Genomic DNA, 60,948 nt, shown 5'->3' on the forward strand with positions numbered 1-60,948 from the left:
AACAAATGCTGGTGAGGATGTAGGGGGAAAAAGATACCCTAATCCACTGTTGGTGGGTAAACTGGTGCAGCACTGTGGAAGACAATATGGAGATACCTCAGAAATCTGAAGATAGACCCAACATATGACCCAGCCATCCCATTCCTGGGAATTTATACCAACTGAAAGAAATCAACATATTAAAGAGTTATCTGTACCTCTGTGTTCATTGCAGCTGAATTCACAGTAGCTAAGATATGGAATCAACACAGATGTCCGTCAAGTATTGACTGTATAAATAAATTATGATATATATATATATATACACTATGGAGTACTAGTCATGCGTAAAAAAAATGAAATCCTGTCTTTTGCACCAAAATGAAGCAACTGGAAACCATAATACATAGTGAAATAAGCCAGTCCCCAAAACACAGACACCATACATTTTCCCTGATTTGAGGTAACAGAGTATCTAAAATGTAATGCATTGGAGTAAAATTTACATTTTGAGATTCAATGATTGTTTATAGCCCTTGTCTCCTCTGTTGAGGAACAGTGTTTTTTTTCTTAATTCTATTTATTGAACTATTTTACTTAGTGTGGGGTTAACTGTATGATTATTAAGTAAACTGAAAGTAAATCTTTATAAAAAATAACACTGGGAATTGGAGAAGGAAGAGGAAGAAGGGTTTGAGCATAGGTAGGAGGGAGGGAGGGTGGGAAGTATCACTATGTTCCTAAATCTGTATATATGAAATACATGAAACTTGTATAACTTAAATAAAATTTTTAAAGAATCAATTTATTAAGCTCTTAGTGTACACCAAATACTGTGCTAACCTCTTTGCAATTGTCATCTATTTACTATTCACAGCTTCCCTGATGGAAGAGTACAATTAAAATCTGATTTTATTAGAGGGAACATGTATGCTTGTCAAGGCTTAGTATCTACCCTCAAGCTCCCCGCCTAACAGCAGCAGTGCCCAGTTAGAACCTGTCTTGGATACCACAACCCATGCAGCAACAATCACACCCTGTGGCTCCTTCCACACCTGTTACTTGAGTTAGAAATAACTTTAAGGCGACTGGTGTTGTAGTTTAGCCATGTATGGTCCAGTTCCCTGCTAATGGCCTGGGAGCAATGGAAGATGGCACAAATATTTAGGTCCCTACAATCCACAGGGGAGACCAAGGTGAAGTTCCTGGTTTCTGGCTTCCACCTGTTTCAGCCCTGGCCAATGCAGCCATCTGGGGAGTGAACCAGCAGATGGAAGCTCTCTCTCTGGGCCTCTCATTCTCTCTCTGTAATTCTTTCCAATAAATATAAATCTTTGAAAAAAGGAAAGAAAATTATTAACTTCAGGAATCACCTACTCCAACCCCATTATTCAAAGGTGGTGAAAATGAGGCCCAGAAAGAGGTTGAATTGTCTTCTCAAAAAGGGCTGGGCCATTTTCCCTGGGTGTTTTTTCATTTTTATTATGATAAAATATAAACAGTATGAAATTAATAATCTTAACCATTGTTAAGTGTACAGATCAGTGGTATGAAATATATTCATAATATTTTGCAGCCATCACTACCACGTATCTCCTTACTCTTTTCATCTTGTAAAACTAAAGTTCCATATCCTCTCAACAGTAAACCCCTTTCTCCCTCCCCTCAGCCCTTGGCAACCACCATTTTGTCCCTCTATTGGTATATTTAAGTATTAACATTTTGGCAGGATTTGGTGCAGTGGCTTGAGTCATCACTTGGGACACTCATATCTTATATGGAAGTACCTGGGTTCAAGTCCTGGTTACTCTGCTTCTCCAGCTTCTTGCTAATGTCCATCCCAGGAAGCTGCAGATGATAACTCAAGTGCTTAAGTCCCTACCACTCAGTCAGAGATTCCTGGCTCCTGGCTTTGGCCTGGAACAGCCCTGGCTATTGCAATCATTTGGAAAGTGTATCAGCAGATGGGATATATCTTTCTGCGTGTGTTGTTGTCTCTCTCCTTTTCTTTCCTTTTTTTAAATAACCAATTTCTTATCCCAAAAGATTAATTAATTATTTTGGGCAATACTCATTAATATTTATTGGTCATCATTGACAGCCAAGGCCAGTAGTAACCCAAACAAGTACAATTTTATGATTTCAGTAAACAATTCTCTATTTATGGTGTTTTGGTTAAAAAAGCAATATCCAAAATGTCCTATGATTTAATAAAAATATATTCAATATGCATATTTATTTCTTAAAATACAAAGAACAATTCTCAAATTTTTGGCTTAAGAGCATATACAAAGAAACTGCATACATACCAATTCATATACATATATTGTATTTTAACTTTGTCAGTGATATAATTAAATGATTCAGAAATTTAGACTGTTATTCTCTCTTTTTGTTTAAAGACTTATTAATTAATTTGAAAGTCAGAGTCACACACAGAGAGAAGAAGAAGCAAAGAGAGAGACCCTCCATCCGCTGGTTCACTCCCCAATCTGCCGCAATGGCCAGAGCTGCGCCAATCCAAAGCCAGGAGCCAGGAGCCTCCCCCGGGTCTCTCACATGGGTACAAGGGCCCAAGAACTTGGGCCATCCTCCACTGCCTTCCAAGGCCACAGTGGAGAGCTGGATTGGAAATGGAATAGCTGAGACCCAAACCGGTGTCCACATGGGAAGCTGGTTCCACAGGCGGTGGCTTTACCTGCTATACCACAGCACTGGCCCCAACTGTTAGTCTGAGTATAACACATCATTACCAAAATGTCAATTTTCTATCATTAAAAAGGAACTCAAACCCAAGCACTCTGAAATAGGATGGTGGTGTCACACAGTGTCTTAACTGCTGTGCCAAATGCTTGTCTCTATGGTCTTGGCCATTCTAAGTACCTCACACAAATGGACAATGGTGTTTGTGACTGGCTTATTTCACTGAGCAGATCATCCCCAAGGTTCACTCATGTGGGTGCCATATTGCACAATTTTATTCCCTTTTAAGGATGACTAGTATTCTGGTATTCCAGTTTATAGATATAGCACATTTGGCTGATCCATTCATCTTTGTTGGACATTTGAGTTGCTTTTACTTTTCAACCTCTGTAAATTGTGCTGCTCTGACTGTAGGTATGTAAACGTTTCTTCAAGGGTGTGCTTTAAATTTTAGGGGATACATCCCCCGAAGTGGAATTGGTGGATCACCTGAAAATTCTATTCAGGTACTCATCATACTGTTTTCCACAGCAGCTGCACTATTTTACAACCCCACCAACAGTGTACAAGGATTTGAATTTCTTCACATTCTTACAAATATTTGTTATTTCCTGTTTGATTGATAGTAGTCATCCTAATGGGTGTGAGGCATCTCATAATTAGATTTGCATTTCCCTAATAATTAGTGATGTTGAGCATCTTTTTTCCCCCCTAAGATGTATTTCATTTATTTGAAATAGTTACAGAAAGAGGTAGAGACAAAGAGAGGTCTTCCATCCACTGGTTCACTCCCCAAATGGCTGCAATGGCTAGAACTGAGCTAATTCGAAGCCAGGAGCCAGGAGCTTCTTCTGGGTCTCCACGTGGGTGCAGAAGCCCAAGGTCTTGGGCCATCCTCTGCTGCTTTCCCTGGCACATTAGCAGGGAGCTGGATTGGAAGTGGAGCAGCCAGAACTCAAACTGGTGCCCGTATGGAATGTTGGTGCTGCAGGCCAGGGTTTTAACTGTTTTGCCACAGGGCTGGCTCTCTTGAACATCTTTCATGTATTTATTGGAAAGATATATAATACAAAGTATGTATAACATGAAGTATACTAGTCCATACATAGTTGAAGGACTGAATCCAGATAATTAAGATATGTATTACCTCACAATTACTATTTTTGTGGTAAGAACACTTTATATCCACTCTCTTGGTGTTTTCAATACAATATATTATTAACTATAGTCACCTGCTATACAATAGATCTCCTAACTCATTCCTCCCATCTACCTGAAGTTTGTACCCTTTAGCTAACATCTTCCCAACACTAATTCACTTTTTTTTTTTTTTTTTTTACAGGCAGAGTGGACAGTGAGAAAGAGAGACAGAGAGAAAGGTCTTCCTTTGCCGTTGATTCACTCTCCAATGGCCGCCGCGGCCGGCGCGCTGCGGCCGGCGCACCGCGCTGATCCGATGGCAGGAGCCAGGAGCCAGGTGCTTTTCCTGGTCTCCCATGGGGTGCAGGGCCCAAGCACCTGGGCCATCCTCCACTGCACTCCCTGGCCACAGCAGAGAGCTGGCCTGGAAGAGGGGCAACCGGGACAGAATCTGGTGCCCCAACCGGGACTAGAACCCGGTGTGCCGGCGCCGCTAGGCGGAGGATTAGCCTAGTGAGCCGCGGCGCCGGCCACTAATTCACTTCAATTCCCACCCACCCCCTCCCCTAGCTCCTGGTAACCACCATTCTACTCTGTATTTCTGTGAGATCAACTTTATTTTAGATACCACAAATGAGTACAAGTAAGATCATGCAGTAGGCTTCTTTCTGTGCCTGGTCTATTTCCTTAACATGATGTCTTCTAGTTTCATCCATGTTTTTGAAAATGACAGAATTTCCCTCTCTTTTTGGGCTGAATAGTATTCTATATATACACACATATATGTCAAGATGCCAGGCTGCCTTTATCCATTCATCCATTGATGGACACTTAAACTGACTCCATATCTTGGCTCTTGTGAATAATACTGCAATTAACATGAGAGTACAGGTCTGTCTCTAAAATGGGTTGTTTGTTTTGTTGTTGAACTCAAGGGCTACCTATATATTCTGGATATTAATACCTTATGAGATATACGATTTGCAAATATTTTCTCCCATCTTGTGGGTTACCTTCTCACTCTATTGTTGGGAAGCTTTTAATACCTTACTTTGTGATAAGTTACAGCACATGAAATGAATATCCTACTTTTTGAATTATGATATATTAAAAGGTTGACACTACCAAGTATTATTGTGGATGTGGAGTACTTGGAACTCAATGGCTGGAAAACAGATTCTCAGTTTCCAATAAACCTAAATATATCCCTACCCATGCTCCTAGACATGAAATAAAAACATATGTCTATCAGAAGATTATAAAACAATGTTTGTAGCAGCTTTTAATCAGAAATGACATAGATAGAATGTCCATCAACTATAAATGAATATCAAGAATAATAAGTACCTTGTGCTATTTTCATGTAATAAAATGTTACTTCACAATATAAAAAAGCAGGCTATCAATACAGACAACAATGAGAATGAGTCACAAAAAGCACCACGTTGAGTGAAAGCATCCAGACGCAAAAGGGTACATTTGATCTTGTTTCATTTGATCATAATTCAAAAAAAGCAAATGACTCTATTGGTGATAGAGGTCAGGACAGTTGTAGCTTTGGTGGGGAACTGACTGGGAAGGGTCAGGAGGGAGCTTTTCTGGGTTATGGGAGTGTTTTCTGTCTTGATCTGGGCCATTGTCACTCAGGTCAAAATCCTTCACTTTTAATATTTAAGGTGTATGCATTTTATTTTATGTAAATTATATAATAAAGTAATATCATTGTAAAAACCCATTAAAGATGAGAAACAACCAAATTTAAAAAGGAATTAGGCAATAAGAGAAAGTAGATTTTTACCTAGTCATTTTGAGATGTTATGACAAGACCCAACAGATAAGGAACAAGCACCTGTATACAGTAGAAAGAACATGACATAAAGAGCAGGGTGAGAAGGGGAGAAAGGGGGAAGGTGGGAGAGAAAGAGGAGGAAGGGCTTCGAAGCCCATCAGAATCCAAAGTGAATACAACGAAAAAAATGAGAGAAAGCAAGTAACCAAAAATGACTGGTTGTTGTTGTCTGATTAAATAGCTTTCTCCAAGAACAAGCAGGTACTGTTAAGTTCTCAGATAATACTGGTCATTAGAGATGTTTGCAGACACCTAATCCAGCTTTATGGCAATTCCATGAGGCGAGTAAACAGGAAAGGCTTCCTGTATGTGTCATACTGGAGGGCAGCCCTCCTCCAACACAGGTTCTCACTGAGCCCCCCGCAGTGCAACAGGTGAGTTATTGAGGACCTGCTTCCCAAGCCTGCTGGGCAGGAGGAGGAGAGTTTGAGAGCTTGGTGGTTGAAAAACCAGGGGACAGAGATAAATCACAAAGAATCTGAACCTAGCAGCAGCTTAAGAAACCTCTCTCAATGGAACAACAGGAAAACAAAGGGCCAAAGACATAGGACATAATGCTCAATTTCATAAATAATCCCTTACACACAAATTACACTGCTAAGCTCATAGAATCTTTGACTGTTTAAATGACTTCCACAAAGATGATCCTAACTGACCTTCCCAGCAGCATGGAGAGATGAGTAGGCAAGGGATGATTTCTTTTATTTGTAGTTTGCTTACAAAAGTGAAACATGATAATGGCCATTTTCAAACAATACAGGATCACATAAAAAGCAAAAATTCTTCTATTTTCCTACTCCTCCTTCATTCCCCATGGACGAACATGATAAATGTGATTTGCATGACATTCTAAGCACATAATTTAATACATGAATACCTATATAGCTGATTTCATTTACAAAACTGGAAACATAGTCCACATACAATACTGTAATTTTCAATCAACATTATACCATAAAATCCTAATATAAAAATAAAATAACAAACCACAATCTCCACTCTTACAGGGTCTCTGTGAATATGAGACAGAATTTATAAAGTTCTTAGAGAAATCTAGAGCAGTTTACAAAACAATTTTAAACAATTGAAATTAATGTTAGACAAACATGTTTTTGAAAGTCATTTGGACACACCATAATTCATGACTGTTCCTCTCTCTCTTTACTTCTCTTTCCTTTCCTCCACTGAATTTGAAGTTTATTGCTCAATAAACAGAAAAATTTAGGTGTAAGCCCCACTGCCTTATAGTCTCCTAATCCATATTTTAAAAAAAGGATTTATTTTGTTTGTTTGAAAGCCACAGTTGGAGAGAAAGAGAGAACAAGAAAGAGAAAGAGAGAGAGAGAGAGAGAGAGAGAATCTTCCCTCCGCTGTTCACTCCCCAAATGGCAGCAATGGCTGGAGTTGGGTAGGTTGAAGCCAGGAGCCAAAAGGTTCTTTCAGATCTCCCACATGGGTGCAGGGGCCCAAGTACTTGGGTCATCCTCTGCTGCTTTCACAGGCACATCAGCAGGGCGCTGGATCAGAAGTGGAGCAGCCGAGAGTGGAACCAGAGCCCATATGGGATGCTGGCACTGCAGACAGCAGCCTAACCTACTATGCCACAGTACCAGCCTCTAATCCATATTCTTAAGGTCTTACTTTCTATATCAATTTGCTTCTAGAGTATTTTCCTATCAAAGACAATCTCTAAAAAGGAATCATTGTGCCTGCTCTTATAACACCTTTCATGCCTCTATTATGCACCTGTAAAATGCATGTGATTTACTAAGATGACAAACCCAGTCTAGTCTGTGGAACTCTTTAGATGAAAATGTAGATATGGGAGCTAACGTGACTTGTGGAACTTCTACGAGTCAAGCACTTTCCTAGAACTTCATTAGACGGGGATTGATCCAGAAAATACATTTTGAACCTCACCTAAGCACAGACATCTCTGTTCTTGGCAGTGACACCTTCCTGAGGGCAATTGGTCTATAAACAAAGTCTCCAGATACTCTGGGAAATGTGGTAGAGGAGGGGGCAGGTTTAAGGCAGGTTTATGGAGGAGCTGAAGCCTGAGTTGAAGATCTGGAAGGATGAAGACTTCAATTTACACTTTGGTGGGAGAACTTCCATTGTACCTGCAGAGCAGGTCAGTGGATGCTTTCTAAGGCACACAGCATTCCCTGGAGATAGATAATAGACGGTCCATGGAAAGGTGGGAAGGGGGAGGGCTCTCTGCTACTGTCTCCCACCTTGGGCCAGAGTGAGTGGAATGGAGCCTGCTGATTTCAAGACAGAGTTCTTCAGAACTGCTGTAAAAGTTAATGAACACCTCCACAGTGACTCATTTCCTCCCTCGCACTGGTAGGATTTACTTCAGTATCAAGGGATCTAGTAGGGATTACTTGCATCAGTGCTCCTGGTCAATATCTCTGTCAAATATGAAAGAACAAAGTCCAAAGCTATAAAAATCTGCACTCCAGGGAGGCGGCAAAGAGCTCCGAATAACTTTTTAAAATAATGAGTAATATATGCTGTTTTCTTATGATTGAGAATAGGAAAAAATTTCAAGACCTCCCGCCCCATTATATACTCATTTCATATCTTTTGAAATTTTTCTGTCAGACTTATTTTTTTACATTTCCCCCAATCTACCCTTATTTGTTCTCTCTCTCACATACACACACAATTCCCATTCCATAAGGTGCTTCCTATACCACTGCCTTTGCCTGACTAGGTTCTCCTTTCATGCCAATCCAGTGGTATTATAAGGTTAAGATGTGAAAAAAAGGTAAATGAATAAATAAGTTGACACTTTCAAAAAACCTTGTGACATGTACCAACAGTGACATAGAAACAGTTCATTAGTGAAAATGGCTATTAAGTGAATTGTTGCTATACCGAAGCTGGAAATAATTTATCCATGACTTCAAATTAAGAAACAAGGAAAACCTACCCTCTCTGACTCAGTCATTTGAAGAGGAAGGCAAAGGATTCTGACCGATCAGTCTGCACCCAGGGAAAGCAGAGTCAACACAACATGCTGTGGTTAAGACAGAAGACCTCAGAAGCTAGTTGGTAGCATCACAGAGAAGACTTCAGACCAAAGGGTACCTTAGATGGCAGCTGAGACCCCACCCCCACCCCACCTGGAGATCTAATTCAATGTCTCTCAAATGCTAGTTCTATAGCTTTCCTCACAATTCCTTCAATTCCACTGGACTTGCTTCCCCTAGTCTCTTTCTGTTTCCAAGATTCCCTGCAAACAGGAGTGATTTCTCCTTTGTTTCACATCAATTCATTTTCACTAAAAAACTTTTCAGTAAAAAATTGCTCCCTTTTTCATGGCCTGTGCTGTCCAATATGGCAGCCAGTACACATGGTCTACATTCAAATTTGATGAATTAAACTTAAGTACAGTTTAAAATTCAGTTCCTCAGGGGTGGTGTTGTGACACAGCAGGTTAAGCTGCTGCTTGGGACCCTGGCATCCCACATCTGAGTGCTGGTTTAAGTCCCAGCTACTCTGCTTCTGATCCAGCTCCTTGCTAATGTACCTGGGAAAGCAACAGAAGGTGGCTCAAGTGCTCGGGTTCCTGCCACTCATGTGGGAGACCAGGATGGAGCTCCTGGCTCCTGGCTTCAGCCTGGCCCAGCCCCAGCCATTGTGGCCATTTGTGGAGTGAACCAGAGGATGGAAGATCTTTGTCTCTGTCTCTCCTTCTCTCTCTTTCAAATAAATACATACATATATTCATACATACATAGATAAAATGAAACAAAAATCAATTCCTCATCCTTAATGGTCATATATTAAGTGTTTCATGGCAATATGTGGCTATACTTTATTTCATTAACAACAAAGACTAGAACATGTCCATCATCTCAGGTAATTCTACTGGATAGTTGTGTCAGTGCATCATGGATCGATGAGAGTTTTCTGAAAATTTATGGAAATGTGAGGAGACACTGCATTTTCACTTTTCATCAGAAATTCACTTTGATATGAGAAGTTTTAAAATTACCTACCCCTTCTCAGGGATGTGACATCCATATATAGAGATACATGAATGTGTCTCCACCTGGAGAGTCTTTTAGGAATCTAAGTGGAATCACCACATAGGTGGAGGTAAGATACTTCTAGCAGGCTGAGAGCACCCACTCTTCCAAGTCAGGAAACAGTTCTCTCTTTTTCTTTATTACACCATATTCTTTTCTTACAAGGTTCCTTCCTTCCTTCCTTCCTCCCTCCCTTCCTTCCTTCCTTCCTTCCTTCCTTCCTTCCTTCCTTCCTTCCTTCCTTCCTCTCTTTCTTCTCTTTCCTTTCTTTTTTTCTTTTCAGCCAAAGGACATGCTACGCAGTAATTTCAACACATATTGGATAGCAACCTTTTTAAGTTCTTGTAATTTTAACTTGTCTTTATTTCATACTCACCCTTATTAATGACTGGTTGCTGGAGTACAGAGTTCTGGGTTGAAATTACAGGTTGCATGCTCTTAATACAAAATTCAAAAAATGGTCCGAAATCCAAAACTTTTTGAGCACCAAAATGACATTACAAGTGGGAGTTCATACCTGACTTCATGTGATGATTTGCAGTCAAACCACAGGCACACTAAAAACACTGTGTAAAATTACCTTCAGGCTATGTGTATAAGTAGTGTATGAAACATACATGAGTTTCATTTTTAGACTTGGGACCCATCCCCAACATATCACACTATGTATATGAAATTTGCCAAAATCCAAAATAAAAAATTCTGAAATCCAAAATACTTCTGGCCCCAAGCATTGGGAAAAGGGATACTCTCCCTTACTCTAAAGTTGCCTGCCTTCCATTTTATGTCTCCAACAGGGTGCATTCAGATTTTTGTTACTTTTTAGGTAACTGTAGCTGATTTATGGGGTCTAGGGTGCTCACTTTGAGAATTTCGTGTATGGTGTGTGTGTGTGTGTGTGTGTGTGTGTCTGTGTGAGTGGACCTCTTCCATCCAGATATTTCCCTGATCCCTTATGGTCTTAACCTTCCTGAGGTTTGTGTACCTTCTCTCCCTGACTTCACTGGGGGTTCATCAGTGGGAGGATTCAGTGAGAGACATGGGATCTACCAACATCGCATCTTCTTGCCTGCTTTACTCTCTCTAGTCTTAAAGTCATTATACTAGAGGCATGGAGGTAAGTGAGGGTGGGGTGGAGGAGAGGAAGGGGGATCTACCTAGTGACTTAGGTTGTCATGGCTTTTCTGTTTTACATCTGGGCGAGAGTTTCTGAACCCAGAAGACTTGGAGTTAGTACCTTTGTCGGCTGTTGTGCTGTTAGGCAGTGAGGGTGCCCATCCAGCTGCCTAAAGGGAAAGGGGCTTATGCTAAACATCAGTGCAGGAAGTAAGATGCTCTTGGCAAATCACCCTTCTGGATGGGAACAGAACTAAGACCTGAACTAAGATCCCCAGGACGCAAGATCTGGAGGAGCTTCTCCTTGTATGTGTCTCTCTCTCTGCCTCTCAAATAAGTAAATAAATAAATAAATAAATATCCGTTCTGCTTTTCTAAGGTAAGGCAAACTTGGAAGTATTCCCTCAAACTTGGTTTTACGTAACTGCTTAAAGCACAAAGTTTTATTAGGAGTCTTTGGGTCTTCACAAAACAGAACAGGGATCTTTAGATTTAAAAGAGATTATGAATGAAATCAATGATACAAAAACCAAAATAGAAACAAGTAAACTACATATTAAGATGCATTGAGAGAAAAATAAGCTACAGTAAAACCTCATTAACTGGCCGGCGCCGCGGCTCAACAGGCTAATCCTCCGCCTTGCGGTGCCGGCACACCGGGTTCTAGTCCCGGTTGGGGCACCAGATTCTGTCCTGGTTGCCCCTCTTCCAGGCCAGCTCTCTGCTGTGGCCAGGGAGTGCAGTGGAGGATGGCCCAAGTCCTTGTGCCCTGCACCCCATGGGAGACCAGGAGAAGTACCTGGCTCCTGCCATCGGATCAGCGCGGTGCGCCGGCCGCAGCGTGCCAGCTGCAGCGGCCATTGGAGGGTGAGCCAACGGCAAAAGAAGACCTTTCTGTCTCTCTCTCTCACTGTCCACTCTGCTTGTCAAAAAAAAAAAAAAACAAAAAAAAACAAAAACAAAAAAAAAAAAACCATTAACTAAAATTCATTGGAGATAACAGGAATTTGACTATGTGAAAAACAGAAATTAATTTAAAAGAAAAAGTATTCATATTTTCCATAAAAACACAGAGGTATATATTTCAAGGGTCAATAGTAAAACTGCTTGCATATAAAAAATGTGTGGGCTGGCATTGTGGTATAGCCAGTTAGGCCATCACTGTGATGCCAGCATCCCATATCCAAGTGCCAGTTTGAGTCCTGTCTGGTTTGCTTTCAATACGACTCTCTGCTAATGGTCTGGGAAAGCAGTGGAGAAGGGCCTGAGTGCTTGGGCCCCTGCACCCACATGGGAGACTCGGACAGAGTTCCTGGCTCCTGGCTTTGACCTGGCCCCACCAGGGCTGTTACAGCCATTTGGGGGGTAAACCAGTGGATGGAAGATCTCTTTCTTTCTCTCTGTCTCTCCTCTCTCTGTCCCTCTTTCAAATAAATAAAATAAATCTAAATAACTAAGAATTGTAAAGTGTGAGGACTGGCAATGTGATGCAGCGTGTTAAGGTGCTGCTCCCACTGCTGACATCCTGTATGGATGCAGGTTCGAGCCCCTGATGCTTCACTTCCAATGCACCTGAGAAGCAGCAGATGATGGCTCAAGGACTTGATTCCCTGCCACCCTTATGGGAGACCCGGATGGAGTTCCTGCCTTCTGGTTTTAGCCTGGCCCCGTCCTGGCTGTTGCGGCCATTTTGGGAGTGAACCAGTGGATGAATGGTTGATCTCTTTCTCCCTCCTTCCCTGTCGCTCTTTCAAATAAATAAATATTTTAAAAAATTTCTTAAAAAGGTGATATAATTGCAAAGAGAAGTTACTACCTGGCATTTGAACGGTAAATGGTTGCTTTTTAAAGAGAACCTTCAGACTCTTTATGCAGTTCAAACGGGTTTCCTTACACTACTATTATTTGGCTCCTGCAAACCCTTTAGCTTATCCCGTTATCTTAAATTCCAGGAGGAATTAATGAGATTTTACTGTAAAAGTAGATAAACATACATTGCAAATGATAGGATTCCAGCATCACCCACAGAAAAACCTTAGCAGTGAAACATCAGTTTGAGGAGCTGCTGTTTGAGGTGGCGAAGACCAGGTTTTAACATTGCTGGAAGACGAACCAGGTAAGGGGAGGAAGTCCAAATAGAGTTATAGCAGTGTTTGCTACAGATAGCCCATTTCTCCCTGAGCAAACAGAGCCGGATTTGGGCGGGGAGGCCCCGTGAGCCTTTTGTTTCCTAATTTCTCTTAGCAACAGGTTCCCTGAGTGTAGCGAGGAGGTTCAACACTGGCACAGGTTCTGTGGTAGCAATCTCATTTGTTTCATTTGATGACTTCAGTGGAAACATCTGGTAGAATATTCCACCAAAGTAAGCTATTTGGACATAACTGTCCCACATCAGAACAAGATTCCAGTGCCTAGTTCCACGGGAGGAGCTTCAGTGGCAGAAATCTGGGGACTCCGATGCAAGCTGGACAGTTTGCTCTGGTGCTTTAGGGAGGAAGGTCCATGTGTGCGTCTCAAGTCACACCTCGTGGGTCATAACCTACGTCGGGTCCCAGTGGCAAACCCTTTCTTAAAAATTTATTTATTTATTTATTTGAAAGTCAGAGTTACACAGAGAGAGGAGAGGCAGAGAGAAAGAGAGGTCTTACATCCCATGGTTCACTCCCCAGATGGCTGCAACGGCTGGAGCTGCACTGATCCGAAGCCAGGAGCCAGGAGCTTCCTCCAGGTTTCCCACGCAGGTGCAGGGGCCCAAGGACTTGAGCCATTTTCTACTGCTTTCCCAGGCCATAGCAGAGAGCTAGATTGGAAGTGGAGCAGCTGGGACTAGAACCGGAGCCCATATGGGATGCTGCCACTTCAGGCCAGGCTTTAACCCACTGCGCCACAGCGCCAGCCCTTGAACTGGGCATCTTTCTAGAAAAGAGGAGCAATAAAGGAAAAACAGCATGCAGAGATAAAAGAGGCCCCAGGGGCAGGCATTTGGTGCAGGGCTGGGGGTGCCTGATCCGGAGCCCCGCTCCACTTCTGAGACCAGCTTGCTGCGTTACACAGCACACGCTGTGAGGCGACAGGTTCAGGCTTCAGTACTTGGGTTCCTGCCACCCCTGTGGGAGACCCAGATTAAGTTCCAGGCTCCAGACTTTGGCTTGGCCCAGCCATGGTTGTTACAGGCATCTGGGGGGAAGTGAACCAATGGATGGACGATCTTTGCCCATGTCTCTGTCTCTGTTTTTCTGCCTTTCAAATAAAATGAAAATAAATACATTAAAAGAAAAATTTTAGGCCAGCGCCGCAGCTCATTAGGCTAATCCTCCACCCGAGGCACCAGTACTCCGGGTTCTAGTCCTGGCTGGGGCGCTGAATTCTGTCCCGGTTGCTCCTCTTCCAGTCCAGCTCTCTGCTGTGGCACGGGAGTGCAGTGGAGGATGGCCCAAGTGCTTGGGCCCCTGCACCCGCATGGGAGACCAGGAGGAAGCACCTGGCTCCTGGCTTCGGATCGGCACAGTGCCGGCCATAGCAGCCATTTGGGGGGTGAACCAACGGAAGGAAGACCTTTGTCTCTCTCTCTCTCACACTAACTCTGCCTGTCAAAAAAAAAAAAAAAAAAAGAAAAGAAAAGAAAAAAAATTTTAAAGGGAGATCCCCAAAAAAGAAAAATAAAGGGAGAAGAAGGCTGTCTTATCACAGATCACAGGATGTTGATAGTGTTGATGACAGGGATATAAAGAAAAGATTCTGTTTGCGCACAGGGAGCGGTCCTCATCCCGGCTCCCGGGGCACCGTTCACGTATGTTCTCAAGTCATCACTCTATTTTTTTTTTTTGTCTACAGATAAGACTTTTATGAAAGGAATATTATTCGTAAACAACATTATTGCTCCCTGATTGAAACAAAGGTGATTAATTCCGGGGGAAGCACATATAAAAGCTTTAGAAACTCTGGCCGGGACCACTCCAGACGCTGAGGAAGGCAGGGTCCCCTGAGCTCGCCGGTGCCAGGTAACCCCGTCTGCAGCTGGGGCCCAGGGTTTTCTCGCAACGCCTCTTCTCTGCAATCTGTTATCCAGGCCAGAAACGACCTGTCACAGCCTGGATGCCCTTCCTCACGCTTGCTGTTGCTGTGTTGCTTGAGAACTACTTAATGTCTTTCTCCTTCGCTGGAAGGTGCAGCGGCTTTGGTGGCAGCGTTGGCTTAAACCCCAGCCCTGTGGTCCAGGCGCTGTGAAACTCGGGGAAAGTTGTTTGATCCCAGTGAGCCTCGCTTCTTCATCCGCAGGCTTCAGTAACGACCCAGGCCGAGCTATGCTGTGCGGGTTCAATGCGAGGGCGTGCAGGCAGTCCGCGCACACCAGCAATTAATTTCTAGATGGATCAGAAAGATGCTGTTCTTCCCTTCTCCCAGGCAATCAGCTTGATGGAGAAGCCCCAACAGTTCGATTTTAAAGGCGCCTTGGGACATTGAAAATATGCCATTACTTACGGGAGGAACGTGCAGCAGCCGGGGGTCGGGGTGGGCGGGGGAGCTCCACTCTTCACCCTGTGTCCCCTTCTCTGTGGGCGCAAGAACCCCAGATTAGCTGCTCCAGGAAAGCCTGCACTCCACTATCATATGCCACCCTCCCCTGGAAGCACCCTGCAAGTACTGCTTGGGACTTAGACCGTGTGTCCTGATTTGGGCATCATAAAGCAGGGTCAAATAAGAATTGAGCAAGTTTCTCATTTTAATAATTATTTGGGGAGAAAATCTAGAACCCAATCCCATGCTTACACTAAAATAAGGCCTAGATAGATGAAGAGATGGGAATATGCAAGAGGGACAGACAATCTTTCTGATATAGAGTCCAAAAAGTATAAGGGAAATCATAAATGCGATACTATAAATTTTTGAAAATTTCAGAATAGCAAAACACATGTTATAAGAAAAAAATACAAGCTGGCAAATACTATTGGTAATATGTGAAGGATATAAATAGGCAAAAAAGCTGTCACAAATCACCAAAAAAGAAAAGAACAATGAAGCAGAAACAGGAGCAAAGGTGCAAATTGAAAATTCACAGAAGAAATATAAAAAGGTAATCATTATATGAAAAGATGTTCAACTCCATTTGTAATTTAAAAATAGCCACAAATTTTTAGCATAACAAAATCAGGAAAAAAGAAATGGACAAAATGAGCTGCTTGTTGGGGGGGGAGGGGAACCCAGCCTTGCTGGGCATTAGCAGTGGGGTGTGGCGTGCGGCCAGTTCTGAGGGCACTGTAACTGAGTGTCCAAATGACACTGTGCCTGTTTTGTGAGGCTGCAGGTGACTTTCCACACAAGAGCAACTCAAAGCTGCAGAAAGGTGCGTGGGTGCAAGATGATTCGCTGCAATCCAACTGGAAGGTTGCAGAACTGCGTGGTCTCACTGATATGAACCACACACACACACACACACACACACACATACACACACATTCATGGACGATTTCTGTAGGCTAATTCAACAAACTGTTTATCCTTGGGAGATGATATGTGCTTCTTGTTTTTCTGGTTTTTCACTGGTCTTTTAATAATTCATGTATTGTTTGATAATGGAGAAGAGATTTTTTTTAAGTATTTTCTTTAAAAAATAAAACTGATGTCAACTATGTATAAAGCATAGTGCTGGACTGGCTGTGTCTGGGGACAGTGAGCAAAGGACTTCACGTCCATTGACCGCAGGGTTTCTCCTGTGTAAAACAGGGGTGTTGAACCATATGTTCATTTTTAACATTTAAACATCTCGTGTTGGAATCGCTTACCTGATTTTCTTGACTTGAGAAAGCTGTTGCTGCCTCACTTTGCAAAAACTTGCCTTGGATGCCCTCTGCTGGCATTTCTGAAAATAACAGGAGCAGAGGTGTCACAGCTCACAAATTGCCATCACTCAGACGAGGCCTCCTGCTACAGTGAGGTCTCTGGCTCTGGTCTAGAAGGCCTTGCAGGTGAGAAAACCTCAAGTTAAACTTCCTTCATTTCTACATTTATCTTGAGGTTCCCTTTGTTGCCAAACCTGTATTTATATAGAAAAATACTCTCTTCTCCCATAGGCGACTTGACATTTAAATTCCCGGATCCTTCTCACCAGTGCAACTGTGCTCAGCTTGCAGATCTACAGGAATCCAGGAGTTGCAGAGGAAAGTCGACACAGCTCTGGGATCCTTGCAGCAGAGGGGTTCGAAGCTCGCCTGTGCCCAGGGGAAGGGGAAGATGGCTTCCGGAAGCATGTGGCTGCTCCTCCTGCTGAGCTGTTTGGCCAGCACTGAGGTTGTGGGCGGTGAGTACTGGTCACTTAGCTGGTCAAGCCCAAGGTCAGTGTTCACGCATTTCACACTACACAGCCCTCTGCTTGCCCCCCCCCCCCAAATTAGGCAGCAAATAGATTTTAAAGACGAGAATGGAAACCAGCATAGTGTTGTAAAAAATCCAAAGGCTCTAGACTCAAACAGACCCAACCCTATATGGTTGCAAGCCACGGTAAAACATCAACTAAGTGTAAATTTGATTAATTTTGCAAGTGTATTGTGCAGTATAGAGATGCTGTGTTAAAGCACCTGCCACCTAGCAGTCTGTCCTGAGTTGTAACCATGGTGAGAACCTCCCTATGTTGATGCACTGTGTCTAGGGATTTCATTTGGCAAGGGACCTACAACCTACAGACCAAACATCAAGTACTGCATGGCAAGCGAGCTGAGTGGAAAGAATACTGTATAATTGCTCAAAAAAGAAAGCAGGGGGAAGAAAGCTGTATGAGTGTGCTAAGAAACAGTGTCATGGAATAACTAAAAAGGAAGGATGCAAGATATGGGCTCATTGGTGGAACTTCTTTGTTCCACTTAGGAGGCAAATGCGGCCAGAGAAGGCTAGATACTTGCCCAAGGTCACACAGCAGGACTAAGAGGTGTGGTGGCTGCTGGTTTGGGGTGCCTGTACAGTCTGCTGTGGCCCTGCTGGGTGTTGTATGTGAAGGGTGAGTAAAGAATCCATGCTTGAGGATAAGAAGAGAGAGCCTCCTGTGGGATCCAGCGTGTACCACTCAGCACTACTGCCAGAGAAGGGGAGCGTCTTTTGGTAGAAACACTAGGAGAAGCGGGGTTATTTGGGCATCGTGCTGACTCACATGGCTGTAGTCTGTGGCCCTTGTCATGGTCTGCCCTTGACTTGTCCTTGCTCCCCGTGGCTCCCTTTCCTCAACCCCACACCTATTTCCAGCCAGCAGTTCTCTGGACCATGGATGGCTGCGTAAGGAACCCAGCCACTCTTCTGAACCACTCAGGAGGGTGTGACATGCTGGCAGGCTGCCCTGGAGCCCCTCCCACCGAGCCACCTCTGTGGCCATTTCCACGTGGCCAACTACTTCCCTGTTGTTCTGGTGCTGAGATGACCTTGTTCTGGTACTCGGCTGACCTCAGGCTTCCTAAAAGACCTTGAGATTTGCCCCAGCTATATCTCAGGGAATAAAAAATCAGTTCACTTTGGGATTACACCAACCCTCTGGTTTCTCTCTCCCCCAAGGAGGTGGGATCACAATATTCAATATCACAATATTCAACACAGGTGCTTCCATTGTTCTACAACAGACAGATCTTCCTCCCCGCTGCAGAGAAATTTTCTGTTTATCTTACTTTCTCAAGAGAACCTCTTAGGACACAGCCTACATGATCTAAGCTATGGCTTATGGGAAAAAAGTCAAATCTTGCCCTTAGTGGAAGTACAGGGGGATGTATTCTTTTTTCTCTCTGAACAACATCTGGTGGTCAAGATCACAACTCTGAGTGCCTGCAGAGGGATTTTCTGCCCCGGCCTGTGACAGTCCTCCTCCCGAAGCGAGGCATGTCGTTGACTCAATTCCTGGAGAGACAGAGGGCAATGCCATTTATGGACAATGGAAACTCCACCCAGTTAACATTTTCTTTTTATGTTTTTTTTTTTTTTTTTTCCCGGCATGCAGTGCCAGCGCTGCCGCCGCAGCATCCTGCTTCGATCCAGTTTATATCTTCCAGAGCAGCATGCTGGTTATAGTAATGGGGGTGAGGATCTTTTTCACAGCTACAATTTTAGCTGGTTATTAGTTATTAAACCATTACTACATTCTGGGCTCTGGACTGATCACTCTACATGAATTACCCCAACTAGTCTTCCCACCCATCCTAGGAAGATTGCTGAATGTCTGACCAGACACCGTCTGGATGCAGCCCCGGTCCTCCACTCTCACGCTCATTAGTCCAATTATGCATTAGAAAAACAACAGCTTAAAATGGTTAGAAAATGTTCTGAAGGTCACACGTCTAGGAAGAGGTGAAATAGGAAGACTTGGCGCAGTACAGGAGGTGCTGGGAGCTGGACCTCCTGATGCCACCTGTGCAGGGATGAGAAGCTCAGCACCGTGGGGGGTGAGGGTGGGCTCCAGGGCTGCCCAGGAGACATCACTCAGCTCTCATCCCATCTGGGTGACCCCAACAGGTCACTCATCCCCCTGTATGGTGGCAATGCCCCTCTGTTTCTCTCTCCCTTGGTGAGGTTCTGGTAATTATATGAGGTAGCCTGAATGACTGCGCCTGGCCCATTCAGAGTTTTAAATGCCTGAGCATAGTGACAAACGTCTCATTCAGGACTCCTGTTGGAGTTGGACCTGCCGATGCCAAATCTTGTCTCCTGCACTTGCTGGCTGTGGGCCCCTGGGAGATGACCACTTTTCGTGCCTCCGTTTCCTCTCTTGGAACATGGAGATAAGACTGGCAGATCTTTCACAGGGTTATCCTGGAGATGGCGAGAACCTGTGCAAGCTGCCTGGAGCAGCACCACCCCGGAAACGCTCAGTGATGGCTCGGACACCCAGCGGGCGCTTCCACAAACCAGCCGCTGGGTTTGCACTTCTAGAACTAAAATGTCTCCACCAGGGGGCGCCCGTTCCTAGCGGGGCAAGGAGAGGGGCTAATGGAGGGGAAAGATGGAGAAGCAAGGACAGAATGAGAGGCGGAGACAGAGTCGGGGTAAAGAGAGGCACACAAAGGCGGAGACAACCAGGAACCGGAACCAGAAAGAGACAGAGAGACAAACCAAGTGGAGAGAGGAGACAGAGACACTAAGGACCCTTTGGAGCTCCCGAGGAAGCCGGCGGAGCTGTGCCGGAAGCACCGGGCTGTCGCTAGGGCTTCGTGCTCGGGCTTCAGGTCAAGGGCTCCTCCCTCACTCTCCTCACCCGCGCTCCACCGCGAGGCCTGCCGCCTCCTGTCTCCAGGCCGCCGCTTCCGGACCTGCAAGCCCATTTCGTGATCTGCCTGTGGGGCGTGGTACTCAGTGATCAGCCCGCTCCTTAAGATCAATTTTTACTCTAAGAGCCTAGGATCTTGGGGCAGGTTTTGTGAGGCAGCGGGTTAAGCCGCCACGTAAGATGCAGGCATCCGCATCAGAGCAGGGTTCAAATCCTGTCTCGTCTGCTTCTGATCCAGCTTCCTGCTAATGAGATCATGGGAGGAAGCAATGATGGCTCTAGTACTTGGGTTCCTGCCACCCACGTGGGAGACCCTGATGGAGTTCTGGGCTCCTGGCTTCAGCCTGCCCCAACCCTGCCTGTTGCTGGCATTTGAGTAGCAATCCAGTGGAGTGAAGACATCGCTCTCTCTCTCCATCTCCCTCTCTCTCTGTCGTTCTGCTTTTCAAGTAGATAAAAATAAATAAAATAAACATTAAAAACAATCAAGGATTTTTTTTTTATTTGAGAGGAAAAGAGAGTGAGACGAAGAACACCCTTCTGCTGATTCACTCACCAAATGCCTGCAACCAATGGGGCAGGGGCGGGGACCCTGAAGCTGGGAGCCAGGAACTCAACACCCGAGCCCCCCATGGATGGCCGGAACCCAATTACTCGAGCCGTGTTTGTCACTCCTGAGAGTTGTATTTAGCAGGAAGCCAGAATGTGAGGGGAGCCAGGACTTGAACCCAGGCCCTCCAGTGTGGACTGTGAGTGCCCAAGTACATTTTATCGACAGGACAAAATGCCCTCCCCAAGACTCTGCTTTCTGTCCTCCTGACAGAGTGGATGAGGTTTCCCACCTTCCAATTATTTCTGTTGCTAAGTTTTGATTGCTCATCTTTCCATATTTGTAACAACCTAAGGTTGGAAGGGTTGGTGGCAGGAACACAGATTCCTGAGTGAGAGAACTGACTCTGAAAAGTGGGTTTTCTCTCTTGCTGTGTAACCATGGGCAGGTGGCCGCCTTACCAACTGTTTTCCCACATCCCTCTGTCATTAGGATAAGAATACATGTAGCGTGGATGCATGGCTTAGCCTGACACCAAGTAGGCACTTGATATGTGGAAGCTGGTGACAGTGACAGCAATGATGACAGAAAGGCTTTCTTCTTACTTAACATACAGTTATGCTCAGATTTCCAAATAGTCACATCAGTATTATTGTGCTGGCTTCAGTATATCTGAACTCATCGATGCCTTTCTGCCACGCCTTGGCTGGGTTAGTCATCGTCCATCCTTTGTAGATACACGGTACAGTGCATGCATAAGACCTAAATCAACAATGCGCATTGTGCTGTAAGTCAGAGGACCAGCTTAAGAAAGCTACAAACAGCTGCTGAGCAGGGGACTTACCAGAGAGCAAGAGGACACCTGGGAGATTTTTAGGCAAGGAATGGAATGCAGCGGAAGCGTTGGGCCAGTCCACGACAGTAGTGTCCTCCAAGTCAGGAGAGAGGAAGCACTGGAGTAGGGAGCCACGGTGAAAAGAAAGACTCCTGTGCCCCTCGAGGGTGTCTGGGGGCAGCCACATTGTCACAGGAGCCAGTGAGCGTGGTGCCCCCTGCATCCTCCGAACCAGCCATCTCCCCTTCTTCCTAACCCTCAGACTCAGTGGTGTGGCCCATTCACCGTCCCACTGGCAGGAGGACTCTGAGCCTCCCAGAACCACAGCTTTCTTTGCATCTAGGCCCTGGCTGTCTCCTGTTCCTCTCCTGGATACACGCACTGTACTTCAAGCAAACTTCAGTGCTTGCTATTTCATTTTTTTTAAGATTTATTTATTATTTACTTGAAAGTCAGAGTTACACAGAGAGAAAAGGAGAGGCAGAGAGAAAAGGAGAGGCAGAGAGAGAGGTCTTCCATCCTCTGGCCCACTCCCCAGATGGTTGCAATGGCTAGAGCTGTGCCAATCTGAAGTCAGGATCCAGGAGCTTCTTCCTGGTCTCCCACATGGGTGCAGGGGCCCAAGGACTTGGGTCATCTTCCACTGCTTTCCCAGGCCACAGCAAAGAGCTGGCCCGGAAGAGGAGCAGCCAGAACTAGAACTGGTGTCCATATGGGATGCAGACGCTTCAGGCCAGGGCATTAACCTGCTGAGCCACAGGGCTGGACTCCAGTGCTTGCTATTTCTATGCATGCCTTGCACATTCCTGCCTCCATTCCTCTCCCAGCCCAGCTCCTTTGCCTGAAGTTCCCCCTCCCCTTATGACTGAGAAATAGCCCACTGTGCTCAAATTCCAGCAAAGTTGTCAGCTAACCTGTCCCATGTCCCCCAGACCAAAAGGACTTCTTTCTCCTAGTTATGCTTAAAATGACCCCCTTTATGTACCTTGTCCACTCTTGTGCTACCTTGAATCATAGCTGTCTGATGTCCACCACCATTGTGGGATTCTGCCCACTGCTGAGCCTGTCTATGCCAGTGATGCATCCTGGGACTGAGGAATAACTGCAGAGTGGATTCAGGGGCCCACTGGGCCCAAGGTGAGACAGATCAGAGCTCAACCTGTCGACCACCTGACCTCCATAACCCCTGCTCTGACTGTGGGGCCCTGTGACCTTGGAGGTCCAACGGAATTACTACCAGTTCCCAGTCAGTGGCTTGTAGTTGCAGAAAGCTCTGATTATTTCTTGTTTCCAACACACTGTCATCAGTCAAAGGCCATCGGTCTCTTTGGGGAAGGCAGGGAGAAGGATTAACAAGGTCAACGTTTAACTATGTATCTGCCAGGGTCCTTCCTGAAGGGCCTCTTCCCGGACCACCACGGCCATGCGCAGCGACAGCACCCGCCCTCATCCATCCCCAACACCCCCATTGCTGATGACAAGCACAGACCTCAAGGCTCTCTCGGGACGCCACGAAGTTGGGGAGGAAAGGAGTCATTCAAAGGGTTCTGGAGCGGGAGACTGCCAAGCCTGGGTTTACAGTGTCTGCCGGCCTCACTTGTAATTGCCTTCTGTTGTGTGCAGGCAACATCCTGAGACCCAGCTGTGCCTCAGGGTGGTTTTACAACAGAGCCAGTTGCTATGGATACTTCCGGAAGCTGAGGAGCTGGTCTGATGCTGAGGTAAGAAATGTGGCCACTCAGCTTCTCTGGACTAAGGGCCAGTCAGAGCCCCAGTCGCCTTTGAGTCACTCAGAATCAAGGCTCCTTCCTGGGCAGTGGGAGGGGAGCTGCCTGGCTGATGGACGGGAGAGAAGAGGTTGAGTGCTCGGTTTGTTCAATGCTGTGATTAAGAATGAAGCAGGTGCTGCATCCCGGAGCCCAGATGGGCTGCATGGACAGAAGGGTGAGTAGGAAATGCCTCTGGCCCTCAGTCAGCTCTTGGTCAGGAAAGAGAGATGTGGAAATGAAAGAAGACGAGGGATGTGCAGGAAGCATCACTGAATCGCTGTACGCGATTTACCGTAAGAGAGTGGGCTACAGGTGTGCTTGGGCAGGAAGACCCAGGGCTTCCTGTCAGAGTGATGCCATGAAAACCGTGGGCAGGTTTCAGTGCCGTCAGGACCCACGAATCTGTCGATTGCGTCTCACAGTCTTGGTCTGAGACACCCTAAGTTACTCCAGCAGATGTGGGGAGGCAGTGCTGCACGGCCCTGACCTGTGCCTGCTGGACTGAGTGACTGATGGGAGGGGAGGGCGGGGGACGATGGGAACACTGCAGCATGGTCAGGGCCCAGAACGGCCTCAGGATTCCTGTCCATAACCCAACAAGAAGAACAGGAAAAATACCATCTACCATGAGACAACTCCCAAGGGTTCAAAAGTAGTCTCTGGCCTTAAAAAACACACACACACAGGATAATGCAAGATGTTGGTGCTTAAACAGAAAATCTCAGTGCAGAATGAACATAAGTGCCTTTGTCAACATTGCCCAGAGAGTGACTAGCAGAGCAAATCCAGGGAAGGCTAGCCTAACACAATGCTTTTTCTAAGTCCTGGATAATTAGGTAATAGATAGATGATAGGTAGATAGATAGGTAGTTATTGATAGATACATAGATAGATGATAGATAGATATTGATCCATAGATAGATAAGCAAAGATGGAGTTTCTGTGGCTGTAATTGGGAAGCTGAGCCTCAGAGGGCTGGCGTGGCATGCCAGAGTCACACACACACACGAATGAGGGGTGAGACCAGGGCCCCAGGCGCTTCCTCAGGGCCCTAAATCTCTCGCTCTTGCCTTGAGCTGCTTCTCCCTTCGAGACCTGACACTGTGGCAGTTGTGTCTTCTCCCACAGTGACAGGAAGTCCCATATGGGGTTTGGATCCCAACTGCTGAAAGAGATGGGATCTGCCTGGGTCCGTTTGTCTTGGCACAGCAGGGCTGTAGGAAAGGGCTGTGCATTGAAACCTTGAGGTGTCATCATTAACGGGACCTCTGCTTGCGTGCAGCTCGAGTGCCAGTCCTATGGAAATGGAACCCATCTGGTGTCCATCCTGAACGCAAAGGAGGCCAGTGTCATAGCCAAGTACATACGTGGCTTTCAAAGAAACCAGCCCGTCTGGATTGGCCTGCGTGACCTGCAGAAGGTAACATCTGACCAAGTCCACTCTTGAGTACCCCTCAAGCGCACCCTTCTGAGAACTGGCTCTGCCCCCTCCCAGGGACACAGGTGTGGATCTTCAATGAAGCACCTCCGCCTGGCAAGGGAAAAGTCTCAAGGTTAGGGGCCCAGTCCTGGCCCACAGTGGAGGTTATGGTTTGAGTGACACCATTTTATAGATTTCCTGTCTAATCTAGTTCCTCCTGTTAGAACAAAAAATTGCCAACTTTCCAGAGAGTCTTCCAGAAAAAGCAGTTTGTATACAAGAGTGCTTCAAAGAGTTCATGGAAATAGAATTCAAAAATAAGTAAATTTTAATTCAAAAGAATTTTGGAATCCAGGATTGGTAGTTTTCCTAATATGCATTTTCTATGAATATTTTTTGAAGATTTCACATATGCATAGATCTCGAGTTTTTCGGCATGAAAAACAGACTTGTGTGTGTGTCTGTGTCTGTGTCTCTGTGTGTGTGTGTCTGTGTGTCTGTGTGTCTGTGTGTGTCTCTGTGTCTGTGTCTCTGTGTGTGTCTGTGTGTACCTGTAATGAGACTCAGATTACTCAAATCCCCAGTAGGTGTTTAGCTGAATGGAAACTTTCAGCTATCCCTTTTCTTACAGTCTGCTACTTTTTATGGTATCCTTAGTTTTCAGCACTGACTGCTCACTTGTTCTCCGTCAGCATCGTGCTGTAAGGAATGGTCCAGGAGGCCTTCGTTAGGAATGCCTGGTGCTGAGGTGTCTCTGTGAGGCCTGCAGTGTGCAGGTTCTTTGAGCAGCTCCTATAGTTTGTTCAAATGGACGCAGCAAATGCAAGAAGAGAGCTCCCATCCTTTTGGCTTCTTGGTAAAACTGCTGAAGACACCACACAGTCATACATCCTCTTTTATGAATATGTGTTTACCCTTTAGTATTTACTAGTGAATATCTTTGTGTGTTTTCTCCTCTTGAATATTATGTTGTAGAAAAGCTAGTAATTCATTGCCATAGTTGTTATATTTCATCCATGCATTTAGCTTTAAATGGCATTTATTTGCAGGTCAGGAAGTTTAGATTTTTATATATTCACATTGTCATCGATCACAACCCTGTCATTCAAAGACAAGATAAATATTTACGTCTATTTCTGTAGGATATTTATTGCAGTTTAATTATTTACATTCACGACTGTCTTCATCCATTGTTGCTATAGCAACAAACAATGGTGATTTATAAAGAAAACAGGGCTCACAGCTCTGGGAGCTGGGGAGTCCAGACTTGAGTGGTGGTATCAGGGAAGGGCCTAGGCCTGCGGCAACTCATGGCATAAAGTGGAAGGACAAGTGTGGGTGGACAGAGGGGAGGAGGCCAAACTGAAGCTATCTCAGTCCCCAAAGTGAGGTCTCCACCCCTTTGCAAGGTTCCGCCTCTGTGTCTCAACCACCTCCAACACTGCTGCGCTGAGGAATGAGTTTTGCAACATATGAATTGTTGGAGACCCATTCAGACCATAGTAACGACTGAGGAACATAAGTGGCAAGCAAATATTCCCAAAATTGTGCCTTATCTCTAATAATCGAAGGCATGAAGTTAAAACAATAATATAATTTGCTTATTATATTATCAAGCTTTGTCTTAGTGAGTTGCATTTTTAAGGGCATAGAGAAGTTGTTCTTGTGCCATGTTGGTATGGCTGTATGTTCCTGCAAGTGAATGAACTGCTTTTGGTAAAGCCTTTTGGCTGTGTGTTATCAATAACTTCATCTAGGCATTCCCTTTGACCCATCAATTCTAACTCTGGGAATCTGGCATAAGAAAACAGTTTTAGATACCAAAACAACTTTATTAACACAATTTTTAATAAAGGGATTCTTCAGAATAATCATAAATTAGAAACAATATACCTATCAGTCAACAGAAGAATATTAAGGTGAATTACGGTACAGTCTTAACATTTTTTTTTTAAACTTTTATTTAATGCATATAATTTTCCAAAGTACGACTTATGGATTACAATGGCTTCCCCCCCATACCGTCCCTCCCACCCACAACCCTCCCCTTTCCCACTCCCTCTCCCCTTCCATTCACATCATGATTCATTTTCGATTATCTTAATATACAGAAGATCAGCTTAGTATACATTAAGTATGGATTTCAACAGTTTGCTCCCACACAGAAACATAAAGTGAAAAATAATAGATGATTTTTTTAAATGATGATGAAATCAGAGCAGACCTATTGTCATGTTTAATCCCAGTGAGAGTCAAGTTGGGAATTGATAATTTCTTTTTTTTCTTTTCTTTTTTTTTTTTTTTTTTACAGAGGATCAGTTTAGTATGCATTAAGTAAGGATTTCAACAGTTTGCACCCCCATAGAAACACAAAGTGAAATATATTGTTTGAGTACTTGTTATAGCATTAAATCTCAATGTACAGCACATTAAGGATAGAGATCCTACATGAGGAGTAAGTGCACAGTGACTCCTGTTGTTGACTTTACCAATTGACACTCCTGTCTATGGCATCAGTAATCTCCCTATGCTCCAGTCATGAGTTTCCAAGGCTATGGAAGCCCTCTGAGTTCTCCGACTCTTATCTTGTTTAGACAAGGTCATAGTCAAAGTGGAGGTTCTCTCCTCCCTTCAGAGAAAGGTACCTCCTTCTTCGACGACCTGTTCTTTCCACTGGGATCTCACTCGCAGAGATCTTTTGCCAGAGTGTCTTGGCTTTCCATGCCTGAAATACTCTCATGAGCTTTTCAGCCAGCTCCGAATGCCTTTAGGGCTGATTCTGAGGCCAGAGTGCTATTTAGGACATCTGCCATTCTATGAGTCTGCTGAGTATCTCACTTCCCATGTTGGATCACTCTCCCCTTTATTTACTCCATCGGTTAGCGTTAGCAGGTACTAGACTTGTCTATGTGTTCCCTTTGACTCCCAGTCCCTTCACCATGACCAACTGTGAACTGAAACTGATCACCTGGAACAGTGAGATGGCATTGGTACATGCCACCTCGATGGGATTGAATTGGAATCCCCTGGTATGCTTCCAACTCCACCACTTGGGGCAAGTCAGCCTGAGCATGTCCCAAATTATACATCTCTTCCCTCTCCCATTCCCACCACCATGTTCAACAGGGATCACATTTCAGTTAATTTTCAACACTTAAGAATAACTGTGCATCAATTACAGATCTAAACCAGTCATATTAAGTAGAACAGATAAAAAAAACTACTAAGAGGGATAATGTATTAAGTTGTTCATTAACAGTCAGGGCTATGCTGATCAAGCCACCATTTCCCATAGTGTCCACCTCACTCCAACAGGTTTCCCTCTTGGTGTTCAGTCAGTCGTCACCGATCAGGGAGAACATATGGTATTTGTCCCTTTGGGACTGGCTTATTTCACTCAGCATGATGTGTTCCAGATTCCTCCATTTTGTTGCAAATGACTGGATTTCGTTGTTTCTTACTGCGGTATAGTATTCTAAAGAGTACATATCCCATAATTTCTTTATCCAGTCTATCGTTGATGGGCATTTAGGTCGGTTCCAGGTCTTAGCTATTGTGAATTGAGCTGCAATAAACATTAGGGTGCAGACCGCTTTTTTGTTTGCCAATTTAAATTCCTTTGGGTAAATTCCAAGGAGTGGGATGGCTGGGTCGAACGGTAGGGTTATCTTCAGGTTTCTGAGGAATCTCCAGACTGATTTCCATAGTGGCTTGACCAGTTTGCATTCCCACCAACAGTGGGTTAGTGTCCCTTTTTCCCCACATCCTCGCCAGCATCTGTTGTTGGTAGATTTCTGCATGTGAGCCATTCTAACCGGGGTGAGGTGAAACCTCATTGTGGTTTTGATTTGCATTTCCCTGATTGCTAATGACCTTGAACATTTTTTCATGTGCCTGTTGGCCATTTGGATTTCCTCTTTTGAAAAATGTCTATTGAGGTCCTTGGCCCATCTCTTAAGTGGGTTGTTGGTTTTCTTTTTGTGGAGTTTCTTGATCTCTTTGTAGATTCTGGTTATTAACCCTTTATCTGTTGCATAGTTTGCAAAAATTTTTTCCCATTCTGTCGGTTGTCTCTTCACTCTCCTGACTGTTTCTTTTGCAGTACAGAAACTTCTCAATTTGATGCAATCCCAATAGTTGATTTTGGCTTTGACTGCCTGTGCCTCCCGGGTCTTTTCCAGAAATTCTTTGCCTGTGCCAATATCTTGAAGGGTTTCTCCAATGTTCTCTAGTAACTTGATGGTGTCAGGTCGTAGATTTAGGTCTTTAATCCATGTGGAGTGGATTTTTGTGTAAGGTGTAAGGTAGGGGTCTTGCTTCATGCTTCTGCACGTGGAAATCCAATTTTCCCAGCACCATTTATTGAATAGACTGTCCTTGCTCCAGGAATTAGTTTTAGATCCTTGATCAAATATAAGTTGGCTGTAGATGTTTGGGTTGATTTCTGGTGTTTCAATTCTGTTCCATTGGTCTATCCATCTGTTTCTGTACCAGTACCATGCTGTTTTAATTACAACTGCCCTGTAGTATGTCCTGAAATCTGGTATTGTGATGCCTCCAGCTTTGTTTTTGTTGTACAAGATTGCTTTAGCTATTCGAGGTCTCTTGTGCCTCCATATAAATTTCAGCACCATTTTTTCCAGATCTGAGAAGAAGGTCTTCGGTATCTTGATTGGTATTGCATTGAATCTGTAAATTGCTTTTGGGAGAATGGACATTTTGATGATGTTGATTCTTCCAATCCATGAGCATGGAAGATTTTTCCATTTCTTGGTATCCTCTTCTATTTCTTTCTTTAAGGTTTTGTAATTTTCATCGTAGAGATCTTTAACGTCTTTGGTTAAGTTTATTCCAAGGTATTTGATTGTTTTTGTAGCTATTGTGAATGGGATTGATCTTAGAAGTTCTTCCTCAGCCATGGCATTGTCTGTGTATACAAAGGCTGTTGATTTTTGTGCATTGATTTTATACCCTGCTACTTTGCCAAACTCTTCTATGAGTTCCAATAGTCTCTTAGTAGAGTTCTTTGGGTCCCCTAAATACAGAATCATATCATCTGCAAAGAGGGATAGTTTGAGTTCTTCCTTCCCAATTTGTATCCCTTTAATTACTTTTTCTTGTCTAATAGCTCTGGCTAGAACTTCCAGAACTATATTGAATAGCAGTGGTGAGAGTGGGCATCCCTGTCTGGTTCCAGATTTCAGTGGAAATGCTTCCAACTTTTCCCCATTCAATAGGATGTTGGCTGTGGGTTTTTCATAGATTGCTTTGATTGTATTGAGGAATGTTCCTTCCAAACCCAGTTTGCTTAGAGTTTTCATCATGAACGAGTGTTGTATTTTATCAAATGCTTTCTCGGCATCTATTGAGATAATCATATGGTTTTTCTTCTGCAGTCTGTTAATGTGGTGTATCACATTGATTGTCTTGCGCACATTAAACCATCCCTGCATACCAGGGATAAATCCCACTTGGTCTGGGTGGATGATCTTTCTGATGTGTTGTTGCATTCTATTGGCGAGAATTTTATTGAGGATTTTTGCATCTATGTTCATCAGGGATATTGGTCTGTAATTCTCTTTCAGTGCTGCATCTTTCTCTGGCTTAGGAATTAAGGTGATGCTGGCTTCATAGAAAGAATTTGGGAGGACTCCCTCTTCTTCGATTGTTCTGAATAGTTTGAGAAGAATTGGAGTTAGTTCTTCTTTAAACGTCTGGTAGAATTCAGCAGTGAATCCATCTGGTCCTGGGCTTTTCTTTGTTGGGAGGGCCTTTATTACTGTTTCAATTTCTGTCTCAGTTATGGGTCTGTTTAGGTTTTCGATGTCTTCCTGGTTCAATTTAGGCAGGTTGCACGTGTCCAGGAATCTATCCATTTCTGATAGGTTTCCCTGTTTGCTGGCATACAAGTCCTTGTAGTAATTTCTGATGATTCTTTTTATTTCTGTGGTGTCTGTTGTTACATTTCCTTTTTCATCTCTGATTTTATTGATTTGGGTCTTTTCTCTTCTTTTTTTAGTTAGTTGGGCCAATGGGGTGTCAATTTTGTTTATTTTTTCAAAAAACCAGCTCTTCGTTTGGCTGATTTTTTGTAATGTTTTTCTTGATTCAATCCTGTTGATTTCTTCTCTGATTTTAATGATTTCTCTTCTCCTACTAGATTTGGGTCTGATTTGCTGTAGGTTTTCTAGATCCTTGAGGTGAATTGAAAGCTCATCTATTTGGTGTCTTTCCAATTTCTTGATGTAGGCACCTATTGATATAAACTTTCCTCTTAACACTGCTTTTGCTGTGTCCCATAAGTTTTGGTATGTTGTGCTGTTATCCTCATTTACTTCCAGAAAGTTTTTGATTTCTCTTTTGATTTCTTCTATGACCCATTGTTCATTCAGGAGCATGTTGTTCAATCTCCATGTGTTTGCGTATGCTCTAGGGATTCCTGAGTTACTAATTTCCAACTTCATTCCTTTATGGTCTGAGAAGCTGCATGGTATGATTCTAATTCTTTTGAATTTGCTCAGACTTGCTTTATGGCCTAGTATGTGGTCAATCCTAGAGAAGCTTCCATGTACTGCTGAGAAGAATGTAAAATCTTTAGCTGTAGGATTGAAAGTTCTGTATATATCTGTTAGATCCATTTGGGCTATGGTGTCGTTTAAATCTACTGTATCCTTGTTGATCTTCTGACCGGATGATCTGTCTATTTCTGAGAGTGGAGTATTGAAGTCCCCCAGTACTACTGTATTGGGGTCTAAGTCTCCCTTTAAGTCTGTTAATAAATCTTTTAGATAAACTGGTGCCCTGTAGTTAGGTGCATATACATTGATAATTGTTATATCTTCCTGTTGAATTGATCCCTTAATCATGATATAGTGTCCCTCTTTGTCTCTCTTAACAGTTTTTGTGGTAAAGTTTATGTTGTCCGATATTAAGATGGCTACGCCCGCTCTTTTTTCATTTCTGTTGGCATGGTATATCTTTTTCCAGCCTTTCACTTTCAGTCTGTATGGATCTTTGTTGGAAAGATGTGTTTCTTGTAAGCAGCATATAGATGGGTTTTGTTCCTTAACCCAATCAGCCAATTGGTGTCTTTTAACTGGACAGTTCAGGCCATTCACGTTCAAAGTGACTAATGATAAGTGGTAACTTTGCCCTGCCATTTGCCAAAGATAAGTTCTAATATATGCTTTGAATTCCCTGTGATCTTTTGCTGTGAGGTTTCCTTCCTTGGTTTCCTTCCTTTACCTTCTTTCATATTGATGACCGTGTTTCTGTGTTTCTGTGTGTAACACATCTTTAAGCATCTTTTGCAGGGCTGGACGAGTGGCAACAAATTCTTTCAATTTCTGTTTGCAATGAAAAGTCTTTATTTCACCTTCATTCACAAATGATAGCTTTGCAGGATATAATATTCTGGGCTGGCAGTTGTTCTCTCTTAGTACCTGGGCTATATCTCGCCATTCCCTCCTAGCTTTTAGAGTTTCTGATGAGAAGTCAGCTGTGAGTCTGATTGGAGATCCTCTGAGAGTAATCTGACGTTTCTCTCTTGCACATTTTAGGATCTTTTCTTTATGTTTCACTGTGGAGAGTTTAATTACAACGTGTCGTGGTGAGGATCTCTTTTGGTCGTGTTTATTAGGGGTTCTGTGGGCTTCCTGTACTAGGATTTCTCTGTCCTTCTCCAAACCTGGGAAATTTTCTGCTAATATCTCACTAAAAAGGCCTTCTAATCCTTTCTCCCTCTCCATGCCTTCAGGAACTCCTAGAACCCGAATGTTGGGTTTTTTAATAGTATCCTGAAGATTCCCGACAATATGTTTCAGATTTCTAATTTCCTCTTCTTTTCTTTGGTCTGACTGTATCCTTTCCTGTTCTCTGTCTTCTAAGTCCGATATTCTCTCTTCTGCTTCACCCATTCTGTTTGTAAGGCTCTCTATTGTGTTTTTCATTTGATCTATTGAATTCTTCACTTCAGTCACTATCACAGTTTCCTGTTGTACTAGTTGTTTCGTTTCATTTTGATTCCTCCTTAATATTTCATTTTCACGAGAGAGATTTTCTATCTTGTCCATTAAGGATTTGTGTAGTTCCAGAATTTGTTTTTGAGAACTTCTTAATGTTCTTATCAATTTTTTGAGATCTGCTTCTTGCATTTCTTCTATGTCATCATCTTCATAATCTTGAATTGGGGTGTCTTTTTCATTTGAGGGCGTCATGGTGACTTCCTTGTTTTTATTACCTCGGTTTTTGCGTTTGTTATTTGGCATATTGGAGATATTTGGTTTCTTCACTGTGGTGCTTTTTCTTGTTATACTATGACTCTAGATTAAGTGGACTATCTGTTTTTGATGGAGCCTTAGGGCTTGAGATGGGTGTGGCCTGAGAGCTCTGTTTGGTGTGCCAAAGGTGACACTCCCAGGTTAGGCGTGGTAAATCTCTCTCTCTCTCTTCCTTTTTTTTTTTTTTTTTATTCAAAAGGGAAGTAATTCCGCACAGCTGAATGAAGTTGGAGGTAGTTAGCAGGCAAATGATATACCCACAGGAGCCAGAGATCGGAAGCTCTTTCCCAAGATCCCCACAGGGAATCTGTTCGGCCCTCAGAGTGGGCTCAAATTCTCCTTCAGCCTCCCACTGGGTTGCCAAAGTTACGGAATTGTAGCGTCTCTGGAGAGTGCTCACGTGAATTCCGTGAGTTCTCTCCCCCACCGTCTCTTTTTTCACAGTCTCAGTTCAGTAGCACCACAAATTTACTAGCTCCTAATCGCCTGTTAATTCGCCCCGCCCAGAGTCAGGTTTTTCTGCTAGGCTCAGGGCCGGTGCAGACCTGAGGTCGCTCTGCTTATGACGTATGTCCAAGATGGCGCCTGCTCTTTGTCTTGCTCGCCCTTGAGAGGTGAGCGGAGAGAGAGAAACCCGTGTCCGTACTAGTCACCCTTTTTTTTTTCTCTCTCTCTCTCTCTCTTCCAGTTAGCCTTGTGAACTTCCCCCCCCCCCGGGGGGTCGTTCCCTCTAGTCTCCTCTCTCCGCTTGCCTGCCGGTGTCTCGGGCTATTGAGGTTCGGCTCACCTCGCGTTCCAGCGCTGGTGTGTTGAGTCTGCCGCTGATGTCCCAAACTGTGGGCTCCCACGCTGTCCACGCAGGTCCGCTGTGAGTCACGCGTTCCGGAAGAGTTTCTTCTGCTGTTTCCTCCCCTACTCTTCCTTGAACCTGCAGTATCTCCACTTTTATTAAACTATCTCTCCCCAGACTATCAGTGTGCTCCCTTCCTATTCCGCCATCTTGCCGGGAGTCCAGTCTTAACATTTAAAAACATATTTAGGAAGCAAGTTACAACATTGAATGTATGTTTTTAAAGGCCACAACATTTCTTAATACTTAAAAATGTAGTGATGCATAAAAATTTCTACTCCAGTAGCAAACTGCTAAAATATCACTAATGTTTTCCTGTTAGTGGTTGCATGGAGTGACTTTCTGTTTTCCCTCCTGTGCATTTCTGGGCTTTCCCAAGGTTTGAAATGCACACTGTTGCCTTCAAGGGCCCTGAGGAGAGCATCCTGGCTATGAGCAGGGGGGCAGGCCCATGGCACATCTCCCCATCTCCTCCATTGCAGAACCAGGAGTGGCAGTGGATTGATGGGACCACCTACGTGAACGGATCCTGGGCTGGCCATCCCCAGGGTGGGAACAAGCACTGCGCTGAGGTGAACCACAGAAACAGTAAGTGCCCAGGCACTGCCCCTGTCGCCTTCCCAAGTCACAGCTCTTTCCCTGGTCCCAGTAACAGCAAAATGGATGTCCGTGCCTTCCTTCCTGCCTGCCTACTGTCAACCAGCAGCTCTTTCCTTCCACAGGACAATGGCCTTGCCAAGGACTTTGCCTACCTTCGATTTTTGCCATATCGATGCTCTAGCTGAACAATTGTTGACTCCACATTTCCCCTCAGTCCGCTCACTGCTTTCTTTCTTTTATTTATTTATTATTTTTTTGACAGGCAGAGTGGACAGTGAGAGAGAGACAGAGAGAAAGGTCTTCCTTTTTTGCCATTGTTTCACCCTCCAATGGCCGCTGCAGCTGGTGCACCGTGCTGATCCAAAGGCAGAAGCCAGGTGCTTCTCCTGGTCTCCCATGGGGTGCAGGGCCCAAGCACTTGGGCCATCCTCCACTGCACTCCCTGGCCACAGCAGAGAGCTGGCCTGGAAGAGGGGCAACCGGGACAGAATCCGGCACCCCAACCGGGACTAGAACCCGGTGTGCCGGCGCCGCTAGGTGGAGGATTAGCCTAGTGAGCCGCAGAGCCAGCCACTGCTTTCTTGAATACATCTGTTTTAGAATCATGGAGGAGTGGCAGCCCCGTAGTGAGAGACCCAGACCATGGGGAGTAAATCTGTATAGTGAAATCAGATTATTCCTTCATGATTTCTTTAAAACTGAGGTTCCTCAGGGGCTCTGGAAATGCAATCTTGGTCTGGTTCCTCCTCTTGTTACCCCGAGTTTTCCCCCAGAATGTGGTGACCAGAACCTCAGCTGCAGGCTGCGTATGGTCATTTGAGCCCCCTCCTTTCCCTGGCCCTCTTTCAGGCCAGTTAGTGTTCAACCTGGGTACCAATGACATTCCAAGCTGGATAATTCTTTGTGAGGAGTTGCTCTGTACATTGTAGAAGGTTTAGCAACATCCTTGGTTTCCACTGTAGATACCAGTGCTCCCCACCCTGGCTTGTGACAATCAGATATTTCTCCAGACTTTGTCAAATGTCCTAGGAAGTGAGGGGAGGAGGGAGAATCACCCTCCCCAACAACCACAGCTAAGTGATGTAGAAGATTTCACTGTAAAACAAGACCATGGAAGGATACTGGTCCCAAAGTTCACACATTTGAGAACCTCCCAGTGGGTCGTGGTGGCCGTCATAGTGACACTTGCACTCCCTTCCTGACCAAGAAGAGGGCTGGGACTGCCAGGTCTGGGGACTCAGGGACTGGAGTGAGATCTGCTGCACCCAGCAGGACACAAACAGGGCTTTCTGTTGTTTGAGGGTTAGAGCTCATAAGAACAACAAAGGAGAGGGAGCCAAGTTTTTAACAGCAAAAAGCAACAGCAGACACAAGGAGGCAGCTTCTGAGGAGGAGTCTCTGGGATAAGAAGAAGCTGGAGAAGTGTGGCAGACATTTGGCACAGTGATTAAGATGCTGCTTGGGCTGCCCGTATCCCTTACCGGAGCACTTGGGTTCAGATCCCTGCTCCACTTCTGATTGCAGCTTCCTGCTAATGCATACCTGGGGAGGCAGGAGGTGACAGCTCATGTAGTTGGATCCCTGCTACCCTTCTGGGAGACCCAGATAGAATTCCCAGCTCCTGGCTTTGGCCTGGCCGCATTCCAGCTGTTGTAGGTGTTTGGGGGAATGAATCAGCAGATGGAAGATCTCTGTCTCTGTCTCTCTGTCTCAGTGTCTTTGAATTTCAAATAAAATGAAAATAAATGAATACTTTAAAAAAAATTGGAGAAAGTGATTTCACAGGTGCAAATGTCATTTTGAAAGGCCCAAGTCAGCAAAAAATGGAAGGAGCACCGTCAGGACCCACAGGAAGGAAGTGTGAACACTTAGTCCAGACTCAGACTGGGACACCCTAGGAAATAGTGAGAAAGTCACCACTAGAGTTACCCAAGCAAAAGGTCTACATTGTCCCTTTTTTTATTAAACATTTTATTTATTTATTTGAAAATCAGAGTTACACAGAGAGAGGAGAGGTCTTCCATCCGCTGGTTCAGTCCCAGATTGGCCACAACAGCCAGAATGAGCAGATCCAAAGCCAGGAGTAGGGAGCTTCTTTCATGTTCCCCACACAGGTTCAGGGGCCCAAGGACTTGGGCCATCTTCTACTGCTTTCCCAGGCCACAGCAGAGAGCTGGATCGGAAGTGGAGCAGCTGGGACTCGAACTGGTGCCCATATGGGATGCTGGCACTGCAGGCGGCAACTTTACCTGCTATGCCACAGTGCCAGCCCCTGTCCTTTTAATTGTAGTTGAAACACTAGGCATGCTAGAAGAGAGCCACGATGGCACACGAGGGCCAACTGAGGAACTGATTTAAGATCCAAAACCCAGGCGTTCAGTTCAGACCCTGCATCTCTGGGGCTGGCAGCCAGACCAGCTTTGGGGAAGCAGGAGATCGGACGCCTCTCAAGCCCTTCCCACTGGATAAAGTCCCCCTTGGCCTGCATCCGTGATGATGTCAGTGAGGGCAGTAGTGAAGTAACCCGCGTCGGGTGCAGGAGAATCATGTGCTCTTGGGAACACCGCCTCTCTTGGATTCCCTTCCTTGCCTGCGGTCGATCACACAGCTTGCAGCCATCAGAGTGCCTGTGCAGGCTGTCGAGTCAGAAAAGCTAAGGAATGAAGCAAGGATTCGAGAAAAGCTGGTGGAATATGAACCTGGAAGGAAAATTCCCCTCGACCCCATCGATGTCATTTTATATTTGTAGAATGGATTTCGCCTCAGGAGATTTTCTTTAAAATTCAAAAAGGCATAATATTAATGCCTTACACAGCCACCCAGGCACTCTTCCTCTGTGAAGAGTTTTTTTTTTTTTTTTCCTGTCTATTTAGAAGGAACTCCAGAGTGTCTTACACCCTGTGCCCTCCTCTCACCCTTTCTGCTCTGCCCTGCACCACAACGTGACTGTCAGTGGCTGGGAAATTGCAGCTCCCAGTGCTTCGTGGCTTCTCTCCTGTTCACTGGGAGGCATTTCATAGGGCAGTGTAGCAGAGATTTCACACTCAGTCTAGTTTGTGGTCAGGACCCAGGTTCTGCCTTCTGAACACCCAGGGTAGAATTGCAGCACCGCACTTAACTGAGCTGTGCGATCCTGGGCAGACCTCTTATTCTCTGCACCTGCGCTGCCTCCCCATGAAGAGGGGGCAATAAGAGTAGGCATCAGGGGTGGGCTAGGCCCATGGCTCCCTGCTTTGGAGTGGAGAGGATGCTCTCAGAGCCAGTGTCATTGCCCTGCGCCCTCTGGTGCGGAAGAAGAGGAGGAGAATGCAAACAGATACCTTAGCAGGGAGTGCCTGCAGGTGAGCTGCTTGTGCTGCCAGCAGCTGTCTGTCCCACTCACACATAGGCTCAGCGGGTGCCAATCTCAAGCAGTCCCATGGCCGATGTGTTCCCAGACCAGCTCTCTCGTCTGTTGCAGCAGGTGCTGGCCAGTGGCCTTGCACCACGTTCTCATTGCCCCATGCTGTGACAGTGCACAGAAAGTGTGCAGACCTCCTTTCTTTCTTGCTTGCTTTCTTTCTTGCTTTCTTTCTTTTTAAGATTTTATTTATTTATTTGAGAGGTAGAGTTACAGACTGTGAGAGAGAGACACAGAAAGATCTTCCTTCTTCTGGTTTACTCCCCAAAGCCAGGAGCTTCTTCCGGGTCTCCCATGCGGGTTCAGGGGCCCAAGCACTTGGGCCATCTTCTACTGCTTTCCCAGTCCATAGCAGAGAGATAGATTAGAAGAGGAGCAGCTGGGTCTCGAACCGGCGTCTGTATGGGATGCCGGTGCCACAAGTCGGGGATTAACATACTGTGCCACAGCGCCGGCCCCCTGCAGCCCTCATTTCAGTTTTACTCTCTGACCCCAGTGTGAGGTCTCAGGTGCACAGGCAGGGGCAGGCCCAGTCCTCTGCAACCTCCTGAGAACTAGGAATGGGAAGGGCGCCCCACCCTCCACCATGTACGCAACACACTGACAGGACCTGGCCAGCAGGTCCAAGCCTGAGCAGAAACCTCCCTGGGAAACACCACTGTGCTGCAGACAGGATGACGAGCCATCAGCCCAGGACGAGTGTAGTTTCTGGGAGGGATCCGCTAGGACTGTCACTGGACACGTCCGTCGCTCTGTAGGCTGCCAGCTTCCCACCTGGTCCTTCTAGGCACACGTGCAATGGTGTGATGCGCCTGGCTTCAGAAGCTTGCCGTTCTTTGAGCTTTCAACCACGGCTGCTTGGGATCTCAGCGGTTGACCTTACCACTCTCACCACGGCCCTGGTTCACACCCAAGAGCCCTTGGTTCTCGCTGGGTCCAGGACAAGCCCTGCCGCCCCTCAGAAGCTTCAGTGGGGCTTCTGCAATCGAGTGGGACACACAAATTATCCTGCTTTCTCTCAGTGAGCTTTGCATCTATGCCAGGGTTCTCCAGAGACAGACAAAATCAAGTGGAAGGAAAGAGAGTGGGAGAAACATGAGGCGCTGGCTCACGCGGACATGGGGACTGGCAAGTCAGATTCGCAAGGCAGGCCAGCAGGCTGGAAATTTCCAGAAAGAGTTAATGTTTCAGTCTTAAATCCAGACACTGTAGGGGCAGAATTGCTGCCTCTTGGGAAAACAGTCAGACACAGCTCACTCACATTATAAAGGATAATCTGCTTTACTCAAAGTCTACCGATGTAAATAAATATCAATCATATGTTAAGCAAGCAAACAAAAACCTTCAAGGGAAGGCACTGGGCCCAGCAGTTAAGATTCTGATGGAGATGTCTGCATCCCAAATTACAGTGCTTGGGTTTAAGTCCTGCTCCACTCCTGATTCCAACTTTCTGCTAATGCACACCCTGGGAGACAGTGTGTTATGGCTGAGGTATTTGGGTCCCTGCAACCCACGTGGGAGACCAGGATTGGATTCTTGGCTCCTGGCTGCAGGCTAGCCCAGTCCCAGCTGTTGTGAGCATCTGAGTAATGAACCAAGAGTGGAGAGCCCTTTCTCTTTCTGTCTGTCCCTGTCTCTCTAGGTGTATGTGTGCCTCTCAAATATGTGTGTGTGCGTGTGTGTGTGTATGTATGTATACACAGAATCATCTAAATTGGTTTTTGTCCAAACAGCTGGACACCGTCTCCTAACCAGATTGACAGGTTAAAAAAGTAACCATGAAAGCTCAATACAGAACTGGATGTATTTCAATCTCTGTTTTCTTACAGATTTTTTAACTTGGAGCAGCAATGAATGCAGCCTGCGCCAACACTTCCTGTGCAAGTACCAACCTTAGAGCAAGAATCAAGATTCTGCCAACCCTGGCACAGGCCCATCTCCTCTTCCTTCTCTGCCACGCTGGCTAAACTGCTGTATCTCTGAGAGTAAACCTTGCAACTAAATGGAGGAGGCCTCTGCTGCACTGACTTCCTTGGGCATAGAGACAGCACTGGGACAGCAGTGGCTTCTATCTCTAAAGGTCCACGCCACGAGCCCTTTCCCTCCTACTCTTTTTTCTCCTCCCTTCTCTCTGGCTGCCTCAAGTGATCCAGGAGTGTGTGTCCCCAGCTGGTGACCCCAACTGGGTCTTTGGCCACAGGGATTGAAAATTTGAAGATAGAAGGAGGGAGGGAATCTGGTCCTCTGGTTCTGAACCTCCTGCCCTCTCATTTGCCACGTCCTCCCCTTAGTCATCTGCTTATTTTCTCTTTTCCCGTGGGCACACTCACCAGGAAAGTCCCTGGGAGGCTGATACAGGCCATACGTTCTTTCAATAAACAGCTGTATAGATGGGAGGTTGCTGAGTTCCAGTCCAGTAGTGATGGGAGTGGAGAGGTGAAATAAGATTTACAAACGCCCAAGTGTTTCTTCATCTCCTTCTTCCTGGCCCCTGCCCCCTGCCCCCAGCTCCCCAGCAACAGCCTTGGTTTGAGGAGAGACGAGATGGAGGCCAGAGGCCTGCCAACCTTGGAGCAGGGCTGAGTGAGGGGCAGTTATTCGGCAATGAGGCCGAGGTGACAGTCACAGCCAGGCCAGTGCAGTGGGTGTTGTTTTGGCCTGAGGGGTCATCTCTCCCCTGCCATGAACGACCTGTGCGGTCTTGCTCCCTTCCCTTTGCCTGTGAGGTTTGGGGTTTCTTAAGGGGGTGGTTGTTCCGGCAGTCGGAGGTCATTTTGCTCTCAGGCATGTGATTGCTTAGGTCATGAATCTCCATGGCAACTTAAGGAGAAACCATGTGGACTCGATGGTTCCAGAAAGTGTGCCTCTGGCATGGCCGTGTTCACACTGCACAGCACCAGGCCGAGAGGCCTGTGGCTTGGCTGCACTGTTCAGACCACGTAGGTGGCTGCTTGCTTCCTCCGCCTTGCTCAGCCAGCCAGGACTCACTGTCTTCCACCGTAATCTGAGAGCAGTGCCCTGTCACCACATCACGCTAGGAGCAGCTGGTGAGTGGTGGCTGAGAGAAGGGCACGACCGAGAAAGAAGGGATGGGATGGATGGGGCATGGGCCCCAACCACTCTCCCCCCATGACTCCCTGTTCCTCTTTCTCCCACACCCTTGTCAAAGAGGAAAACATCAGACCAACATGTTGCTCCTCCCAAGCATTAAAAGACTTTACCAATCCAGAAGATAGATGTCTTACTGTGAGATTTCAGACCAGATGAGAGGCAGGGGAAAGGATCATTCTTTCAAAGTGTTTAATTAGCTCCAGTGAGACGGCAGGCAGCTGTCAGCTCTTAAGAGGGTTGGGCAAGCCCCTGTCACGGAGATTAATAGAAGGGCCAGATTCCACAGAGACAGTGGCACATGGGAAGACTGGGTGACAGGACCCGTGGGGAGACCTGCTGGAGAAAGTGCCGATTCTGCACTAGAACTAAACGAACACGAGGGAATCCCAGACGAGACTAGCCCCCAAACGTGGAAGCGCTCCCTTTTCTCTGACTGTGTACACGTGACAGATAAAAGACACCTTGGACCACCTTCATTTGCTAACTCATTTACACTTTCAAGGAGAAAAATACCTCCTGCTAGCAGAGATGAACAAAATAAACAGCCCAAAGTGCCAGAGAGCAGATATACTCTAAAACAGTAAAATCTAGCAACCGTCCAATCAACATATTTGAAAAACATATTAAAATAAGCCGGCGCCGTGGCTCAATAGGCTAATCCTCCACCTTGCGGCGCCGGCACACCGGGTTCTAGTCCCGGTTGGGGCGCCGGATTCTGTCCCGGTCGCCCCTCTTCCAGGCCAGCTCTCTGCTATGGCCAGGGAGTGCAGTGGAGGATGGCCCAGGTGCTTGGGCCCTGCACCCCATGGGAGACCAGGAAAAGCACCTGGCTCCTGGCTCCTGCCAGGATCAGCGCGGTGCGCCGGCTGCAGCGGCGGCCATTGGAGGGTGAACCAACGGCAAAGGAAGACCTTTCTCTCTCTGTCTCTCTCTCACTGTCCACTCTGCCTGTCAAAAAAAAAAAAAAAAAAAAAAAAAAACATATTAAAATAGTCCCAGAGGAGAAGCACCATGCCTTAAGACAATCTTGGTGATGAGATAGAAATAAAGTGCCCTGCCTGAAGTTTCTGAAATGCCAGTAACGTGCAGGTACATGCACACAGTAGGAGCTGCACGACATAGCCAAACATGGACAAGCAGTTACTCAACGGAAGACCACGACCGTGTGATGGTTTTCACTTATTCATCTTAAATCTTTTTTTTTAAAGATCATTTATTTATTTATTTGACAGGTAGAGTTACAGACAGTGAGAGGGAGAGACAGAAAGAAAAGTCTTCCTTCCATTGGTTCACTCCCCAAATGGCTGCTACAGCCTGAGCTACGCCAATCCAAAGCCAGGAGCCAGGTGCTTCCTCCTGGTCTCCCATCGGGTGTAGGGCCCCAAGAACTTGGGCCATCCTCCACTGCCTTCCCAGGCCACAGCAGAGAGCTGGACTGAAAGAGGAGCAACCAGGACTAGAACCCGGGGCCCATATGGGATTCCGGCACCACAGGCAGAGGATTAGCCAAGTGAGCCACAGCGCCGGCCCCTTAAATCTTAGTAATCCGTAATAATTCACTGGGAAAGTAAGCCATTCAGCAACTCTCTACTGAATATATGCTGAGTGTGGAGAATTTGTGTTAGGGCAGGGAATCCATCAGTGTGAACCAAGGGGATAAAATGCCTTGGCCACCTCTGGGCTCACATTTCAGCAGAGCTGAGAGGTGGAGGGAGACAAGCCGTAAACCAGCTGAATGAGAGTCGTATGAGAAGCTGCGAGCATAGCAGAGGAGCATGAGGAGCAGGTGCGTAGGGAACAGCAGGCGTGATGTTTTGGTCACGTGTGATTGGCAGACTGTCTCAGCATAAAAGGACATTTCTTGGTCTGCGTTATAGCACAGATTCGCGCTTCAGGTTATCTTGACTGCTGGCTCAACAAATTCGCCAGGATGCTGTTTCTCTCCCTCCTTTATTGGTCCCCTTTGCTGGGAATTTGTCTTCATTCCCAGGCCCTTTTAGTTGCAGAATGGCTCTGACAGTTCCTGCGAGAAAAGAGGTTCCCAGTCGTCAAAGAACAGCCATCAGGTTAGCCCTCTCTGGCTTATGTGCCCATTGCCCAGGCAGTCCCCGTGGCCAGGTAGCTGGAGTGCGATGGCTAATTTAGGCAAGATGTACCACCTGCGACTCCTCTAGAGCCCAAGGGTTTGCTTAGCTTCACCAGGAAGACAAGATTGCTCTAACCCACGTAGAAATTGAAACAAAGGATGCCTCTGTTTTCAGGAGAAGACACAGCCCCGTGCACTTAGCAGCACCAACGCTGGCTGGATTTGAGGCCGCACTGCCCCCTGGGGCCATGTCCTCTTAGGTACTGCACAGACTCGTGTCCTCATCCCATGGTCCTCCTAGGGAAAGTCTGTTCTGAGGCCCCACTGCAGGAGTTTAGATTCAGGTGTCTGTAATGAGCCTGGAGAAGCCCCTAAAAACTGACGTAGGTGTTGCTTCCCAAGAGTTTGGAATGGGGCCTGCCCTAAGTGCTGAAATGCGTAATTGTCCTCCATCAAAGTCCCGAGAGCTGTCAGCAGCTATTTGACTGCTGAGACGCAAGCTCTTGTCTACTGGTGAGATGTGCTCTCCTGCTGGAGCTTGGGACAGAAGCCTGAGAAGAAACCCTGGGCTCAGAGGCCCTGCGATTGTGTCTGTGATGTGTTTGTTAGATGCAATATAGACATGAGAGAGTGGAAGAGGTACATACCCAGCCCTGAGTCGACAATGACGTGCTTTTCCATTGCGCTTGGTAGCTGTGAAGGCTTTGGAGTTATGAGAGTCATAGATCCAGAATAGAGGAATCTGAGACCATGATGATTCAACCAAAAACCAGTTAGTTTAAGATTAAATATGGGGGCCAGCACTGTGGTGCAGTGAGTTAAAGCCCCGGCCTGCAGCCCCAGCATCCCATATGGACGTTGGTTCCAGTTCCGGCTGCTCCACTTCTGATCCCGCTCCCTGCTAATGCACTGGGGAAAGCAACAGAGGGTGGTCCAAGTGCCTGGGCTCCTGTACCCACGTGGGAGACCAGAAGAAGCTCCTGGCTCCTGGCTTCGCATAGGCTCAACTCTGGCCATTGTAGCCATTTGAGGAGTGAACCAGAGGATGGAGACCTGTCTCTCTGTCTCTACCTTTATGTAACTCTGTCTTATGAAATGACTAAAATAAATCTTTTTAAAAAAGATTAAATATGGATAAAAATCTGTGTAATATCGAGCTAGATTTTGTAGGACACACAAAAAAAACAAAAAATGGTAAATTCATCTTCAAATTTAAAAACTTTTAAAATGTACTGTTAAAAAGCTAAATGACATGCTACAGAATGAGAGAAAATATTTTTATAACATATATCTGATAAAGGGCTTTGGCCAATAGGAGAAAAATCTTTGAGTCTGAATCTGTTTATTTACAACAATCTCTCCTGTGCGTGTTCAATGCCTCTCCACCTCAGCCCTTTTCAGAATGATTTCTTTTCCATCTCTGCCCTGCACTCCTCCAGCCATGCTCTTTAGGATTGCTGCTATCTTTGTAGCCAAAATACCAAGGCACTTAGCCCTGTTAAGGCCACAAAGGGCCCCAGGAAAGTGAGAGAGAATGGGCTAATCCCTCTCCCTCCCTTCAAACACCTGGAGACCTCAGTGGGGAGTGGCCTGGAACACCTTCAGTGGCTCTGAAGGGCTCAGATGAGGTGTCCTGCCTCTCCCAGGCACCTGCCCTAGCTGTGGCTCTCCTAATTGCTAGGGCACACGGCCACTCTCTCATTTTCATGGCCAATTTGAATCTTCATAACCTGGAGTGGGGGTCTCTCTTTCAAACCTCAGTTTCTTTGTCCATAAACAGGGACCTTGACTAAACTCCAGTGTTGACAGGGTCAAGTTCGGTTGACTAAGAAACTAGCATGCAAATTAACTTGTTTCAACTTTGTGAATCAAACAAAGCAGGGCTATTGACCTTTGCCCAGTGGGGCCCAGCTGGCCACCCCAGAATGAATAAGCTCCTCTGGCTCCAACATTTTCTTGTTCTGTTCATATCTGGCTCATATAGTTCTCTAAGTCAGGGGTCAGTCTCTAAAGTCACCGCAAACTTATGAGATAACAGTGAACATAAAACCAAAGAATATGCACAATAAGGAGAAACCAGATGTGCCCTACTGGAGGAGAGTCATTCTAGGCTATGTTGTAACCAAGAAACTGCCAGTGTAGACATACAAACAGGCTGTGAAAGCAGACGTTCACAACCAACCTCAAAGCCGTGCCCTCTGGCCCAAGGGCCCCATGAAGGCAGCTGGAGAGGACGTTTTAGACAATGCTTAGATTTTCATTGAAACAAAATTTTTCTACATTACTAATTAAAGTGGAATTATCACAAAGCTATGAATAGATATTGCAAAAGTAAAGACAGGATTCACACACACACACACACACACAGCAGAACAACATCCAGAGAGGAACGGCTTAAGGAAATACACCAGCAAAATCATAAAAGTGATTCTGCATCCATTCAAATTGATTGTAGATACTGTGATAGCACTCCATGTCTTACTCCCTGGAAGAGCTCAAAGCAGAAACAATAAATGGATCTGCCAGACTTCTAGAAAGAGGAAGAAAGGAAGGAAGGAAGGAAGGAAGGAAGGAAGGAAGAAAAAAGAAATAAAATATTAATTACTACTAATTGATCATTACACGTTATATACATGTATCAAATTATAATCATGTAGAGCCATAAATAAGTATACATGTTATATATGAATTAAAAATGAATCTTAAGAAAATACTGAAATGAGAGCTGGAGTAGAAATAGTTAAGGGAGAAAAATATTAGTAAGAAAAGCATGCAGCATGGTGAATTGGCTTGGAAAAATCATACAAAGAAGTGGTTAGAGAGAAGATGACTGACAAGGAAAACACAAAAAGTAAACATGTGTGAATGTTGTTCCTGAAGAAGGTAAGAGAGCATGAAGAACAGGAAAAAGATTCATAGATAAAATATATGAAAATATCCTTGAGCTAAATACCAGAAGCTGCTCATTGAAGAGGCACGTATGTTCCTGGAATATTGATTCAAAATGTCCTAGTTCCTGAATGCCAAGGTGAAGTGCCCAGTGGACACATGGGCAAAAATAAAGGCAAACACATGGAATCAAATATCTTGCTAGTCTCAGATTTCTTGACAACAATACTCAATGTCAGATGAAAGTGAAATAATATTTACAAAATTCTGAGGGAGAGAAGTATGGCTAATAATTTTATACTCAGCTGAGCATAACAGCACTAAACAAATAAATGCCCGAACAAGTATGGACTCAGAACATCTCTGAGAAATTTCTCCAATGATGAAATCCAAACAACCAAAAGAGAAAACATTACTAAAAATAGCTACAGTGATAAATTAATTAATTTAAATTAAAACTATTAATAGCCATTGAACCTAATTAATTACAAAGCTAGGGCTGAATAACCACAACAACTGAATTAAGGATTTGAATGACATATAAACTTTTTAAAGATTTATTAATTTATTTGAAAGACAGAGTGATAGAGGGAGAGAGAAAGAAAGAGAGATCTTCCATCTGCTGGCTCCCCATTGTATAAGAAAATTATCTTCTTATGTTAAAAATGTGCAAACATTAAACCAGGTGTTAAATATGTGGGTCTTATGCAGGCAAAAAAAGACATGCTAAATAGAAATAAAAGTGCACATTTAATAAACTTAAAATTTACATGAACTCGATTGGACGGAGAAAGTTGGTTTGCTTTGACTAAACTTGGCTTCCAAGAATAAGAGCCAGGAATGTTCTTGCTATGGTTCAGGAGTTCAACAGTCACTTTGTGGCTCAAATATCACTACTTGTCTGCAGTCAGTCCATCGCGAGGCCTTCATTCTTTAAGCACTGTGCAGACACCTGGCCTCTCTCTACTGCACACCACGTTACCTGGGAATCAGCCTGTGTAGTGCCCCATCAGCCCCTAAGGTAACACAACTTAGTGCCAGCGAATTCTATCATAAATGCAAAAGGTAGCACGCAAGCCTCAAGGTGTTACTCAGAAAGTAATCAGGTATCTTATCCAGGAAATTGTCTCTTTTCCCCATATTATCAGAAAAATGAAAATACACTTTTAAAAAAATGTAAGGAAGTGGGAGGAAATGTGTGGAGGCAATAGCCAAGTTCATTGCATTGACTATAGTTATAATTTCATGGCTGGATACTTTTCCCCAAGCACATCAAGTTGTATGCATTAAATAATACATCTTCTTTATGACAATAATATTCACAATGAATTGGATTTTTCAAAAGAAGAAAATGTATTTTAGGAAAAGAACGCACCTGCACAGCTGCTGAGTACATTGCGCTGTGTGTTGCCCCGGGCAGCCATTTCCCATGGGATAAAGATTCGGCAGAGAGCTTTGCTATTTGATTAAAATTCCAGAGCATCACAGAGAGCAAAGTTCTGGCAGCTCTGTATCAAGGACCACGCTGTGCTCTGAGCAGGGAGGCTCGGCAGCAGCACAGCCCATGCTGATTCTCAGACTGCTGGGAGCCAGACTCCCACACCATGGGTGTGCTTGGGGAGTGCTGGCTGAGCACGGAGAGGGGCCTGTGCGTACGGGGGAGCTCATAGCCAACAACACCCTGAACACAGTGCCTTTCTGTGGCTATGGAAGACTATGTCAACGGGACATGCCTCAGCGACAGCAGCAATGGTCGAGTGTTGGGGAGCACAGGCTGCCCTGTGAAGAACTCGGGTGCATATGTGGTGCCGATGCTGGTTTTGGAATACCTGGGGGCTGTGAGGAGGCAGAGTTTGAGAGAATCTGACTTGGGGCCAGTGTCATGGTGCAGCAGGTTGAGCTGCTGCTTGCAACACTGGTATCTTCATATTCAAGTCCTGGCTGCCGCACTTCTCATCCAGCTCCACGTTAATGCACCTCAGAAAGCAGATGACGATGGCCAAGTACTTGGACTTTGGCCACCTACGTGGGAGACTCAGATGGAGTTCCAGGCTCCCGACTTCAGCTTGGCCTGGCCATAGCTATTGCAGCCATTTGCAGAGTGAACCAGTGGATGGAAGATCTCTGTCACTCTGCCTTTCTTTCAAAAAGAGATGGAAGGAAGGGAGGGAGGGAGGGAGGGAGGGAGGAAGGAGAAAGAGAAAGAAGGAAAGAAGGAAAAAAGGAAGAAAGGAAAGAAAAGAAAGAAAGGGAAAGGAAAGAAAGGGTGAGTCCTACTTGAAGACTTTTGAGCATGAAGAAACGAAGGAACAAGAATGGAAGCAGACTGAAAACACCTCACTACTTTTTGGTTCCTTGTCTGCGTGGCTGAGAGCAGAACCCATCCTGGCTTCATTGAGAAGCTTCCCATCCCCCTGCAATCTTCCTCAACCAGCTCCACCCTGTCTCTGCTATTAGCAGGTGCCCCACCAAAGAAACCAGAGCAAATCAGCTCAGCCCACCTAATGCCTGCCCACTCAGGACTCTCAGCTGCCTTAACTATATAAACCCCGGTCTGTAAGAGAACGGAGCTCTCCACCGTGCACTTTCTACCCTCGGCAGCAGTGAGTCCCCCTCAGGTTGTCTCTTAATAAACCTGTTCTGGCTACAGTCCATGATCTGTCTCCTCTTGGTCTTGTTCTGTTCTCACAGAAAATATAAAGCAGTTTGCACAATTACTTACAGGAGAAGAAAAAGTTTATTAAGTTATTAATTTCAGAGACCTCCAGGGTGATAAGGAGAAATTACCAGAAAGTGATTTTGTAATATCCTAACTTGTCTGAATTCCTCAAAAGACAAACCTTCCTCTTGGGACACAGTAGTGGTGGCCTGGGTTATAAAAGCACAGCTGCTTGCCAGCGAGGGACCACCAGCAAAGATGCAGGCTGGCTCCCTGCAGCCTGACGGCGATGCTGAGGTGCACTTAAGGAGCCCTTGCTGTGGCGCAGCAGGCTAAACCTCTGCCTGTAGCACTGCCATCCCTACATGGGCGCTGGTTTGTGTCCCAGCATCTCCTCTTCTAATCCAGCTCTCTGCTAATGGCCTGGGAAAGTGGTACAAGATGTTCCAAGTGCTTCGGCCCCTGCACCCATGTGGGAGACCCGGAAGAAGCTCCTGGCTCCAGGCTTTGGATAGGTCCAGCTCTGGCTGTTGTGGCCAACTGGGGAGTGAACCAACGGATGGAAGGTTTCCTCCCAAAATCTGTAACTCTGCCTCTCAAATAAATAAATAAATAAATCCTTAAAAAAGGGAGAAGAAGGAGAAGAAGATGAAGAAGAAGGAGAAGAAGAAAAAGAAGATGACGACTCATCTTTGCCCAGTCTCCCTGGGGAAGAAATCATTGCATTGCACCTAGAAAGAGGGCTGAAGCATTTAGTTAAAGCAGCAGAAGCCCCAGAGGAGCTGAGGTGCTTCTGCTTCAGATGGGGAAGTTCCTGGAAGCCAGGAGCACAGGGTCTGGAAATCCATGCAGCTGTCAACAATGCAGTTAACCTGCTCATTGCAGAGAAGCGAGCCCAGCCGCCCAGCTAGCATGTTACAGCACTGTGCAGCCACCAGCAGAACCTCTGACTTACGTGCTCAGAAAGAAAAGAACATGATCTGTTGTGTTACAACACAACAGACCTTTGAAATGAGCCACGAAACAAGGGCCTGTGAACCTTGACCTGGTCCTGACGTTGGAAAACTCAGGCTCTGCTGGATCAAGCCCTCCATCAGGAGCCTGCAGGGAAGACTTAGTGTAGAAACCTGTCCCCAGCGAGAACTGTTGGGTCATCATGACACTCACTGTGGAAACAATTCCAGAGGAACTGAAGAGGGTCGCAGTACTGGTTGCTCTCGGACAGTGAAATCAAAGAGTAAAGCGGGGCTGGAGGCACCCTGAGCTCAGGTCCCCGCCAGCTGGGTCTGAGGGAATGGGGAGGAGCGAATCTCCCCCTCTGGTGGAAAGGTCCCTCAGACAATGTATTCCTTTTCTATCGCTGAGTAACAAAGCACTACGAAACTCATAGCTTCAATCAGCACACGTTTATTATCCCAGAATTTCGGTGGGTCAAGAGTGTGCATGTGACTTAGCTGGGTCCTCTTGGTCAGTGTGTCACAGGGCAGAGTCAGGTGTCGGAGGACTATGGTCTCATCTTGAGGGCTGATGTGGGAAGGGTCTGCTTCCATGCTCACTCGGGCTGTTGATAGAATTCATCCCCTGACGGTCGTAAGACTGACGTTCCTGTTTCCTTGCAGCCTGTTGTCAGAGGCCAGGCCAGCTGCCAGATGCCACTGGCAGTCCTTGCCATGGGACCTCCACAAACAGCTCAGACGTAGTAATATGCATCTTCCACCCAACAGGAGAATCTCTCTTGCCTGCTATAATGTAACATAATAACAAGGATGACTAGCCTATCAGTTTTTAAAAAAGATTTATTTTATTTGAAAGTCAGAGTTATGGGGTGGGGGGGCGGGGGCGAGGAGGAGAGAATATCTCCTATCCACTGGCTCATGCCCCAAATGGTCACAGTAGCCAGGGCTGGGCCAGGCAGAAGCCAGGAGCCAGGAGCTTCATCCAGATCTCCCACGTGGTGCAGGTGCCCAAGGGCTTGTGCCATCTTCCATTGCTTTTCCCAGGCCATTAACAGGGAGCTGGATCAGAAGCGGAGCAGCCAGGACACAAATCTGCATCTATACAGGATGCCGGTGTTGCAGGTGGCAGCTTTACCCACTATGCAGGCCCTATCCTATCACTTTTGCCACAGTCTGTTGGCCAGAAGTAAGGCATGAGTTCCTTCTACATACAAGAGGAGGGGCCTTGACTGCCACAGTTGTGTGTGAGTGTGTCCATGTGCTCACGGAGTGTGTGTATGTTTATGGGAAAGGTCGCTCAGTTCCTTGGTTTGTATCTTTCCCAACTCAGACTTTGAGGAAAGCTCTAACTGGTGTACTTGGGAGATGATCCTAGGAGACAAACACATGCAGGGCTGCAGGGGAGTGGAGAACTGGTGGAAATAGAGGTGTGTTAATAACTTACAAACGGAGGGGAACTTGAGCTTTTACCTCTCTGGGGAATTCTGGAAGCCCATGGAATATGCATGGTTCAGAATTGTACCCAAGGAGGAGGGTACCGAGGTATTTATACACCAACAGAAGGCACTGAGAATGGTGATGACTGACAGGATCTGAGCAGCACCCAAACAGTCACTTTGAAGTCACAAACATCACAGAGGCCATCACTGGATTTGCACACCTGAAACTTGGTGTGTAAGTTCCCTAAAAAGAAGGAAAGGAGAGAACAAGCAGAAGAGGAAGAACTAAGTCAGGACTGTCAGTTAATGGGATAACACCAGGTCTTCTCTTCTAATCCATTCCTTGGGGACAGAATGTGACAATCCAAAATGCTGATATTTGTAAAAACTTTTGCCAGGGGATTACATAATGAGACAGAGATCATTTTATTTACGAGAACTGTGGAAGAGCCGGTGACAGCCGGAGAGCCAGGCAGGGCTGAGAGAAAAACAGCAAAGATTGTGCACCTTCCAGGGAGCTGTGCTGCACACAGAAAGAAGTGTGTCTGGAGCACATGCAGAAAAGGTTTTTAGCAGGGACGTGGCTGGGAGATGTGAGAGGGAGGCCCCCCAACTGGCCAGCTGGCTAGGAGGACTTGGGAAAGGGTGGCGATGTTTAACAAAGTTGAACTTTGTCTTGAGGTATATAATATCGAACTGAAAACGTGCACATATCAACAGTACACAGCTTAATGAGTTTTCACAACAGAACACACCCTGGCCAGGATGGAGATGGAAAAGCAGTAGGTGTCCAGTATCCTAAAAGCTGTCCTTTGTCCTCTTCCAGCCATGGACCCTCCTCCCATGTAACCATTATCCTGACATAGAATAGCATGGGTTAGTTTCAACTATTTTGTATTTTATGTAAATGGAGTTGGAAAATATAAACTTTTCTTAAGACTTATTTATTTGTTTGAAAGATAGAGTGGGCTGGCGCCGCAGCTCAATAGGCTAACCCTCCACCTGCGGCTCCGGCACACCAGGTTCTAGTCCCTGTCCGGGTGCTGGATTCTGTCCTGGTTGCTCCTCTTCCAGTCCAGCTCTCTGCTGTGGCCCGGGAAGGCAGTGGAGGATGGCCCAAGTCCTTGGTCCCTGCGCCCGTGTGGGAGACCGGGAGAAGCACCTGGCTCCTGGCTTTGGATTAGTGCGGTGCGCCAGCTGCAGCGGCCATTGTGGGGTGAACCAATGGAAAAAGGAGGACCTTTCTCTCTGTCTCTCTCTCTCTCTCACTGTCCACTCTGCCTGTCAAAAAAAAAAAAATAGAGTGATAGAAATGGATGGAGAGAGAGAGACAGAGACAGAGACAGAGAATCTTTCATCTGCTGGTTCACTCCCCAGATGGCTGCAACAGGGCTGGTCCAGGCCCAAATCAAGAGGCTGAAACTCCATCTAGGTCTCCCACATGGGTGGTAGAGGCCCAAGAACTTGGACCATCTTCTGCTGCTTTCCCAGGCACATCAGGAGGGAGCTGGATCAGAAGTGGAGCAGGGGCTGGTGCTGTAGTATAGTGGAATCAACCTCTGCCTATGGCACTGGCATCCCATATGGGAGCTGGTTCCAGTCCTGGCTGCTCCTTTTCTGATTCAGCTCTCTGCTAATGTGCCTGGGAATGCAATGAAAGTTGGCCCAAGTCCTTGGTTCCCTGCACCCATGTGGGAGACCCAGGAGAAGTTCTTGGCTCCTGGCTTCGGATAGGCCCAGCTGTGGTCATTTGTGGCCATTTGGGGAATGAACTAGTGGATGGAAAACCTCTCTCTCTCTCTCTCTCTGTCTCTCTCTCTCTCTCAATCTGTAACTCTCCCTCTCAAATAAATAAATAAAATCTTTAAGGGAAAAAATTGGAGCAGCTGGGACTCCAACAGGTGGCATCTTAGTTCACTGTGCCACAACACCAGCGCCTGTTCCTGTTTTTGTCTGGCTTCTTCTCACTCAGTATTCTTTGTGAGCCTAACCGTGGTTTGCATAGCTGTAGATTGTTCATCCTCATGCCAGCAGTATTCCATTCTGCAAACACGTACATCTTATTGTTTATTCTACTGATGATGGCATTGTGTAGTTTAATAGGATTTTACTTAGTTTGCTGTCAGTTACATTCTCTGTCTCAACATGAAGTCTTAGCTCAGTGGCGTGTGAGGTGAGAGGACTCTGTAAGGTGAATGCAGAGAAGTGCCAAGTTGTCAGCCCCGTGCTTGGTCGTCAGGGATGCTGAGGCACACAGGCCCGGGAGCTGAAAGAACACTCGCGGAGCTGCAGGCAGATGGATCGCTCTTCATTTAGCCAGCAGCAGCCACAGCAGCACAGGGGACCAGAACACAGCCCACAGGGGCTGGTCCTTTTCTACAGGGTTATACAATATCGGCCGTTAGCCAAGGACTTACATAGCAGAAAACGTATCAGCCTTAATGGGCCCACTGACCAGCAGAAAATGTATCTATCACTGGGGCCTGCCCGGTTGCTGTGGAGGCATAGATAAGAAGCCAGAGCCCCATGCAATCTTAGCACTATTAGTCCACCTGCTTACCTGGCTTTTCTTAGGGTTCCAAGGCGAGTCCAGGGTGGGGAATAGTGTGGAATGGAGCAGAGCTACTCGTGAACCAGACACATCAGGTTGTCAATGTTTTAGTATCTTCAGTTACTCAACCGATTATGTACCCTGTGCATTATGTACCCTGGTCAGATTGATAGGAACTCTGCAGGTTCCTGGCTCCTGGGAACAATCCCTAATGGATGTCTCTTAGAGTTTTTCTTTGCGTCCCTTCTTGAGAAATTCCACATAGTCCAGAGCTGCTGATTATAAAACCCTACTCACTAATCATGGGAGCGGGCGTGTGACCCAACACAGGCCAATGAAAGATTCCATTCTCAGCAATTTCACTCTTTTTTTGTTAAGGATTTATTTATTATTTGAAAGTCAGAGTTACACAGAGAGAGGAGAGGCATAGAGAGAAAGAGTTCTTCCATCTGCTGGTTCACTCCCCAATTGGCTGCAACGGCCGGAGCTGCACAGATCTGAAGCCAGGAGCCAGGAACTTCTTGCGAGTCTCCCACATGGGTGCAGCAGTCCAAGGACTTGGGCCATCTCCTGCTTTCCCAGGCTACAGCAGAGAGCTGGACTGGAAGAGGAGCAGCCGGGACAAGAACCAGTGCCCATATATGGGATGCCAGCACCACAGGCGGAGGATTAACCTAGTGTGCCTGGTGCTGGTCTCAGGAATTTCACTCTTAACCATCAAAATGTGTGGAAACTCAGCTAGCAAATGCATACTCAGAACAGGTCGCTCTTGAATGAGGGGCTGCTGTGATTCCCAGAGTTCCTGGTTCTGGCTGTTCCTGAGACTATGAACAACTCAACTTTCTAGTCTGTTCAGAGCTCCTGTTGGAGTTCCTCTCACCAAAAATTTCTCCCCCACATCTCTGTATGAAAGTTTTTGAAATTGGAGATTACTTGAGTTGGAGATTACTTGAGTCAATCTGCAATGGAAATAAAAGCAATGTTACAATTATTGTATGGAAGTATCAGGAAAAGAAATTCCATTAAGCTAAAATTAACTATGGAAATGTTAGTTGTCAAAAATGTATCAGCTCTCAGTGTGGGCATTTTGCTTAGGAGTTAAGACATCTCTCAGGACACTGGCTTCTCATACCAGAGCATTTGGGTTCAAGTCTTGGCTTTGCTGCCAATCCCGGTAATGCACACCATAGGAGGCAGCAGCTAACTGTTCAACTACTTGGGTTCCTGCCACCCTCGGGAGACCCAGATAGAGTTTCAGGCTCCTGGCTTTGGCCTGGCCCAGCCACAGCTGTCGCAGGCATTTGAGAAGTGAATCAGTAAATGGAAGATGTCTCTGTAGCGTTCTCTCTCATTCTCTCTCTCTCGTTCTCACTCTTGCTTTCGCTCTCCCCCTTTAAAATAAAAAATGAAAATAAAGATTTTTTAATGTAAGCCCTCATTTAGAACTAGGGAGGAACAGCAGAGAGAATGGGTAATTTTTGATTAGGGCAAAACAGTCTCTTCCTGCAGGCGAGAATCTCTGGGCAACCGAGAACAAATCATGAGGATGCAGGGACTTGGCGTTGGATGGAGGCTGCTGATGACGGCCATTGTCAACACCACCACTTTGGTTATGTCAGTTCAGCTCAGTGTAGGCAGTCAGGGGTGTGGCCTCTACCCCATATAAATGGCCCAGGAAGAGCATTTTCTGTTTTGAGTTTTGTTTCTAGTGATTATCATGGTTGGCAGGACTGGGAACTATGGAGTAAATGACTTCTGTAGTAACTTTGCATGAGATTTTACCTCCATACTTCTGTGTTACTCATTCTCATGTGACATTACTTGTCCTGAACTTTTAGAAGACAGTGTGGTTCACAGCAGTTCTAGCTTTACAGAGTTTCTTCTTCCTTTGTTCCTGTGGCCTATTCGGAAACAGGCTGCTTATTCTCTGAAATTTCCTGGCTCTCTCCCATTCCTTGCTTTTCATTTCAACCTTATCTTCCCTTCGCAGATGCTGTACTTATCCTGCTCACTTTCCGTCTCAGTGCACAGCCAGTCCTGGGTAAGAGCCCCAGCTCTTCCCACTGTTTACAGCCAGATCCACCTTGCCGGAGGTAATTGTGTGCAGCTCTTCCCAATGGCTTGTTTGCTTTGGTAGCTGTTAGTTGACCGTGATGGGAATAATTGCACTGTGGAAATCTGCACTGCAAGCCAGGCAGTTAAGCAGTCATCGGCACACCCCTGGCTATGCTTTTCTCAAAGGGCTGGCTGGGTGGTGCTTGCCCTCATCCGCATTGGGTGGGCGAGACCACTCCTGTGTGAGCTACTGCTCTAGAATTGTCCTGCCTGCTCTCCTCTGCATTCTCTTTTGGCTGTTTAGGGGCTCCTTTGACCTCAGAATCCTTTCTCTCTTGCAGGTGCCATCCCAGGCTTGATTTTTGGTTGATGTTGGTCCTCTCATTTTTTAAAAGATTTATTTATCTGTTTGAAAAGCAGAATGACAGAGAAGGAGATGGAGAGAGATCTTCCATGTGCTAGTTTACTTCCAACATGACCACAACAGTCAGGACCCAGAACTCCATACTGGTCTCCCACATGGGTAATGCAGGTTCAATTACTTGAGCCATCATCTGCTGCTTTCCCAGGTGCATTAACAATGAACAGCATTGTAAGTGAAGCAGCCAGCACTCAAACCAGGACTCCAATATGGGATGCCAGCGTTGCAGGCAGCAGCTTAACACGCCATGCCACAAACTCAGGCCCCTGGTCCACTCATATTTTAAGGATTATGGGGATACACTATCACTCGGTTTTCTGGCAAGCATTCATGAGATTTTGGCTTTCTTCTGTTTCTTGTCTGGGGATTGAGATGTTCCAAAACAATGCCATCACCACCTTCCCAGAATCCGAGTTGGGTGACTTCCAAAGATCATTACAATTATGAAATTTTCTGGGTTCAAATTACTAAAACTCTTTCATGAAACAGCGAGCTGGACCTAGAGCTATTGCTGGCCTCTCATCGAGTCCCTGAAGGCCTCCTTGGGGTCAGGACGAGTGTCACTCACCTGTTATAGAAAGGTCTTCTGTCACACTCTGGTAGAAATGCTTCCCCTTAGCTGCCAGCCCTCTGGGGCCCTGTAGCTTCCCCTTTGTTCTTGGTGAACTTCTGCCTGCTTCACACACCTCTGATACTGCCTGCTTTCTGGTCACTGTTTAACTCAGCGGATGCTACACCAACAAAAATGTAAATATATGTATATTTATATATATATATATATATATATACTTGAAAACTTTACCACCAAATGAAGAGCTACTTTTCTGAAACTGCCTCCCCTAGCACAGAAGGTTCCAGAACTGAGGCTCAGGAAATTTCTCCTCAGACTTAACCTCAGTTCCTCACTTTGACAATGAAATAGTTTTCCGCAGGACTGGATTAGACAAAGGAGTGGATTTATCCTGAGTTCCATGGAAAGGCATATAAAGTGCAATTTTCAAATGATAATGTTAACACTGTGTTAGTGAGAGGTTTCCAGAGAAACAAGGCCAACAGGCAGTGTGTGTGTGCGTGTATGTGTGTGCACGCACGCATGTGTGTAAGGAATTTGCTCACTTGTTTTTGGAGGCTGGCGAGTTCCTATATCTGCTGATGGCCCCTGGAGGTCCAGAGGAGCCGGAGATGTTGGTCACTCAGATCTGAAGGCCAAGGACGAGGGAGCCGCTGGGGGAGTTCTAGTCAAAGACAGGCAGGCTTGAGTCCCTGGAAGAGCCAGTGTTTCAGTTCATGTCCTAAGGTGGCGCAGGAAGGTGGCCAAGCTGAAAGGCAGTCAGACGGGAGGAACTCCCATTGATTCAGGAGAGGGTCAGCATTTTCTTCTTCTTTTAAAAAATAAAGTTTTGGAAGGCAGACACACACATACACACACACACAGGTACACATATACACACACAGCCAGTGAGAGATCTTCCATCTGCTGCTTCACTCCTCAAACGCCCACAATAGCCAAGGCTGGGCCAGCCAAAGCCAGGAGCCTGAAATTCAATGTGAGTCAACCACATACTTGAATCATCATCGTCATCTGCTTCCTCCCAGGGTGTACATTAACAGGAAGCTGGACTCAGGAGTGGAGCCAGGACTCAAACCCAGGCACTCTGGTATAGGATGCAGTTTATCCCATGTGGCATCATAACTGCTGCTTGCCCCTAGCCCCTTCCTTCCATTCAGGCTTTCAGCTGATTGGATGGGTCCCACCCATGTTGGCTGAAGCCATTTAGATGAGCAGAGAAGGTCAACCTGCTCCACTTCATCTGTGACTTTACGCTCACAGAAACACCCAGAATAATGTTTGGCTAAATATGTGGGCACCGCATATCCCAGTCTCACTGACACATAGAATTAACCATCACAATCGCTAGCACTGCTGGAAATTTTTCAAGTATTCATGACTTATAAATTATCTTGTTTCATTCTCATAGAAAGCTTGAAATATTTTACACACTCATTCCAATGTTATAGTTGATGAAATTGAAGGTTGGGAAGTTAGATAAATCGACTGGGATCCCGTAGAGAGCAACAGCACAAATCCAAACCCAGGATTTCTTCCTCCATCCCCTGCACTCACATCTGTTTTCCTTCTCTCTCTCTTCGTCCCCCCCCCCTTGTTTTCCTTTCCTTTTGCTTGGTTTTATTTCTTCCTTTTATCACGAACCATTGCCAGAACTCAGCAGGTCTTATTTCACAGAAGGAAGTAGCTCTGTGTAGATTGATTTCCACATAGCAGGCATCTGATTCATTTTTGTTGATTCAATAAAAGGTGAATGAAAGTTTCCAATATGATAAGAAGTGAGCGTGTTTCTAATAACCTTGCCACCCTATTTTGTGACACTGGCAAGACAGAAGCCATAAGGGAGCTCATGCTGTTTGAAGAGCATGAGGACCCTGGAATTGATAAATCATGACCAGTGATGACCGAGAGTAATAAATTCTAGAAGCTGAAAGAGAGTGAGGCGTGTGTGCTGTGCTGAATGGTCTGAAAGCTGTCTAGGAGCGGTGAGCTGAGCTCTGGAACGGGGTGAGCTGGCATAGATGAGATGTACAAAACACATATCCATGAGGAGTGCACCATGAGCAACTTAGTAATGTGTGAAGGTCTTCAAAAAGCTCATGGAAAACAAATATTATGAAAAAAACTATGCACAGGTATTTCAATTTTTAATAAACCTTATCTTTTAATTCCACTTCCATGAAATTTTTAAGTCCCTCATCTAAACAGAGAGTGAAGAAAAAGGTGACTTTTAAATTAGAATAAAAGAAACCTAACACAGAGGAAGAGGACTCTGCTCGAATCCACAGGTCGCCCTCAGCTACGGGTGCTAGGAGTGTTCTGCACTGATGTCATGTTTTTTTCTTCTTTATCTACTCAGAAGCCAGCCATAAGGAGACACATGCAGGTGTTAATCATATTTGTGACAGAATAAGTATGTTTTCACTGCTTGCTTGCATTTTTATGAAATGAAATTGTCTTCAGATTTTTAAAAATATTTTTAATTTATTCATTTGAAAGGCAGAACAACAGAAAAGAGAGAACCCTGAATATATTGGTTCACTCCCCAAATGGCTGCAACATTTGGTCTGGGCCAAGCTGAATCCCGGAGCCAGGAACTCCATTCTGATCTCTCACATGGGTAGCAGGGGCCCAAGTACTTGAGCCATCCTCTGCTGCTTTTCCCAGGTGCACCAGCAGGGAGCTGGATGGGAACAAGGGATACCAGCATTGCAAGCATTGGCACAACCCACCATGCACATCCCTGGCACCATTGTCACAGCACTGCCTCCTGTCTTCAGACTGAAGAGAACAATCAAGGGAACTGCCCTTGGGGAAAGCTTTGCATTTAATGGCCCATATTTTAAATCATGTATTTGAGAGGCAGGGAGGCACATGCACATGGAAAGACATGGAGAGAGGGGGAGAGAGAGGGAGATCCCATTCACTGATTCACTTGCCTGGGGGTTAGAACCAGGAGCCAGGAACTCAATCTTGGTGTCCCATGTGCATGTCAGGAAATCAGCTACTTACGCCACCTTCTGCTGCTTCTCACAGCGCACATTAGCAGGAATCAGGTGTGAAGCCAGGACTCAAACCCAGGCAGTATGATGATGTGGGATGTGGGTGTCTTCACCCATATCTCAACTACAAGGCAAACATCAAGCTTTTAGATTCTAGCCAGAATTCTAGATACTGAATAATACTTTGCAGGCAACAGAGTTTTCACAGCAGTGGCAGTCCAAAGTCCTGGTACCACCACTTCACCAGCTGTGTACATATCAGCAAAGCATTTCATTTTTCTGAGCCTGTGTACTCAGTTCAAAGGCTCTAACACCTGACTTTTCCTCCAGATCCTGCCTCCCCATAGCCAAACATGAGCAGGTTTCAAGAGGAAATGGGAAAAAAATCTAAAGCTCTTAACATTTTTTTCATAGTTGCTCTGTACAGTCTTGGTTAAATTAATTTCCAGACACTATACAGTTTAATTGCTATCGTTAATTGTCACTGTCAGCTCATTTTTTTCATCATATTTTCCAGATGTTTATGCTAATGGAAAGAAATCCTATTGATTTTTAGACATTGATGTTATCTCCGGCAACTTTGCTGAATCAGCAATGTATTTACCAAAATGTGTGATCACTCACGCTTTTCCTGTACTTAACACTTCATTCTCCTGACTTTGTTTCTCTTAGTGTTTAGCTTCTTCTCCCCATTCTGTTTCCATCACTGGTCTTTATGTATCTGTCAGCTCTTGAGGCGTGCTCAAAAAACTCATTGAAAGTGTGTATCATGAAAAAACCACATTGATGCTGTAATTTTTTGCACTAAATCAAATTTATGTTTTTAGTTCCATTTTTTCATAAACTTTTTAAAAAAGACTTTATTTATTTATTCAAAAGTCAGAGAGTTACACAGAGAGAAGAGAGGCAGAGAGAGAGAGAGAGGTCTTCTATCCACTGGTTCACTCCCCAGTTGGCTGCAATGGCAGGAGCAGTGAACCATCGTATGGAAGACCTCTCTCTCTCTATCTCTCTGCCTCTTCTCTATGTGTAACTCTTTCAAATAAATAAATAAATCTTTTTAAAAAACTTTATTTTTCTATTTCAGATGCAGAACCACAGAGGGAGAGAGAAAAAGGTCTTCCATCCACTGATTCACTCCCCAAATGGCTGAAATGGCCAGAACTGAGCCAATTTGAAGCCAGGAGCCAGGAGCTTTTTCCAGGTCTGCCACTTGGTGCATGGTTCCAAGCACATGGGTCATCTACCACTGCTTTCCCAGGCCATAAGCAGAGAGCTGGATTGGAAGAGGAGCAGCTGATAGGCACTGCAGACAGAGACTTAACCTACGACACCAAAGCCCTGGCCCTTTTCTTTCTTTCTTTTTCTAAAAGATTTCTTTATTTGTTTATTTGAAAGTCAGAGTTATACAGAGAGAGAAGGAGAGACAGAGAGAGAGAGAGT

General features: G+C 45.6%; 1 protein-coding gene and 1 long non-coding RNA gene across 3 annotated transcripts; one reads left to right on the forward strand and one right to left on the reverse strand.

Annotated features, from left to right (window-relative positions):
• The first annotated feature begins 14,765 nt into the window (after positions 1-14,765).
• REG4 (regenerating family member 4) lies at positions 14,766-40,999 on the forward strand. 2 transcript variants are annotated; one of them, XM_070076896.1, is made up of 6 exons: positions 14,766-14,831; positions 16,955-17,128; positions 23,074-23,171; positions 24,502-24,639; positions 34,251-34,356; positions 39,598-40,999. In XM_070076896.1, the coding sequence occupies exons 2-6, from the start codon at positions 17,062-17,064 to the stop codon at positions 39,663-39,665; spliced, it is 477 nt and encodes a 158-aa protein (XP_069932997.1). In that variant the 5' UTR covers positions 14,766-14,831; positions 16,955-17,061; the 3' UTR covers positions 39,666-40,999. The 2 variants fall into 2 exon arrangements, with proteins under 2 accessions (XP_069932997.1, XP_002715716.2); XM_002715670.5 differs by having other exon boundaries at positions 14,815-14,831; positions 16,902-17,128.
• Positions 41,000-53,262: 12,263 nt separating this feature from the next.
• LOC138850559 (uncharacterized) lies at positions 53,263-59,763 on the reverse strand. The gene is made up of 3 exons (XR_011390493.1): positions 59,443-59,763; positions 57,052-57,198; positions 53,263-54,418 (listed from the first exon to the last, which is right to left on the reverse strand). It is a non-coding gene; the product is annotated as an uncharacterized lncRNA (long non-coding RNA).
• Between the last annotated feature and the right edge of the window lie 1,185 nt (positions 59,764-60,948).

The sequence above is a fragment of the Oryctolagus cuniculus genome, chromosome 7, assembly GCF_964237555.1.
Source record: "Oryctolagus cuniculus chromosome 7, mOryCun1.1, whole genome shotgun sequence".
NCBI classification, from domain to species: Eukaryota; Metazoa; Chordata; class Mammalia; order Lagomorpha; family Leporidae; genus Oryctolagus; species Oryctolagus cuniculus.

Excerpts from the sequence above, each read along its gene's own strand:
- REG4 (XM_070076896.1), top strand. The coding sequence starts at position 17,062 with ATGGCTTCCGGAAGCATGTGGCTGCTCCTCCTGCTGAGCTGTTTGGCC. Across the intron at positions 24,640-34,250 it reads GCCTGCGTGACCTGCAGAAG|AACCAGGAGTGGCAGTGGAT; the intron begins GTAACATCTGAC and ends CCTCCATTGCAG. Across the intron at positions 34,357-39,597 it reads TGAGGTGAACCACAGAAACA|ATTTTTTAACTTGGAGCAGC; the intron begins GTAAGTGCCCAG and ends GTTTTCTTACAG.